Raw genomic sequence first — 72,089 nt, 5'->3', positions numbered from 1 at the left:
CTTTCAGGTTATGTCAATATAGGACAAATTTTACTGTGGATATAGATAATTTTGTACCTGTTTCCTCCAGCATCTTCACAAGGTGCTTTGCTGTTGTTCTGGGATTGATTTGCACTTTTCGGACCAAAGTACATTCATCTCTAGGAGACAGAATGCGTCTCCTTCCTCAGCGGTAAGACGACTGTGTGGTCCCATGGTGTTTATACTTGCGTACTATTGTTTGTACAGATGAACATGGTACCTTCAGGCATTTGGAAATTTCTCCCAAGGATGAACCAGACATGTTTTTTCTGAGGTCTTGGCTGATTTCTTTTGATTTTCCCATGATGTCAAGCAAAGAGGCACTGAGTTTTAAGGTAGGCCTTGAAATACATCCACAGGTACACCTCCAATTGACACAAATGATGGCAATTAGCTTATAAGAAGCTTCTAAAGCCATGACATCATCTTCTGGAATTTCCCAAGCTGGTCAAGGCACAGTCAACTTAGTGTATGTAAACTTCTGACCGACTGTAATTGTGATACAGTGAATTATAAGTGAAATAATCTGTCTGTAAACAATTGTTGGAAAAATTACTTGTGTCATGCACGAAGTAGGTGTCCTAACCGACTTGCCAAACTATAGTTCGTTGACAAGAAATTTGTGAAGTGGTTGAAAAACATTTTTTTTATGACTTTAACGTAAGTGTATGTAAACTTCTGACTTCAACTGTGTATATACACTGCTCAAAAAAATAAAGGGAACACTAAAATAACACATCCTAGATCTGAATGAATGAAATAATCTCATTAAATACTTTTTTTCTTTACATAGTTGAATGTGCTGACAACAAAATCACACAAAAATAATCAATGGAAATTCAATTTATCAACCCATGGAGGTCTGGATTTGGAGTCACACTCAAAATTAAAGTGGAAAACCACACTACAGGCTGATCCAACTTTGATGTAATGTCCTTAAAACAAGTCAAAATGAGGCTCAGTAGTGTGTGTGGCCTCCACGTGCCTGTATGACCTCCGTACAATGCCTGGGCATGCTCCTGATGAGGTGGTCTCCTGAGGGATCCCCTCCCAGACCTGGACTAAAGCATCCGCCAACTCCTGGACAGTCTGTGGTGCAACGTGGCGTTGGTGGATGGAGCGAGACATGATGTCCCAGATGTGCTCAATTGGATTCAGGTCTGGGGAACAGGCGGGCCAGTCCATAGCATCAATGCCTTCCTCTTGCAGGAACTGCTGACACACTCCAGCCACATGAGGTCTAGCATTGTCTGGAGGGCTGTGCGGCCCAACAAAGAAATGCCACCCCACACCATGACTGACCCACCGCCAAACCGGTCATGCTGGAGGATGTTGCAGGCAGCAGAACGTTCTCCACGGCGTCTCCAGACTCTGTCACGTCTGTCACATGTGCTCAGTGTGAACCTGCTTTCATCTGTGAAGAGCACAGGGCGCCAGTGGCGAATTTGTCAATCTTGGCGTTCTCTGGCAAATGCCAAATGTCCTGCACGGTGTTGGGCTGTAAGCACAACCCCCACCTGTGGACGTCGGGCCCTCATACCACCCTCATGGAGTCTGTTTCTGACCGTTTGAGCAGACACATGCACATTTGTGGCCTGCTGGAGGTCATTTTGCAGGGTTCTGGCAGTGCTCCTCCTGCTCCTCGCACAAAGGCGGAGGTAGCGGTCCTGCTGCTGGGTTGTTGCCCTCCTACGGCCTCCTCCACGTCTCCTGATGTACTGGCCTGTCTCCTGGTAGCGCCTCCATGCTCTGGACACTATGCTGACAGACAGCAAACCTTCTTGCCACAGCTCGCATTGATGTGCCATCCTGGATGAGCTGCAATACCTGAGCCACTTGTGTGGGTTGTAGACTCCGTCTCATGCTACCACTAGAGTGAAAGCACCACAAGCATTCAAAAGTGACCAAAACATCAACCAGGAAGCATAGGAACTGAGAAGTGGTCTGTGGTCACCACCTGCAGAACCACTCCTTTATTGGGGGTGTCTTGCCTATTGCCTATAATTTCCACCTGTTGTCTATTCCATTTGCACAACAGCATGTGAAATGTATTGTCAATCAGTGTTGCTTCCTAAGTATATATATATTGTGGCAAACCTCTTCAAAGTTAGGAGCGTTTGTCACAAATTAAGTGGGAAACTGTCACCAAAGTCAGCCCAGAATTAAAGTTATTTCGAACATGACAGTACCTGTGTGTTTGTTTCGCTGTCCTGGTCCACCCAGGCCGCAGGTAAGGTCAAGGATAGCAGGGTTCGGTACACAAATCTGGTTCTCGGTAAGTCCAGGTCTAAACGCCAACAGGTAAGTCCAAAACAGTCCAGCTCGTACACGGTAAATCCAGCCAATGTAGATTGTCTCTTTCTCTATGGTTCATAGATCCTTTCCGCCTTCTCTCTCTCTTCCTGGTTTTTCTTGACCCTTTATCTGTGGGTCGGCTCCACCTTCTGAGGGTTCCCCTTGCTTCTGGGAATTGTAGTTTGGGCCGTCGGCCATTTTGTGATCTGTAGTTCTGATCGGGGTGGCCATTTTAGTGATCGGGCAGAGCCCGTTTATTAGTTCTGCCCTCACATATCTGCCATTTATCACTCGACCCCCTTCTTTGCCACAATATATATAGATGCCTTTTTCCACATGTTGTAACATTACAGCCTAAAATGTTATAAATGTTTTTTCCCTCATCAATCTACACACAATACCCCCTAATGACAAAGCAAAAACTGTTTTTTCCCCACATTTTTGCAAATTTATTACAAATAAAAATACTGAATATCAGATTTACATAAATATTCAGACCATTTACACAGTACTTTGGTGAAGCACCTTTGGCAGTGGTTACAGCATCGACTCTTCTTGGCTATGACGCTACAAGCGTCATAGCTTGTACACCTGCATTTGGGGAGTTTCTCCCATTTTTCTTTCCAGATCCTCTCAAGTTCTGTCAGGTAGATGTTCGGTCAGGTTCAAGTCTGGGCTCTTGCTGGTCCACTCAAGGACATTCAGAGACTTGTCCCAAAGCCACTCTTGCGTTGTCTTGGCTGTGTGCTTAGGGTCGTTGGCCTGTTGGAAGGTGAACCTTCGCCCCAGTCTGAGGTCCTGAGCACTCTGGAGTAGGTTTTCATCAAGAATCTCTGTGTACTTTGATCTGTTCCTCTTTGCCTCGATCCTGACTAGTCTCCCAGTCCCTTCCACTGAAAAACATTCCCACAGCATGATGCTGCCACCACCATGCTTCACCGAAGGGATGGTGACAGGTTTCCTCCAGATGTGATGCTTGGCATACAGGGCAAAGATTTCCATCTTGGTTTCATCAGACCAGAGAATATTGTTTCTCATGGTCTGAGAGTCTTGAGGTGCCTTTTGGCAAACTGCAAGCGGGCTGTCATGTCCCTTTTACTGAAGAGTGGCTTCCGTCTAGCCAATCTACCATAAAGGCTTAAATTGGTGGAGTGCTGCAGAGATGGTTGTCCTTCTGGAAATGTCTCCCATCTCCACAGAGGAACTCTAGAGCTCTGTCAGAGTGACCTCCCTGAGTCACCTCCTTGACCAAGGCCCTCCTCCTCCGCTTTTTTGCTCAGTTTGGTAGGGCGGCCAGCTCTAGGAAAAATCTTGGTGGTTCCAAACTTCTTCCATGTAAGAATGATGGAGGCCACTGTGTTCTTGGGTACATTCAATGATGCAAACATTTTTTGGTACCCTTCCCCAGATCTGTGCCTCGACACAATCCTGTCTCTGAGCTCTACGGACAATTCCTTCAACCTCATGGCTTGGGTTTTGCTCTGACATGCATTGTCAGCTGTGGAACCTTATATAGACAGGTGTGTGCCTTTCCAAACAATGTCCAATCAACTGAATTTACCACAGGTGGACTCAAGTTGTAGAAACATCTCAAGGATGATCAATGGAAACAGTATGCACCTGAGCTCATTTTCGAGTCTCATACCAAAGGGTCTGAATACTTATGTAAATTAAGTTTTTATTTTTAATACGTTTGCCAACATTTCTAAAAAACTATTTTCACTTTCTCATTATGGGTTAGTGTGTGTAGATTGCTGTTTTTGTTATTTTTATTTAATCCATTTTAGAATAAGGCTGTATTGTAACAAAATGTGGAAAAAGTCAACGTGACTGAATACTTTCCGAGGGGCACTGTATATCTCTCTCTCACCCAGGCCTGTACAGTTCCTGAGTGATGACTCTAGGACAAACATAAGGATAATCAACTTTATTTTAGTGACTAAGGCCATATTCTATACAGATATCTTTCTCGCCCATGTTTGTAGAGTTCCTGAACCGAGCGCTGTATTGTGAAAGACTCTGCATGCCTGTCTTTGTGGCTGCCTCCTTCTCTTGCATAACAATGGTGTCTCAGATGGAATGGGTTGTAAACAAGTGAACTTAATGAAATCGGTTATCGCAAGAGCTGCACTCGCCGCTGGGGACGCGTAGTGCCTAATATTGCAATTCATTCTGCAAATGAGTTATGAGTGAGTTATGCAAGGCAATATTCCCCATTACAGCAGAGATGATTGCATTATGACTGGGGGATAATAGAAATATGGTGCTCCCGTAACAGACCCCCTGGTACAGGCCTCTGTGAGGCATTGCAGGCTCCACCAGAGCTTACACTATTATACAGGGAGTCATCAAAAAATAAATCTGGGAATCAACTCACAGATTCCCCATTTTACAGGGAATCATATGGAAAACAACTCATTGATTCCTCTTTAATACAGGGAAGCATCTGATAATCAAGTCATTGATTCCCCATTATACAGGGAGTTCTCTGGAAATCAACTCATACTCATGAACTGACTTACGATTTATGAGTCATGATCCTGGGCAAACTGAAATCCATCCGATTGATACTTGTCTTTTTATTTATTTTATTTTATTTAACTAGGAAAGTCAGTTAAGAACAAATTCTTATTTACAATGACGGCCTAAACCGGCCAAACCCAGACGATGCTGGGCCAATTGTGTGCCACCCTATGGGACTCCAAAACACAGCTGGTTGTGATACAGCCTTGATTCAAACCAAGGTGTCTGTAGTGATGCCTCTAGCACTGAGATGCAGTGCCTTAGACCACTGCGCCACTCAGGAGCCCGTTTGTCTGAGCAAACTTACTCACAATCTGTTTCCAGGAAAATAGCTTCAACTCAACTAAAGACCAAACGGGGCCATTATTAGTCATATCAGCTCAAAATGTTTGCTATAAGTCTGTCTGCTAAACAGATGCAACATATCGGTTTTCTTCAAATAAGTAGACAAACAGAGATGCAACATAAGGTCAGAATCAGAGAGGATCACTAACTTCATCAGTGTTGTTTATCATCAGAGAAAGTTAGAGTACTGTGAGTACTATTGGAGACAGTCCCAGATATACTGTAGGTTTAGGAATGTTGTAGCCTATGTTGTAGCCTAATAGTGTAGCCTATGTTTAGACCAGTTGATGTTTGTTGGTAAAATGTTTGTTAACAGCTGGTTTGTGTCTGTTGAGAGTTGAGTTTCTCAGTTGATGAGAGAGACAATGCTGGATGGGAGCCGAGTTGTTTTCGTCAGCTGAGAGTTGAGAAGACTGTGATGTATGTTAACCTGCGTTCATGTGAATTCTCCATTTTGTTCTTTCAGTCTTTGAATGAATACAACGTCGCCCGGTTGGAATATTATCGCTATTTTACGAGAAAAATCGCATAAAAATTGATTTTAAACAGCATTTGACATGCTTCGAAGTACAGTAAATGAATATTTTGATTTTTTTTGTCATGAAATGCGCCCTCGCGTCACCCTTCGGATTGTGACCTGAACGCACGAACAAAACGGAGCTATTTCAATATAAATATGGATTATTTCGAACCAAAACAACATTTGTTGTAGAAGTCCTGGGAGTGCATTCTGACGAAGAACAGCAAAGGTAATCCAATTTTTCTCATAGTAAATCTGAGTTTGGTGAGGGCCAAACTTGGTGGGTGTCAAATTAGCTAGCCGTGATGGCCGGGCTATCTACTCAGAATATTGCAAAATGTGCTTTCGCCGAAAAGCTATTTTAAAATCTGACACCGCTATTGCATAAAGGAGTTCTGTATCTATAATTCTTAAAATAATTGTTATGTATTTTGTGAACGTTTTATGCTGAGTAATTAAGTAAATTCACCGGAAGTTTGCGGTGTGTATGCTAGTTGCTAGTTCTGAACATCACATGCTAATGTAAAAAGCTGTTTTTTGATATAAATATGAACTTGATTGAACAAAACATGCATGTATTGTATAACATAATGTCATCTGTGTCATAGTGTCATCTGATGAAGATCATCAAAGGTTAGTGCTGCATTTAGCTGTGTTTTTGGTTTTTGTGACATATATGCTTGCTTGAAAAATGGCTGTGTGGTTATTTCTGGCTATGTACTCTCCTAACATAATCTAATGTTTTGCTTTCGCTGTAAAGCCTTTTTGAAATCGGACAATGTGGTTAGATTAACGAGAGTCTTGTCTTTCAAATGGTGTAAAATAGTCCTATGTTTGAGAACTTTGAATTATGACATTTTGTCGTTTTAAATTTGGTGCTCTGATGTGTCACTGGCTGTTGAATAGTGCGGGACGATTTCGTCCCACCTACCCTAGAGAGGTTAACGGGATTGGTGCACGAAGGGATCCATAAGAAGTTAAGGAGTTCAGCCTCAGAGCTCTGAGGGCATCAGTTCCACCCACACACCACCAGTGTTATAGAACACTCCACACCAGTTGATTTGCATGCCAGGTCACAGGGTCAAGCTGCCCACAGCTAAGTTATCACAGAGATCCAGGGCCCTGTCTTCTCCCAGGAAAAATACCTGTGGAAACCATGTTAACAATAGCCGAGGGGATGAGTCACTGCTTAGCGACAGAGGTGACAGGGATATGTGGTGCAAAAACCTATTTCTCCAATGGAAGAGAGAATAAACATTTGTAATATTACACAGAGAGAGAGAGAGAGAGAGAGAGAGAGAGAGAGAGAGAGAGAGAGAGAGAGAAAGAGAGAGAGAGAGAGAGAGAGAGAAAGTGAGCGAGCGAGGGAGGGAGGGAGGGAGGGAGAAAGTGAGCAATAACGTGAGCAAGAGAGAGAAGATGAACAAGAGAAAGAGAGAAAGTATGGAATAGAGAGAGACAGAGAGAGAGCGATGATAACACCTTGTCAGCATTAGAAAAATATTACAGATAAAGGAGTGAAATGGAAATTAAATTAAACTGTAGAAAGTACTGCACTGCGGAACTGAGAGTAGCCTACTGTAAGGTACTCAAAGCTCTAAGCCAAGAAGCCAAAGTACAAACCAACTATCTAGAGAGGGTGAGAGGAGGTCTGGATTGGTTCAGTCAGATTCTGCTTCAGGGGTTCAGACCTATAGGAGGAGAAGGTGGGAAGAGAAGAGCTCTGGATTGGTCCAATCATACTGCCGCCGCAGTTCTGACCTATAGGAGCAGAGGGAGAGAAGAGGTCTGGATTTGTCCAGTCAAACCTTGTTCTTCGGGGTTCTAACCCATCCGATCAGAGCTGAGAGCTGACAGAGAGAGGCTCTGTAGCGCTATGGTCTTTGGCCAGACCTCTGTCTGCATTAACAAACTGGCTCAGTCTGAGTGTCAGTCAACTGAATCAGCCATAGAGCCGGACTGTCCTGCTTTAGTTCAACATGTTTCATCTGTCAAACACATACAAACACAGAAAGAACGGATGGCTGGTCATAGTATTCTTTCTGTTCTGTTTCATCTGAGAATCAAACAGTGGGACACATTGTGGCACTGACAGACAGACTCATTTCTTTCTTTAGGGCTCAGTCTTTTGTTGTTCTTCTCCGCCCCTTTATTCTTTCATCACCCTCTCTTTCTATATTTTGGCACCCAAAGAAGGACTAGGATGTGAGCCTGAAGCACTGACCAGACACAAAGAAATAGAGTCTGAATGGACTGTGTGTGTGTGTGTGTATTTAGTATTTTATTAGGATCCCCATTAGCTAGTGCTAAAGCAGCAGCTACTCTTCCTGGGGTCCACACAAAACATGAAACATAACATTAATAGACAAGTACATCACGAGGACAGAACTACAAACATTTAAAATAAGAATACACACTTTCAAACATTTATGCTTTCATAATCATGTGATTCATATATGCTACTGAGTGCAACACACACAAACAAAAATGGAAATGCAATAACAAGGTGTTTTGCAAATAGGCTGACATTATTAGCTAAATTCCCCTGACGTGAACATGGCAACCTTGTTTCACTAAATTCCCCGCGGAGGTGAATAAAGCTACCTTGTTTCTATAGTTACCGCCTGTAATGGGTATCCTGGGGTAAAGTATAGACTTTACAAATGGGTTTCCTGCGGTAACCTGTGATTACGCTTTGTTACAGTTATGTACCAGTTTTATGTGTTTCCTTTGGTAAAATGCAACATGGACATACATAAGTAACCAGGACAGTGTTCAGTTCATATAACACGTGTATGTGTGAGCTTACTAGATATTTTCTTTTGCAATATTGGTCTGTCTCTCGCTGCGTAGCTGTGTGTCTGTCCCCTTTCTCTTCCCCCCACCTGTTTTTCTACTTTAGTCTTAACATTTTCTCTCTCTCTCTAGTCTGCCAACATCCTTTTCTTCTCAGTTCAGGAAACAGCAACACTTGATTCAAGTTTCTCTGTTTCCAAAGAGGAAGTTCAATGGCTCCAGTGTCCTTAAAACATTGTCTGACAAAACACATCAAACTGAAACGCAGTTCTGCATAAAGCCCTGTGTCTACAGAAAAGCACACACACATAGAAAACTTTAAATAAAAGCAATACTTTCAGTATAAACAAAAATTACAGCAAAGGAGGAACTAGTGTTATAGATCACAAAGAAGCTCTGGTGTCAACATCAGGATGAGGAACACACGATTCAAATCTCTTCCTCTGCATAACAGTAAAGACCCTGATGAGTTACCTTGGTAGTGTCCCAAATGGCACCCTATTACCCACATAGTGCACTACTTTTGACCAGAACCCTCTGGTCAAAAGTAATGCACTATGTAGGGAATATGGTGCCATTTGGGATGCAGGCACTTAGTTATCTGAGTTCCTACTGTCTCCCTGTCCCCCTGGTCCAACACCCCATAGGTATATGCTATGGGGCTATTGTCCCTGGTCAACAGTAGTGCAATATATAGGAAATTGGGTGCCATTTGGGGTGTAATCCATGGGTCTCTGTTCTTGGGACCCTAAACCTGATTACTTCAGTCAATATGCCAGCGTCCAACTCTGTAACCATAAACACAGCATTAGAATTAAAGTGAAATATTCTGTAACATAAGTCACCATGATGAAGGGCCCACCAAATACGTCATAAATAAATAATGCGGTTTAATATTCCGGTAAGCATTCCACAGGGGAAAAGCGACGCACATTAAGACAAATGTGACAGCCATCGATTGTTGCAGGATTTATGTGAATATGAGTCATGGCCCCGTTATGTAGAGAGCAGGCCATAGACGGTAGGGAAGCCTACACTACGGTACAGTATAACTCTATTGGACCTTGGAGGAACAGGTAGGTTTTTAATTAACCTCTTACAGCCCTTTAGGGATAGGGGGCAGTATTGTCAATTTCGAAAAAAATATGTGCCCATATTAAACTGCCTCCTACTCAAACTCAGAAGCTAGGATATGCATATCATTAGTAGATTTGGATAGAAAACACTCTGAAGTTTCTAAAACTGTTTGAATGATGTCTGTGAGTATAACATAACTCATATGGCATTCAAAAACCTGAGAGAAATCCTACCAGGAAGTGGAAATCTGGATGCGTGGGCTCTCTTCAAGTCATTGCCTATTGAACACACAGTGACGTGGTAATCATTGTGCACTTCCTAAGGCTTCCACTAGATGTCAACAGTCTTTAGAAAGTTGTTTGAGGCGTCTACGATGAACAGAGACCGAACAAGAAGGCTGGGAAGTTGGTAACCCAGGGAAGGACATCACTTCATTGGCGCGCTTTCAAGCGAGAGGTAGCTCTGTTCCAAAACGTTTTTTCAAGACACTGGAATGGTCCGGTTGGAATATTACTGAATCTTCACGTTCTAAAGGCCCTACAAATTTATGTTTTACAACGTTTGACATGTTTGAACGAACGTAAATAGATTTTTTAAACTTTTCGTCGTCACATTTTCCGCGCGCTTCCTACATTTGGAGTAACTGAACGCGCGAACAACAAGGAGTTATTTGGACATAAATTATGGAGTTTATCGATTAAAACAACATTTGTTGTGGACCTAGGATTCCTGGAAGTGCCTTCTGATGAAGATCATCAAAGGTAAGGGAATATTTCTAATGCAATTTCTGATTTTAGATGACCCCAAAATGGCGGCTATCTGTATTGCCTAGTGTATTTTTCTGAGCTCAGTACTCAGATTATTGCAAAGAGTGCTTTCCTCGTGAAGCTTTTTTGAAATCTTTCACAGCATTAGCATAAAGGAGATGTTCATCAATAATTCTTTGAATGACAGTTTAATATTTTATGACAAGTATTTTTGTAAATTGTGGTGTTGATTCACCGGCAGTATTTGAGGGAAAATCTTTTCTGAATGTCACGCGCCAATGTAAAATGCTGTTTTTATATATAAATATGAACTTTATCGAACAAAAAATGCATTTATTGTGTAACATGATGTCATAGGAGTGTCATCTGATGAAGATCATCAAAGGTTAGGGCTTCATTTAGCTGTGTTTTGGGTATTTGTGATGCATGTAGTTGCTTTGATAATGGCTGTGTGGTTATTTGTGTCTATGTAATCTCCTAACATAATCTAATGTTTTGCTTTCGCTGTAAAGCCTTTTTGAAATCGGACAACGTAATTTGATTCAGGAGAAGTGTATCTATAAAATGGTGTAAAATAATTTCTATTTCTCAAACATAGGACTATTAGATTTGTGGTTTTGAATATGGTGCTCTGATTTTTCACTGGCTATTGTCAAACACAATCCCGCTATAATAGGTTTTAATAATGGCAAGACAGTTGGATCAAATCCCCAATACCAAAATAGTCAAAGTTTACACAACAATACCAAAAGAGCTACACCAAGACATATATACACCAAAAATTTCTGTAAAGACATTCCTACCCATATTATACCATAAGGGCTTGTAAGTGAGCGTTTCACGGTCAAGTCTACACCTGTCGTATTCGCCACGTGACAAATAAAAATGTATTTGATACCTGTAACATACTTAACCTAGGCCTATATCAAGACCTTCCAGCTTACCAAACACCCCAACATGTTCTCAGGGCAATTCGTAGGATTTGATATGTACATTTGTTCCCTCCATTTAGTATGATATTGTCACGACAGTGACGGATGGTGGCGCCCCTCCTCGGCCGGGCGGAGCTCGGCGGTCGTCGTCGCCGGCCTACTAGCTGCCATCGATCCCATTTTGTTTCACTTTCGTTTGGTTAGGTCTAGGTAGGCACGCACCTGTTTTGGGTTAGTAATTAGTAAGGGGGGGTTATTTAGGTTAGCGTAGGATGTATGTGGTTGTACGTGATTGTGTTGCTTGTCCGGGTTTTGTGTGTTCGTCAGAACGTGTATTGAGTTTTCCCTTCTGCCAGTGGTTTCTTTATTTCGTGTACACCACCGCAGAATCTTTCAGGGCTGCGCCCCTATACCGTATCGACCGCGTACAGTACTTCAAATAAAGAAGTGTGGTCACGAACTCTCTCTGTCTCCTGCGCCTGACTCTACCTCTCCTGTTGTTCCTCGAGCCAGCCCGTGACAGATATATTATGTTAGGTTACATTATCAATGAAATAGGACTTGTACAATATCATACGAATCAGAGGAAATACAGTGCATTCGGAAAGTATTCAGACCTCTTCCCTTTTCCCACATTTTGTTACGTTACAGCCTTATTCTAAAATTGATTACATTTCCTCATTAATCTACACACAATACCCCATAATGACAAAGTGAAAACAGGTTGATAGAATGTTTTGTAAATGTATAAACTAATAAAACAGAAATACCTTATTTACATAAGTATTCAGACCCTTTGCTATAAGACTCGAAATTTAGCTCAGGTACATCCTGTTTCCATTGATCATCCATGAGATTTTTCTACAACTTGATTGGAGTCTATCTATGGTAAATTCAATTGATTGGACATGATTTGGAAAGGCACACACCTGTCTATATAAGGTCCTACAGTTGACAGTGCTTGTCAGAGCAAAAACCAAACCATGAGGTCGAAGGAATTGTCCGTAGAGCTCCAAGACAGGATTGTGCCGAGGTATAGATCTGGGGAAGGTTACCCAAAATATTCTGCAGCATTGAAGGTCCCCAAGGACACAGAACACATCATTCTTAAATGGAAGAAGTTTGGAACCACCAAAACTCTTCCTAGAGCTGGCCGCCCGGCCAAACTGAGCAATCGGGGGAGAAGGAGCTTGGTCAGGGAGGTGACCAAGAACCCGATGGTCACTCTGTCAGAGCTCCGGAGTTCCTCTGTGGAGATAGTTGAACCTTCCAGAAGGACAACAATCTCTGCAACACTCCACCAATCAGGCCTTTATGGTAGAGTGGCCAGACGGAAACCACTCCCCAGTAAAAGGCACATGACAGCCCACTTGGAGTTTGCCAAAAGACACCTAAAGGACAATATTCTCTGGTCTGATGAAACGAAGATTGAACTCTTTGGCCTGAATGTCAAGTGTCACGTCTGGAGGAAACCTGACAACATCCCTATGGAGAAGCATGGTGGTGGCGGCATCATGCTGTGGGGATGCTTTTCAGCAGCAGGGACTGGGAGACTAGTCAGGATCGAGGGAAAGATGAACGGAGAAAAGTACAGAGAGATCCTTGATGGAAACCTGCTCCAGAGCTCTCAGGACCTCATAATGGGGCGAAGGTTCACCTTCCAACAGGACAACGACCGTAAGCACACAGCCAAGACAACGCAGGAGTGGCTTTGGAACAAGTCTCCGAATGTCCTTGAATGGCCCAGCCAGAGCCCGGACTTGAAACCAATCAAACATCTCTGTAGAGACCTGAAAATAGCTGTGCAGCGAGTAAAGGGTATGAATACATATGTAAATGTGATATTTCAGTTTTTTATTTTTAGGAAATTTGCTAAAATGTCTGAAAACCACTTTTTGCTTTGTTATTATGGGGTATTGTGTGTAGATTGATGAGGAAAAAACCAATTTAATCCATTTTAGAATAAGGCTGTGAAGTAACAAAATTTTGAAAAAGTCAACAGGTCTAAATGCACTGAACATATGGATTTACAGTATTCATTTATATTTGGTTAATGTACAGGGTCCACTTTGACCTAAGAGAACAATCCAGACTTAGAATTTTCAAAAGGTAAGATCATCATGAATACTATTAAATGGACAGAGTGGACCTTGTCGTGTCTTTGGGTTACCATTAAACGGAAGATATGTTTATCAATTAGCTCCCTGTAATTATTATCACGCGATTAAACTGATTAATCGTTTAATTGTAATTAACTAGGAGATCGGGGCACCAAGGAGAATTTTCAGATTACAAAGCTATAATTTTCCTAATATAATTTTCCTGTACTATAATATTATATTCTATTATAGTATAGGCCGATTATCTTCTAGTTTCAATGGTGTATTTTAACCCCTTGTCCAGTCACATTCCAAACGTCGTAAATTGTTGTATCTGCACGAACCCAGTCTTTACTAAAATCATCCATACATCAATTGTCTTAAAATCATTTATTTACTACACTAAGTAATTAACAGAAAAACATACAAACAGCAACTATCGTGACAAAGGATTGGTAGAGGAATGTGCCCTTGTAGGTTAATTGGGGCTACAGGTTAGCAATGAACCCCGAGCCGGGATTGCTAACAAGGCTGGAAATTCAAAACATCAAAAATCTAATAATTTCAATTTCTCAAACAATCAACTATTTTACACAATTTAAATGATAAACATCTCCTTAATCTAACCACATTGTTCGATTTTCAAAGAGGCTTTACGGCAAAAGCATAAAGTTAGATTATGTTAGGACAGTACATAGCCACAAAAGTAAAAACATCCATTTTCAATTCAAGGTCAGGCGTCACCAAAAGCAGAAACCAGCTAGAATTATGCACTAACTTTTGTCAATCTCCATCAGATGACACTCCTAGGACATTATGTTATACAATACATGCATTTTTTGTTCCATCAAGTTCATATTTATATCCAAAAACAGCATTTTACAGTAGCGTGAAATTCAGATTTTTTTCTTCTCTGAAATGCTTCCGGTGAACATAACAAAATTACTATTCGAAAACATTGGTAAATTATAATATTGTCATTCAAAGAATAATATATTATCATCTCGTAATTGCTACCGAATGGCCAGATCTCAAAATAACTTTACTGGGAAATCACATTTTGCAATAAACGGGGTGCTATGCTAAGAACAACAGGCTATGCTATACAGTTAGCATCATCTAAAATCGATAATAACATTGTAAATATCCCCTTACCTTTGATTATCTCCATCAGAAGGCAGGCATCCCAGGTCCGGAAGGCATCCCAGGTCCGGAACAAATGTGGTTTCTTTTGACAAAGTTCATAATTTATGTCCAAATAACACCAAGTACTTAGCGTTCATTATGCTCCCACAAAACGTGGTGGGGGGAGTGTAAAATCACGCCGAAAAGCTAAAAAAACCTAGTAAATAATCTATTTATGTTCGTTCAAACATGTCAAATGTTGTTTAGCATTAATCTTTTGGTCCATTTTTAACGTTAAACATCAGTAATATTTTCACACAACCTATCCTATGTCTAGATAAAAAATGATGACAAACTCACGTTTCTCAGATTTATGCGCAGGCGCAAAAAAATGAAGTGATGACATGTCAACTTCCTTGGATTCTAATTTGCTCTCTGTTTATCATAGACGCTTCAAACAACTTTATAAAGATCGTTGACATCTAGTGGAAGCCGTAGGTGTTGCGAAATGAATCCTTTCTCACTATGGTATCTATAAAACAATGACACTAAATAGTACAGTCACAAAATTCAAAAATTTTTTGGATCTATTTTTCACAGGTTTTTGCCTGCAATATGAGTTTTGTTATACTTACAGACACCATTCAAACTGTTTTAGAAAATTCAGAGTGTTTTCTATCCGAATGTGTTAATAATATGCATATCCTAGCTTCTGAGTTGGTGTAGGAGGCAGTTAAAAATGGGCACATCTTTTTTTCAAAATGTCTCAATACTGCCCCCGAGCCCCAACAGGCTAAACAGGCAGGTCGGCCTGTTGAACAATGGATCATAAAAGGTCAGCTGTGGCACACAGAGTTCATTAATATTAACAATTGAAGGCTCACTCATTCGGGAACAATTGCAATCAATATATATTTACGCTCAGTGTGTCGTTCTGATTCTTGTTGGAGAGTTGTTCTGATGGAGAGTCTCTCTCTCGGTTAGAATGGATCTTTCAAAGCGACATTCATTAATGTCGTCATCGAATGGTTGTTTCGTTGGTCTTCGCGTTCGATGATATAATTTACTTAGCTGCAGACTAATAATTAATATCAAAGACTTGTTCTTATTCTGTCGGTATCAATAGTCTAAAAGTTAACCACGTGGTATGGTTCACTTTCAGTAGAGGAATTAGATGGTAGAACCTATGTGGCCACGGAGTGTAGGCCTGGTCTGTAGAAATGTAAATCAGGGGGTGTTTGCTATGCTATCAGGCATAGACTAGAAATCACTGGCTACTTTAAGGAGTGGAACACTAGTCACTTTAATAATGTTTACATATCTGGCATTACTCATCTAATATATATATACTGTATTATATACTATTCTACGGTATATTAGTCAATTAACAATGTTTACTTAAGCATTACTCATCTCATGTATATACTGTTTTCTATACTATTCCATGGTATCTTGGTCACTTAATAATGCTTACATGTCTTGCATTACTCATCTCATATGTATACAGTGAGGGAAAAAAGTATTTGATCCCCTGCTGATTTTGTACGTTTGCCCACTGACAAAGAAATGATCAGTCTATCATTTTAATGGTAGGTTTATTTGAACAGTGAGAGACAGAATAACAACAAAAAAATCCCAAAAAATGGATGTCAAAACTTTTATAAATTGATTTGCATTTTAATGAGGGAAATAAGTATTTGACCCCTCTGCAAAACATGACTTAGTACTTGGTGGCAAAACTTGTTGGCAATCACAGAGGTCAGACGTTTCTTGTAGTTGGCCACCAGGTTTGCACACATCTCAGGAGGGATTTTGTCCCACTCATTTTTTTACATTTTAGTCATTTAGCAGACGCTCTTATCCAGAGCGACTTACAGTAGTGAATGCATACATTTCATACAATTTCATAATTTTTTTTGCTGGCCCCCTGTGGGAATCGAACCCACAACCCTGCAGATCTTCTCCAAGTCATTAAGGTTTTGAGGCTGACGTTTGGCAACTCGAACCTTCAGCTCCCTCCACAGATTTTCAATGGGATTAACCTCTTGTCGTTCGCCTAGGATAGGGGGCGCTACAGCGATTTTTGAAAAAAATCCGTGCCCATTTTAACCTCTCTGGGGCAGGCGGGACGAATTCGTCCCACCTACATAACAGCCAGTTGAATCCTCTGGCGCGATTTTCAAAAACCTTTGAAATGCTATTACTTCAATTTCTCAAACATATGACTATTTTACAGCTATTTAAAGACAAGACTCTCGTTAATCTAACCACACTGTCCGATTTCAAAAAGGCTTTACAACGAAAGCAAAACATTAGATTATGTCAGCAGAGTACCAAGCCAGAAATAATCAGACACCCATTTTTCAAGCTAGCATATAATGTCACAAAAACCCAGAAGACAGCTAAATGCAGCACTAACCTTTGATGATCTTCATCAGATGACAACCCTAGGACATTATGTTATACAATACATGCATGTTTTGTTCAATCAAGTTCATATTTATATCAAAAACCAGCTTTTTACATTAGCATGTGACGTTCAGAACTAGCATACCCCCCGCAAACTTCCGGCGAATTCACTAACAATTTACTAAATTACTCACGATAAACGTTCACAAAAAGCATATAAATTATTTTAAGAATTATAGATACAGAACTCCTCTATGCACTCGATATGTCCGATTTTAAAATAGCTTTTTGGTGAAAGCACATTTTGCAATATTCTAAGTACATAGACCAGCCATCACGGGCTAGCTATTTAGACACCCGGCAAGTTTAGCACTCACCAATATCAGATTTACTATTATAAAAGTTTGATTACCTTTTGTTGTCTTCGTCAGAATGCACTCCCAGGACTGCTACTTCAATAACAAATGTTGGTTTGGTCCAAAATAATCCATCGTTATATCCGAGTAGCGGCGTTTTGTTCGTGCGTCCCAGACACTATCCTAAATGGTAAATAAGGGTCTCGCGCATGGCGCAATTCGTGACAAAAATAACCAGCCACTACCCAAACGCGCTACTTTTTTTCAGCCAGAGCCTGCAAAGCCACGATTCAGCATTTTACCGCCTTCTGAGACCTTATGGCAGCTGTAGGAAGTGTCACGGGACAGCTAAGATCCTCACTCTTCAATAAACAGAGACAAGAAGAACGACACCTTGTCAGACAGGCCACTTCCTGCATGAAATCTTCTCAGGTTTTTGCCTGCCATATGAGTTCTGTTATACTCACAGACACCATTCAAACAGTTTTAGAAACTTTAGGGTGTTTTCTATCCAAAGCCAATAATTATATGCATATTCTAGTTACTGGGCAGGAGTAGTAACCAGATTAAATCGGGTACGTTTTTTATCCAGCCGTGTCAATACTGCCCCCTAGCCCTAACAGGTTAAACGGCCTCCTACTCAAACTCAGAAGCTAGGATATGCATATAATTAATACTTGTGGATAGAAAACACCCTAAAGTTTCTAAAACTGTTTGAATGGTGTCTGTGAGTATAACAGAACTCATATGGCAGTCAAAACCCCGAGACCGATCGTAACAGGAAGTGGAATTCTGAATTGCGGACTCAACTTCATCAGTTTGCCTGTAAATCACACAGTGAGCAATGGTTCATTGAGCACTTCCTATTGATTCCACTAGATGTCCCCAGTCTTTACAAAGTGATTTGGGCCTTCTACTGTGAAAACTGAATGAATGAGACGCAGTGGAACGTGGTCACACGGAGAGGGCCATCACCATTATGACGCCGGCGCCCCTGGCTACCCTCCCCTTTGGAAACGTTTTGAAACACAATGCAATCGTCCCCCTTGAATCTTATTGGAGCTCTGGTTGAAAAAGCCCTAAAGATTTATGTTATACAACGTTTGACATGTTTGAACGAACCTAAATTTAAAAAAAATGCATTTTATTGAAAGAGTAGTCCCGCAGCCGACGGAAGTTTTGGAGCAGCCTTCAGAATGCGCTAACAAGAACAAGCTATTGGGACGTAAAGGATTAACTTTTCGAACGAAAATACATTTGTTGTGGACCTGGGATTCCTGGAAGTGCTTTCTGAGGAAGATAGTCAAAGGTAAGGGATTATTGACAATAGTATACAAGACTAGATTTGATATGCGATTGTTCCAAGATGGCGCTGACCTGTAACGGTAGCATATTTTTCTGAGTATCGCATCCCCTTTTATCGCAAAGTGTGATTACCCAGTAAAGTTATTTTTAAATCTGGCATTACAGGTGCTTTCAAGAGATATTCATCTATAAATCTTAGAATGACAATATTACATTTTAAAAATGTTTTTGAATAGTAATTTAGTACATTGTAGCGCTGTTTCACCGGATGCATTTGAGGGAAAATAGTTAGTCAACGTTACGCGCCGAGGTAAAATGCTGTTTTTATATATAAATATGAACTTTATCGAACAAAAGAATGCATGTATTGTGTAACATGATGTCCTAGGGGTGTCATCTGATGAAGATTGTCAAAGGTTAGTGCTGCATTTAGCTGTTTTTTGGTTATTTGTGATGCATGTGGTTGGTCGGAAAATGGCTATGTGGCTACTTTTACGATATACTCCTCTAACATAATCTAATGTTTTGCTTTTGCTGTAAAGCCTTTTTGAAATCGGACAACGTGGTTCGATTCAGGAGAGGTGTATCTATAAAACGATATAACATAGTCCTATATTTGAAAAAAATAAAATAAAAAAAATGTGTTATGCTAATGGCGATAGGATTTTTCGCTGGATGTCCGTCCGAGCCCGACCAGGGGTTAAAGGGTGCTACATCTTCATCAATGAGGATTTCTCTGATGCAGTCCATCATATACGAAAGGAACTAATACCACCTATGAAGCCCGACCAGGGGTTAAGGTCTGGAGACTGGCTAGGCCACTCCAGGACCTTAATCCTGTCTGGGCTAGGGGGCAGTATTTTCACGGCCGGATAAAAAACTTACCCGATTTAAACTGGTTACTACTCTTTCCCAGAAACGAGAATATGCATATTATTAGTAGATTTGGATAGAAAACACTCTGAAGTTTCCAAAACTGTTTGAATGGTGTCTGTGAGTATAACCGAACTCATACGGCAGGTAAAAACCAGAGAAAATTCCAAGCAGGAAGTCGCCTGTCTGAGAATTTGTAGTTCTTCTTTTGATTCTCTATCGACACTACAGTATCTCTGGGGTTACGTAGCACTTTCTAAGGCTTCCATTGGCTCTCTAAAGCCTTCAGAAAGCGGATTGAGGTGTCTCCTGTTTCTGGGCAGAGTATAGTAGCTCAGTTTCTCAGTGGTCTGCCTGGTGACAAAGATAATGGAAATGCGCATTCACGAGACCACGCTGTACTTTCTTTCCCTCTTTGAATGAATACACTATTGTCCGGTTGGAATTTTATCTCTATTTTATGAGAAAAATACCATAAAAAATTAATTTTAAACAGCGTTTGACATGCTTCTAAATACAGTAATGGAAAATTTAGAATTTTTTGTCTCGAAATGCGCTCGCGCGTTACCCATTGGATAGTGACCTGAATGCACTAACAAAACGGAGGTATTTGGACATAACTATGGATTATTTGGAACAAAAACAACATTTCTTGTGGAAGTAGCAGTCCTGGGAGTGCATTCTGACGAAGATCAGCAAAGGTAATACAATACTTCTAATACTAATTCTGAGTTTAGTGTGCCCCAAAGTTGGCGGGTGTCAAAATAGCTAGCCGTGATGGCTGAGCTATGTACTCAGAATATTGCAAAATGTGCTTTCGCCGAAAAGCTATTTTACAATCTGAAACAGCGATTCAATAAAGGAGTTCTGTATCTATAATTCTTAAAATAATTGTTATGTGTTTTGTCAACGTTTATGATGAGTAATTTAGTAAATTCACCGGAAATCTTCGGTGGGGATAAATTTTCTGAACATCACACACCAATGTAAAAAGCTGTTTTTTTATATAAATATGAACTTCATTGAACAAAACATGCATGTATTGTATAACATAATGTCCTAGGAGTGTCATCTGATGAAGATCATCAAAGGTCAGTGCTGCATTTAGTTGTGTTTTGGGTTTCTGTGACATATATGCTTGCTTGGAAAATGGCTGTGTGATTATTTTGGGCTATGTACTCTCCTAACATAATCTAATGTTTTGCTTTCGCTGTAAAGCCTTTTTGAAATCGGACAATGTGGTTAGATTCACGAGAGTCTTATCTTTAAAATGGTGTAAAATAGTCGTATGTTTGAAAAATTGAAATTATTGCATTTTTTTGGTATTTGTATTTCGCGCCATGCTGTTCCACTGGCTGTTGAATACAGTGGGACGGTCACGTCCCACTAGCCCAGAGAGGAACCTGTTGGGGATACCCCTTCCCGTTCGGATCCCGATTACGGGATTGCTAGACAAGATACAACGCACGAAATTCAAAACAGAATAAATCGAATAATTTCAATTTCTCAAACAATCAACTATCTTACACCCTTTGAAAGATAAACATCTCCTTAATCTAACCATGTTGTCCGATTTCAAAAAGGCCTTACGGCGAAAGCATAAAGTTAGATTATGTTAGGACAGTACATTGAAAATAGCTGTGTGTAATGTTTTGTCAATGCAAAGACGGGCGTCACCAAAAGCAGAAAACCAGCTAAAATGATGCACTAACCTTTGACAATCTTCATCAGATGACACTCCTAGGACATTATGTTAGACAATACATGCATTTTTTGTTCTATCAAGTTCATATTTATATCCAAAAACAGCGTTTTACAGTGGCAGTGAAATTCAGAAAATATTTTCCCTCAAATACTGCCGGTGAATCAGCGCTACAATTTACAAAATTACTATTCGAAAACATTGGTCAATTATAATATTGTCATTCAAAGAATTATAGATTAACATCTCGTGAATGCAACCGCATTGCCAGATTTCAAAAAGGCTTTACGGCGAAAGCATAAAGTTAGATTATGTTAGGACAGTACATTGAAAATAGCTGTGTGTAATGTTTTGTCATTGCAAAGACAGGCGTCACCAAAAGCAGAAAACCAGCTAAAATGATGCACTAACCTTTGACAATCTTCATCAGATGACACTCCTAGGACATTATGTTAGACAATACATGCATTTTTTGTTCTATCAAGTTCATATTTATATCCAAAAACAGCATTTTACAGTGGCGGTGAAATTCAGAAAATATTTTCCCTCAAATGCTGCCGGTGAACCAGCGCTACAATTTACAAAATTACTATTCGAAAACATTGGTCAATTATAATATTGTCATTCAAAGAATTATAGATTAACATCTCGTGAATGCAACCGCATTGCCAGATTTCAAAATAACTTTACTGGGAAATCACACTTTGCAATAAACGGGGTGCTATGCTAAGAAAAATAGGCTAGGCGATACATGTTAGCGCCATCTTGGAACCATCTAAAATCAAATATACTATTGTAAATATTCACTTACCTTTGATTATCTTCATCAGAAGGCACTTCCAAGAATCCCAGGTCCACAACAAATGTAGTTTTGTTCGAAAAAGTTAATAATTTATGTCCCAATAGCTCCTTCTTCTTAGCGCGTTCTGTAGGCTACTCAAAATGTACCGAAGCCCGCGGGATTTGTCGCTACGAAAGAGCAAAAAAAAATATTTACGTTCGTTCAAACATGTCAAACGTTGTATAGCATAAGTCTTTAGGGCCTTTTTCAATCAGAACTTCAATAATATTCAAGGCGGACGATTGCATTGTCTTATAAAACGTTTCGGAAAGAAAGGGTCCCCACACGCATGCGCGTCATAGTAGACATGGCCATCCGCCTATGACCAACTTTCCAGGCCTCTCGTTCGGTCAGTTTTTACAGGAGAACACTCAAACCACTTTGTAAAGACTGTTGACATCTAGTGGAAGCCTTAGGAAGTGCTAAATGAATCCTAACTCACGGTGTGTTACATAGGCAAAGTGTTGAAGGTGATTCCACAAATCAGATTTCCACTTCCTGCTTAGAATCTTCTCAGGTTTTGGCTTGCCATATGAGTTCTGTTATACTCACAGACACCGTTCAAACAGTTCTAGAAACTTTAGAGTGTTTTCTATCCATATCTACTAATTATATGCATATTCTAGTTACTGGGCAGGAGTAGTAACCAGATTAAATCGGGTACGTTTTTTTATCCGTCCGTGCAAATACTGCCCCCTATCCCCAACAGGTTTTTTAGAGTGTGCTCCTAATCTCAGCTCATTACCTGTATAAAAGACACCTGGGAGCCAGAAATCTTTCCGATTGAGAGGGGGTCAAATACTTATTTCCCTCATTAAAATTCAAATCAATTTATTACATTTTTGACATGCGTTTTCTGGATTTTTTGGTTGTTATTCTGTCTCTCACTGTTCAAATAAACCTACCATTAAAATTATAGACTGATCATTTCTTTGTCAGTGGGCAAACACACAAAATCAGCAGGGGAACAAATACTTTTTCCCTCACTGTATACTGTTGTTCTATACTTTTCTACTGTATGTTAGTCCGTTCCGCTCTGATATCACTTGTCCCATATGTATATAGTCTTAATTCATTCCTACTTAGATTTTTGTGTATTGGGTATATGTTGTGTAATTTGTTAGATATTACTTGTTAGCTATTACTGGACTGTCGGAGCTAGAAGCACAAGCATTTCGGTACTCCCGCAATAACATCTGCTTATCATGTGTATGTGACCAATACAATTTGATTTGATTTGAGACTGCCAAGATAGTGCAAAGCTGTCATCATGGCAAAGGGTGGCTACTTTAAAGAATCTGAAATATCAAATATTTTTTTATTTGTTTAAAACCTGTTGGGGCTAGGGGGCAGTATTTTCACGGCTGGATAAAAAAACGTACCCGATTTAATCTGGTTACTAATCCTACCCAGTAACTAGAATATGCATATACTTATTATATATGGATAGAAAACACCCTAAAGTTTCTAAAACTGTTTGAATGGTGTCTGTGAGTATAACAGAACTCATTTGGCAGGCAAAACCCTGAGACATTTTCTGACAGGAAGTGGATACCTGATGTGTTGAATTACATTTAAGCCTATGCCATTGAAACACACAGGGGTTGATTAATGTTTTGGCACTTCCTATTGCTTCCACTAGATGTCACCAGCCTTTACAAAGTGTTTTGAGTCTTTTACTGTGAGATCTGACCGAACAAGAGCCATGGAACGGTGATGGCCGATTAGACTCTGGCGCGCGAGTTCATGTTGGGTACCCTCGTTCCAATACGTTATAAAAGAGAATGCATTCGTCCACCTTGAATATTATTCATGTTCTGATTAAAAAAGGCACTAATGATTTATGCTATACAACTTTTGACATGTTTGAACGAACGTAAATATATTTTTTCCCCTCGTTCATGACGAGAAGTCCGGCTGGCTTAGATCATGTGCTAACAACACAGATCTTTTTGGATATAAATGATGAGCTTTTTTGAACAAAACTACATTCGTTATGGACCTGTGATACCGGGAAGTGACATCTGATGAAGAGAATCAAAGGTAATGGATTATTTACATAGTATTTTCGATTTTAGATCTCTCCAACATGGCCGTTTGTCTGTATAGCAAAGCATATTTTTCTGGGCGCAGTGCTCAGATTATTGCAAAGTGTGATTTCCCAGTAAGGTTATTTTGAAATCTGGCAAGTTGATTGCGTTCAAGAGATGTAAATCTATAATTCTTTAATTGACAATATAATATTTTACCAATGTTTTCTAATTTTAATTATTTAATTTGTGGTGCTGACTTGACTGCCGGTTATTGGAGGGAAACGATTTCCTCAACATCAATGCCATAGTAAAACGCTGTTTTTGGATATAAATATGAACTTGATAGAACTAAAAATGCATGCATTGTCTAACATAATGTCCTAGGAGTGTCATCTGATGGAGATTGTAAAAGGTTAGTGCATCATTTTAGCTGGTTTTATGGTTTTGGTGACCCTGTCTTTGAATTGACAAAACATTACACACAGCTATTGTCAATGTACTCTCCTAACATAATCTAACTTTTTGCTTTCGCCGTAAAACCTTTTTGAAATCGGACAACGTGGTTAGATTAAGGAGATGTTTATCTTTCAAAGGGTGTAAGATAGTTGTATGTTTGAAAAATTTGAATTTTGACATTTATTTGGTTTCAAATTTGCCGCTCTTGAAATGCACCTGCTGTTGATAGGGTGCACCACGGGTGGCACGCTAGCGTCCCACATAGCCCCATGAAGTTAAAGATGCTTTATTCTGCATTCAACAATTCTATTGCAGGAGAGGTGAGTACCTATCAGTTCCCCCTACTGTCCTTCACCCCTCAGTGCAGTCTGCTGACCATAGCTGAGGCCAGGAAAAGTCTGCCAGTCGAAGTAGGAGCCAAGTTCATTGCCATGCAACGCTCTACTGACCGAGGTAGACTATGCTTTGAGTAGCAACTGACTGACAGTCAGGCAGGCCGGCAGAGACACACACACACACACACACACACACACACACACACATTTGACTTGACCTTATATTGACTATACTCACATACACACCCCTCTCGTTTTCCCACCCCTCATTTCCACCCTATTTGCCAGGTAATCTTCCATCTCCTTCATAGTAGCCTCAACTGGACCCCATTGCATAACCTCTTGGTCAGCTGTACCCCACCACATAACTTCTAGCCAGGTGAATCAAGAGCTTCACCAGAGACGGCACAGGAAGTGAAACATTCCTCTCCATCATTTTTTTTCTTTCATTTAAGGTCAATGAACTAAGTAGACCAGACCCAGCTGCTATCACATTGGTGTCTATGGGAGAGCCACCCCCTTAAGTATACAATGGTAAACGTCGTGAATGAGCTATCTTCATTTATCCACCATCACCCTGGCCCAGCCGGGGACTCTGAAACTCCACCCTCAGTGCGTCTTTGGTTCCCAAGTGGCGCAGAGGTCTAAGACACTGCATCTCAGTGCTAGAGGTGTCACTACAGACCCTGGTTCGATTCCATGCTGTATCACAACCGGCCATGATTGGGAGTCCCATAGGGTGGTGCACAATTGGCCCAGTGTAATCCAGGTTAGTGTTTGACTGGGGTAGGCTGTCATTGTAAATAAGAATTTGTTCTTAACTGACTTGCCTAGTTAAATAAAGGTAAAATAAAAAAGATCCCCAAATATGGAGGAAGTCCACCTGCTTGCCCTGCCCCTCCAGTACTGGTTACATCATATTTACTTGAACAATAAAGTTGTTGCTTGAGTCAATACTTTTAAAGATACAGTTGAAGTCATACATTTACATACACCTTAGCCAAATACATTTAGACTCAGTTTTTCACAATTCCTGACATTTAATCCTAATAAAAATCCCCTGTCTTAGGTCAGTCAGGATCACCACTTTATTTTAAGAATGTGAAATGTCAGAATAGTGGAGAAAATGATTTATTTCAGCTTTTATTTCTTTCATCACATTCCCAGTGGGTCAGAAGTTTACATACACTCAATTAGTATTCGGGAGCATTGCCTTTAAATTGTTTAAGTTGGGTCAAACGTTTCGGGTAGCCTTCCACAAGAGACTTCTGCCCAAACGCGCTGTGCACAATATTCTGGGGATGAGGTTACTAGCTAGCTAACTTTTTGCAAGGGAACGCAAAACATTTTGCAAGAGAACGCTCAACATTTTGCGAGGGAACCCAACTTTGTTTTGCCAAGGATTGCAAAATAATGATCTTCTTTATTTTCACATGTCCCTTCAAGGATTCTGTATTAGAGTATAGGAGTAACTCTGGTAGGCCTAAAACATTCTTCCTCACCTCAAGTTCAACTGTCGGAGTCAGTTGGAGCGAAAACCAAACACTGCATTCCACATTAAGAACCTCATAACAACGGTCAATCATGTTGGTGTGATGGTTTGGGGATGCTTTCCTACCTCAGGACCTGGATAACTTGCCTTAATAGAAGGAAGCATGAATTCTGCTCTGAATCAGAGAATTCTACAGGAGAATGTCAGGGCATCCATCTGTGAGCTGAAGCGCAGCTGGGTCATGGAACAAAACAATGACCAAAAACACACAATCAAGTCTACATGAAAATGGCTAAAAAGCAAAACAATTGAAGTTTTGAAATGGCCTAGTCAAAGTCCAGACCTAATCACAATAGCCCTTAAGCACATTCCATGATCGAACATTCTAAACACACTCCCTCCCGGCGTGGCAATTTCCGGTGGCACCTACTATAGAACGGAAGTCAGTCTAGTTGTTATCGACGATATAACGTTACTACCACTATGTCGCAGTTTTTTACTAGGTATCTTCAGGACTTCCCTCAAATTAATATTAATGATGTACTTCGAATTGTTAAATCATCCTCTGAGACTCCAGCTAGCAAGAATGAAAAGGGGTTCAAGATGTATATAGGAAGCTACATAGACAACTATGAAGGTGAGTACCAAGTCAGTGACAGATATAACGTTAGCTAGCTACAATCATATTAGCTAGCTAATTTAACTATTAACTGTAGCTAGCTAGTTACTTCGTAAAATGATGTAACGTTGACAGAATCTACCGGAGAATGTGTGTATTTTCGTTAGCTTGGTTAAGTTATGCTTGCTAGCTATATTTGCTAGCTAAAAATAATTGTTATTCATGTCTTCTACACAGTATCTAACAAAGATACATTGACAGGGGAGATCACCCTGAGGGCTGCCTGTCACAGGTCCATGAGGAAGAGTGAAACGCCGCACAGCATGAGAGTAGGGAAAGGTTATAAATAGCTACTAGGGACCTTGTTAAACATCTCCTGTGGGACACTGTCATCATGGTCAAAATGTGTTGGAGACAGTGACTACGTTTAATCTTAACAATAGATAGATATTAATGATGGGTCCCAATCCCAATTTAGAATTGCCCACTTAACTGCTTATTTGGTAAAGATCTGTTGATGCAGTGTTTGGTAATTGTGTTACTGAGACACAATGTATTCCTGTATAGTTAAATGATCCCCTAGTTAAGAAGACTAGACACTACTATGTTTATTGTTATTTGTGGGCCGCATCATTCTTGTTTCTCATTTCAGTCTTTCATCACACGTATCTTCACAGATGGTGTTAAAGCACTCCGTACCAGTGATAGTGGTTCAAAGCCACTGCTCCTGTGTTGCAGGAAGTGCTATGTGCAATTATCTGGTGGCCCTTCTTTACCAGACAGCGCACTACTCTCAACTAAACATTCCTGCTGCACCACCAGTTCACAGCTGCACAGACACAGAACAGAATTGGCACAAGCCAAGAACACTTGTGAGTCCATCAATATCCATAAAAAAATGCACCTGAAAAGTATTCAGCCAATGTAACATTAAATCCTACTAACATTAGTTCCGTAAACCTACTAACTCGTGTGCTGATGGAATAAGGTAAGTTGGAGGTTCCTAGAATGGAAACATTTTAGAAAACATTTTCTAGTGATTTTTTTTTGTGTGTCCAAATGACAAGCCTAAACAGTGGCGTCTTTACGATGTAATGACAAATGTTTGGGACAAAGACTGGGGGGAAATATATAATCTGTATATTTTAATCCATTTTATTTGAACTTTCGGGCTTGTGCTGTTTCTGGAAAAGTTACATGAGTCTTTGTCATAGTAATCTCTCCAACCTGATGTTAAGGTTTTAAAATGTTTTGCAGAAGTTCTCTCTACAAAGCACTCAATGGATACATGCCTGACATGGACCTTCTCCGCGTCTCAGAAACATATGCCAACTCTTTTCCACTTACTGCCCCTCTTGTGACAACAATGGAAATGTCAGCTGACGTGCCCCTAGTTGAGTCCGCCTTTGGGCCAGTATGTGCGTCTGGGTCATTAGACACCATTAGACATGCACCTGTCTGGGGAGTGGACATGACTGTTTATTTCTGTAACAGTGGTATGGCCTAATATTTACTGTTGCTATGGTTATGTCTATGACCTATATCTATAACCCTGTCTTAGGAACTATTGCTGTGGCTCTAAAGTTTCTATGCCCGAATATGAAACCAAACAAAAATTAGTGCAAGGCAAAAAGATAACGGTGGCTAAATGCCAGAGGGGATGAATCATAAAGAGGAGTTACTATGTGTGTGACGTAAGGATGTAACCTGTATAAAGAGTGTGTGTGCCAAGACTGGAAAGGTAGTTGTTTTTATGAACCAGCTCGGATGTTATTATATTGTAATAAAAGTCTATTTCAACTCACAGGCTCCGGTATTTGAGAAATATTATTGACTGAATATTTCCACGACACACCCTCCCGAACTTGTCCCACAGGTGCTGCACCACCTGGGGATGTAGGCTCCAGTCCCAAGGTGGCGGGCCCTTCTTCGAGAGCATATCCGCTGCCACATTTAGGATGCCAGGTACAGGGGCAGAGCAGGCACTTTCATTACAGGAATCATGGTGCTAATGCACTGTACTGTTTGACCAAATCATGGTTTTAGCCGCCCCAAAAAATAGGATGTTTTGAGGGAGGTGACAATGTAGAATGTGCTTTTTTTAACGATCCATGATTTTGGATATCGAACTGATGACAGAGTCGAAGCAGGTCTCTTTGCTGATTCCGCAATTTGACTTTGAATGTGAGTTTGTGTGACCTCAGCTCAGCCAGGAAACCGGGCCGGCCCTTTTTGGTAGGGGGGGGGGACTGTTGCCCACTGATCAGTCAAAGGCTCATTATTGTAACGGCTGTCTGAAGAGAGAGTAGACCAAGGTGCAGCGGAGTTAGTGTTCATCATGAATATTTAACTTTACTGGGTAATCACACTTTGCGATACTCAGAAAAATAGGCTACCGTTACAGGTCAGCGCCATCTTGGAACAATCGCATATCAAATCTACTCTTGTATACTATTGTCAATAATCCCTTACCTTTGATTATCTTCATCAGAAAGCACTTCCAGGAATCCCAGGTCCACAACAAATGTATTTTCGTTCGAAAAAGTTAATCCTTTATGTCCCAATAGCTTGTTGTTGTTAGCGCGTTCTGAAGGCTGCACCAAAAGTACCGTTGTCCGCGGGACTCCTCTCTTACCAAAATGGAACAAAAAATATATTTAAGTTCGTTCAAACATGTCAAACGTTGTATAACATAAATCTTTAGGGCCTTTTTCAACCAGAGCTCCAATAATATTCAAGGGGGACGGTTGCATTGTCTTTCTAAACGTTTCGAAAGGGGAGGGTAGCCAGGGGCGCCGGCGTCATAATGGTGATGGCCCTCCCCATGTGACCACTTTCCACAGACTCTCATTCTGTCAGTTTTCACAGTAGAAGGCTCAAACCACTTTGTAAAGACTGGGGACATCTAGTGGAAGCAATAGGAAGTGGTCAATGAACCATAGCTCACGGTGTGATTAATAGGCAACGTGATGAAGTTGAGTCCGCAATTCAGAATTCCACATCCTGTTACGATCTGTCTCGGGGTTTTGACTGCCATATGAGTTCTGTTATACTCACAAACACCATTCAAACAGTTTTAGAAACTTTAGGGTGTTTTCTATCCACAAGTATTAATTATATGCATATCCTAGCTTCTGAGTTTGAGTAGTAGGCCGTTTAAAATGGGCACGAATTTCTTTCAAAATGCGCTGTGGCGCCCCCTATCCTAGGCGACCGTCAAGAGGTTAATTCGGGTACGTTTTTTATCCGGCCGTGAAAATACTGCCCCCTATCCATAACAGGTTAAAATGGGCACAATTTTTTTTCAAAAGTCGCTGTAGCGCCCCCTATCCTAGGCGACCGTCAAGAGGTTTTAAGAAAGAACACTATACAAACAAAACAAGAAAAACCGACAGCCAAACAGTACTGACAGCGAACACACTGAACAGAAACAATTACCCACAAAACCCAAAGGAGAAACATGCTCCTTATGTGTGACTCCCAATCAGCAACAACGAGCTTCAGCTGTGCCTGATTGGGAGCCACACACGGCCCAAAACAAAGAAATACAAAAACATAGAAAAAAATAACATAGAACGCCCACCCAATGTAACACCCTGGCCTAACCAAAATAAAGAACAAAAACCCCTCTCTATGGCCAGGGCGTTACAGTACCCCCCCCCCAAGGTGCGGACTCCGGCCGCAAAACCTGACACTGAAGGGGAGGGTCCGTGTGGGCCTTCTTACAGTGGTGGCTCAGGTGCGTGACGTGGCCTCTGTTCCACCCTTGGCGTCGCCCTCTTAGGTAGCGCACCTGGCTGCGCCGAAGGTCTGGTGGGCGACCCTGAGTGCGCCCAGCTCGCGGGCGGCCCTGGTTGCGCCCGGCTGGCGGGTGGCAATGGCTGCGCCCGGCTGGCAGGCGGCGATGGCTGCGCCCGGCTGGCGGGCGGCGATGGCTGGCGGGCGGCGATGACTGCGCCCGGCTGGCGGGTGGCGATGGCTGCGCCCGGCTGGCGGGCGACCCTGGTTGCACCCGGCTGGTGGGCGTCCCTGGCTGCGCCCGGCTGGCGGGCGGCCCTGGCGGCACTGACCCAGGATTCACCAGGCTGGGGAGATATGAAGGAGGTCTGGCCCTGGGCGCAGGCACAGGACTCACCAGTCTGGCGGGCGGCTCTGGCGGCTCCGGCGGCTCCGGGCTGGCGGGCGGCTCTGGCGGCTCTGGCCCAGGATTCACCAGGCTGGGGAGACATGAAGGAGGCCTGGCCCTGGGCACAGGCACAGGACTCACCAGGCTGGGGAGACATGAAAGAGGCCTGGCCCTAGGCGTAGGCACAGGACTCACTGGGCTGGCGGGCGGCTCTGACTGCTTTGGACAGGCAGGCGGCTCTGGCGGCTCTGGACAGGCGGGCGGCTCTGACTGCTATGGACAGGCGGGTGGCTCTGACTGCTCCGGACAGGCGGGCGGCTCTGGACAGGCGGGCGGCTCTGGCGGCTCCTGACTGGCGGGCGGCTCTGGCAGCTCCGGACTGGCGGGCGGCTCTGGCGGCTCCGGACTGGCGGGCGGCTCTGGCGGCTCCGGACTGGCGGGCGGCTCTGGCGGCTCCGGACTGGCGGGCGGCTCTGGCGGCTCCGGACTGGCGGGCAGCTCTGGCTGCTCCGGACTGGCGAGACCCACTGGAGGCCTGGTCCGAGGAGGTGGCACAGGAGAGACCAGGATGGGGAGACCCACTGGAGGCCTGGTCCGTGGAGGAGGCACAGGCTTAAGCAGGATTGGGAGACCAACTGGAGGCCTGGTCCGTGGAGGCGACACAGGAGAGACCAGGATGGGGAGACCCACTGGAGGCCTGGTCCGTGGAGCAGGCAGAGGACTGACCAGGATGGGGAGACCCACTGGAGGCCTGGTCCGAGGAGGAGGCACAGGACTGACCAGGATGGGGAGACCCACTGGAGGCCTGGTCCGTGGAAGCGGCACAGGAGAGACCAGGATGGGGAGACCCACTGGAGGCCTGGTCCGTGGAGCAGGCACAGGACCAACCAGGATGGGGAGACATACAGGAGGCCTGGTTCTGGGCGCAGGCACAGGATAGACCGGGTCCTGAAGACGCACTGGAGGTCTAGAGCGCACGGCCTGCACAACCCGTCCAGGCTCGATGCCCAATCTCCCCCGGCAGATGTTAGGAGCTGGGATGTAACGCACCGGGCTCTCCACGCATACTGGGGACACCGTGCGCTTTACTACATAACACGGTGCCTGACCAGTATTACGTTGCCTCCTGTAAGCACGGGGAGCTGGCTCAGGTCTCCAACCTGACTCTGCCACACTCCCCGTGTGCCCCCCCAACATTTTTTGGGGGGCTGCCTCTCGGGCTTCCTTCCCAGCTGTGTTCCCTCATACCGTTGCCGTTGGTCCTTCTTTCCTGCTGCCTCCACTCTTCTGAGTGCCTCTACCTGTTCCCATGGGAGGCAATCCCTTCCGACCAGGATCTCTTCCCAAGTGTAGGATCCCTTGCCGTCCAGGATGTCCAGTCCTTTCTCTCCCTGGTCCAGGATCCTTGCTCCTCCTGGCACTGCTCCTTCCTCCACTGCTTGGTCTGTTGTTGGTGGGTAATTCTGTAACGGCTGTCTGAAGAGAGAGTAGACCAAGGTGCAGCGGAGTTAGTGTTCATCATGAATATTTAATTAAGAAAGAACACTATACAAAAAAAAAAAAAAACGACAGCCAAACAGTACTGACAGCGAACACACTGAACAGAAACAATTACCCACAAAACCCAAAGGAAAAACATGCTCCTTATGTGTGACTCCCAATCAGCAACAACGAGCTTCAGCTGTGCCTGATTGGGAGCCACACACGGCCCAAAACAAAGAAATACAAAAACATAGAAAAAATAACATAGAACGCCCACCCAATGTAACACCCTGGTCTAACCAAAATAAAGAACAAAAACCCCTCTCTATGGCCAGGGCGTTACAATTATAAATTGTGAGAGAAATTGTGCAATTAAAACAAACAACAAATCCTGTGAGCCTTTGACTGAGCCGCCTGCAGCTCACCCAGCCCAAAATTGTCCAGCCCATCTAACATTTGCCAAAATTGCCAGATGGCCAATCCACCCCTGAGCTGATCTAAACAAAAAACAAACAATCCCCCCCACACACACACTAACACTGAGCTAGGTAGAGGAGATCTAACAGCAGCAACAGCAGTAGGAGCAGGGAACAACCACTCATCCCCCATTAATGGAGCCCCAGGAGAATACAGCAGAGATCAATAATGATACAGATAGAAAGAGGAAGAGAGACCCTTTGATCTCTGACTGAGATGAGTGTTTCCTACTTATTTACCTACCGTATAATGCACACCCGCACACATGCATGTGCGCACACACACACAGGTGCACACACACACACACTGAGTTTAGAGTCTCTGTTACTGTTTCATTTCGTCCCTCTCCTTTTTATTCCTGTCAGCATTTTTTTTCTTCAGACAGAGCTGAGCAAGAGACATTCAGCCCAGACTGGTACCAAGATAATGTACACCATCGATTTTTGCATCACCACATGCACTAGTGGTGCGCCGCTTAGATGTTTGTTCAACCGCACCCGCCCGCAATCGCTAATAACCCATCTGCAACCGCCCCCACTATATGTGATAAAGTGAAAATCTGAGGCCCTCATCCAACCCTAACCCGCAAGTATAGAAAATGTGCTGTAGGGTACAGTCAGAGAAGGCCGATTTTTTTTTTGTTGACAGGGGGTGCTGGATTTTTTGTTTCTGCTTATTATTTCTGACATTTTGTTAGTGAACTTATCTGTAATTAGAAACACGCAGCTTCTCTTTTGTCATTATACATTATGTTGCACTAGAATACAAAATAAAACCCTTATTCACCAGAATAATGTCATAAATGATAGAATGAATGCTTCAATCTCGTTCTCTGTCATCTATGCTTCTTTCGTAGAGCAAATACCTTTAGGGACTGGGAGAAAATGCAATAACAAAAACAAAAAAAGGGAAAGATATTATTTTGCAACATTTCCAAATGACTTCAGTTTGACCGGTTGTAAGGAAATAATAAAGTTGTGAAAACGACCCAATATGTTTGTGATAAGATTTCAGTTCAGCTTGGAAGCATACTTTATGTGATTGAAATACTATCAGATTTTCGGATGCTGATAAAGATAGCACCTACAGATGGCGCATTCACATTCTCTCAAGATGCCGAAATAAAGAAATCCTATTTCTCCACTCCTGTTCCTGAGTCAAAATGTAGCCTACATTTGGTGTAGCCTATCATTTTATTGGTGTAGCATAATATTAAGGCTATGTGAGAGGTTACAGACCTACAGTCAGTGTCCAGATTTCAGTTTCCAATGAACCCATCTGAACAGTAGGCTACAGTTCCCTTGAGTTGCCATAGGCCTATTTGAAGTCCCCATATTGTGACTGTCAAATTTATATAGCGCCTCCCCACTGAGCACAGACATCAATTCAACGCCTATTCCACATTGGTTCAATGCAACTTAATTGAAATTACGTGGAAACAACATTGATTTAACCAGTGTGTGCCCAGTGGGCCACAAGCATCGCACATTACATAGGCACTGCTGTCATCCTCTTTTATCACTTCACCAAATCTTTCTCAAACATTACCTTCTATTTATTTCCAACTCTCCATTTCGCAGCTTTTCTCTTAATGAATTAAACTCAGTGGATCGACATAAACTTTTTCAGACAGTTCACAAAAGCATTTGGCACTTGGGTGTAGGCTATTTTGCAGTGTAAAGTTAGGTCCTAAAGCTTAGGCTTATGCACTAATGCCAGATAGCCTAAAATAATGAAAGAAAAACCTTAATGTAGCCTATTGACATAAATTGCACAAAAATGATAGGTTTAGGGATTTATGTATTGTGCATTTTATGTATTGTTTTTCTCTTTATTCAACCTGCTTCATCCACACAATATTTAATGACCCTAAACCTGGCTGCCCTGCAGATATAACCACTTGGTCTCATAAACTGGATGTAACATAGTAAAGGTAAATCCCTGACACTTAAGACTCATCATGGACAACGTTAGCAATTTAGCTAAAGAGCAACCTTTCAACTACTTACAACTGTTTAGCTACTTTGCAACTATGTAGCATGTTAGCTAACCCTTCCCTTAACCCCAACCGTAACCCTTTTAGCTAACCCTAACCTTAACCCTTTTACCTAACTCCCGAACTTAACCCTAACCCTTAGCCTAGTTAACGTTAGCCAGCTAGCTAACATTAGCTACCTAGCTAGAATTCATAACATATCATACGTTTTCAAATTCGTAACGTATCGTGTGAAATGGGTGATGGAAATCCACAAATTAATACATCCATACTATCAGGTTTCAGGTATGACCCAGATGCAGACAGTGACAAAGAAAAAACTTGTATTTCTAGTACAGGGGCAGGCAAACGACAGGTCAAAGGCAGGCAGATGTCAGTAATCCAGAGAGGGTGCAAAAGGTCCAGAACGGTGGGCAGTCTCAGGGTCAGGGCAGGCAGGGGTCAATAACCCAGTGAGGTGGGGCAAGGTATAGAACGGCAGGCAGGGTCAGGGCAGGCAGAACGGACAAAACCGGGAAGGACTAGAAAACAGGAGCAAGAACAGACGCTGGTAGGTTTCACGAAACAAAACAAACTGGCAATAGACACACAGAGAACACAGGTATAAATACACAGGGGATAATGGGGAAGATGGGTGACAACTGGAGGGGGGTGGAGATAAGCACAAGGACAGGTGAAACAGATCAGGGTGTGACACACATACAAAATGTAACATATCACACCAAATGGAGTGTCTCGTATTTATATAGAGAATAATACGAAATGCTCTGAGGCCAGGTTGTGGGTCAACCCCTGCATCTCTAACACACACACACACACACACACACACACACACACACACACACACACACACACACACACACACACACACACACACACACACACACACACACACACACACACACACACACACACACACACACACACACACACACACACACACACACACACACAATTAATAAAGTTCGACACCATTTATTTACTTTATATTTTATTAGTTTCTGTGGAGATAAGTACTTTTTATTTTTTACATTTTATTTAACCTTTATTTAATTAGGGAAGTCCGTTAAAAACAAATTCTTATTTACAATGACGGCCTACCCAGGGCAAACCCGGACAAAACTGTCCCAATTGTGCACCGCCCTATGGGACTCCCAATCGCGGCCGGAAGTGATGCAGCCTGGATCCAAACCAGGGACTGCAGGGATGCCTCTTGCACTGAGATGCAGTGCCTTAGACCGCTGCGCCACTCGGGAGAATACCTCCCCAATATCAGTCTAACATGACTTACTCAAAGTCCCCATCGACACCTAATTTTGACGTCGCCAAAAACGACTTCAACAAAGGGAGCGAAAAAAGCATTGTCAGCATTCAAATGTGTTCCAAATGGCACCCTATTTCCATGGTAGTGCACTGCTTTTGACCACAACACTTAAGAGGTTGTGGTCAAAAGTAGTGCACGATACTAGTGCACGATAAGGGGATTCTGTTTTCCCAAACCTTTACAGAGGCAAGGAGTCTGAAATCAGCCTCTGTTCTGGGGAGAATAACAGCCCATGTGTGTTCCAAATGGCACCCTATTCCCTATGGGCCCTGGTCAAAAGTAGTGCACAACATAGGGAAAAGGGTGCCATTTGGGATGCAAATTATCTTTGGAACAATTCAGCTAGCTAACGAGCTAATGATTTATTCTCATTCTCTCTTGTCCCATTGGCATTGAATGAGAGAGAGGTGCGTATGTATGTGGCATCTCCAACATCACCAGCTAATTTCTTTCACTCTCTCTCACTCCTTCTCACTCTCTCTTTCTCTCTCTCAGTTCAAAGGGCTTTATTGGCATGGGAAACAAACAATTGAATTCGGAAGTTTACATACACCTTAGCAAAATACATTAAAACTCAGTTTTTCAAAATTCCTGACATTTAATATAGTAAAAGTATAGCAATAGCTCCCTGTCTTAGGTCAGTTAGGATCACCACTTTATTTTAAGAATGTGAAATGTCAGAATAATAGTAGAGAGAATGATTTATTTCCGCTTTTATTTATTTCATCACATTCCCAGTGGGTCAGATTTTTACATACACTCAATTAGTATTTGGTAGCATTGCCTTTAAATTGTTTAACTTGGGTCAAACGTTTCAGGTAGCCTTCCACAAGCTTCCCACAATAAATTGGGTGAATTTTGGCCCGTTCCTCCTGACAGAGCTGGTGTAACTGAGTCAGATTTGTAATCCTTGCTTGACACACGCTTTTTCAGTTCTGCCCACACATTTTCTATAGGATTGAGGTCAGGGCTTTGTGATGGCCACTCCAATACCTTGACTTCGTTGTCCTTAAGACTTTTTGCCACAACTTTGGAAGTATGCTTGGGGTCATTGTCCATTTGGAAGACCCATTTGCGACCAAGCTTTAACTTCCTGACTGATGTCTTGTGATGTTGCTTAAATATATCCACATAATTTTCCTCCCTCGTGATGCCATCTATTATGTGAAGGGCACCAGTCACTCCTGCAGCAAAGCACCCCCACAACATGATGCTGCCACCTGCCACAGGGATTCAGAGACATATGTTTCCATAGCCTCCGTCTTCGCCTGTGACAGGGGATACACGTGACTCCTGGGAAGTGTGGCGTCTACAAGGAGATTTATCGCACAATCCCCCGTCGATGGGATGGTAATTGAGTCGCCTTCTTTTTGGAGAAGGCGAGAGCCAAATCGGCATATTCGGGGGGAATGCGCACGGTGGAGACTTGGTCTGGACTTTCCACCGTAGTAGCGCCACGTAGTAGCAACGGAAACCCCTAAACACCTCCCCGAGCACTCTCGCGACCACCCCATGAGAGCCCTCCATTGCCATGAAACAGTGGGGTCATGACAAGCTAACCAGGGTAGTCCTAGCACCACGGGAAACGCAGGAGAGTCAATGAGGAAGAGACTGATTCTCTCCTTATGACCCCCCTGTGTCACCATGCCCAGAGGAGCGGTGGCCTCCCTAATCAACCCTGACCCTAATGGTCGACTGTCTAAGGCGTGAACTGGGAACGATGGGGATCCCTAAACTATGGGCGAATGATCTGTCTATAAAATTCCCAGCCGCGCCTGAATCGACGGGCGCCTTATGCTGGGAATGCGGGGAAAACTCAGGAAAAGTAAAAAACAAAAACATGTGTGCAACAGAGGGCTCTGGGTGAGAATGGTGCCTTCTCACCTGGGGTGACGCCAGAGTGCCCTGCCTGCTGCCTCAACCCACAGAGGGACCAACCCGGCACCGACCGGCAGTGTGACCTCTGCGGCCACAGATGGTGCACGAGATGGAACCTCCTCCGGTCTCCCTGAGCGCAGCACCTCCCAGCTCCATGGGAATCGGAGCGGTGGTGCTGGGGGATGGAACCAACAGACCCCGCTCTGGACGTCCGCGGGTAGCCAGCAGGTTATCCAGCTGAATGGACAGGTCCACCGGCTGGTTGAAGGTGAGGGTGGTGTCCCTGCAGGTCAACTCTTGACGGACGTCCTCGCGCAAACTGCAGCGATAGTGGTCGATCAGGGCCCTGTCGTTCCATCCCGCGCCGGCGGCCAGGGTCCGAAAGTTCATTGCAAACTCCTGGGTGCTCCTCGTCCCCTGCCTCAGATGGAGAAGGCGTTCACCCACCGCTCTACCCTCGGGCGGGTGGTCGAAGACTCGAAATGGTCCAGCGCCGCATCTCCTTCTCCCCACACGGCGTTGGTCCACTCCATGGCTTTCCCCGAGAGGCACTAGACAAGGGCGAACACCTTCTCACGGCCCGAAGGAGCCGGGTGGACGGTTGCCAGGTAGAGATCCAGCTGCAACAGGAAACCCTGGCAGCGTGCAGCCGTCCCGTCGTACTCCCGGGGAAGGGCGAGACAAATCCCACTGGGACCGGGTGAAGGGGGGGCGAGTAGTGGAGACCCTGGTTGTGCTAGTGGAGGCGCTGGAGGAACTCCCTGTCTCTCCCAGCGGTCCATGGTTTGGACAACACGGTCTATGGCGACGCCGAGATGGTGGAGCATTGCCGCGTGCTCCTGGACGCGCTCCTCGACCCCTATACCAGGGGCACCTGCTGACTCCATATTGTGGGTGTGAAATTCTGTCAAAGGATGAGTGTAGCTGGTGCATGGAAGTCAAGCGCAGGAGAGCAGAGATAAGTGGACAAAGCACTTTACTTAGGCAATCATTGCCACAGAACGCAACCGCGTCACAAAACAAATGCCCAACGAACAAGTAAGGCAGCACAAAGTACAAAAACCCACGTACAAAGTACCGGCTGCCACAAAGCATAGGTATAAAACAAAACCTGGCGCAAACCAGCCGGAAGTGTGTCATCCTCAACAATAAACAATTTCACACACAGACATGGGGGGAACAGAGGGTTAAATACACAACAAGTAATGAGGGAAATGTAAACCAGGTGTGTGGGAAAACAAGACAAAACAAATGGAAAATGATAGGTGGATTGGCGAAGACTAGAAGACCGGTGACGTCGACCGCCGAACGCCGCCCGAACAAGGAGAGGAACCGACTTCGGCGGAAGTCGTGACACAAATGTCATATTATGGTAGCAGTGTTGTAACGATGTGCAAATAGTTTAAGTACAAAAGGGAAAATGTTCTCTGTCTCTCGGCTTTAACGCTCTTTATCTTAATCTCTTTGTCTCTTGGATTGTATCTAATTCACACTCTTTCTCTCTCTCTCTGCCTTTATTTAACTCTTTGGCTCTCTGCCTGTCTATCTAACTAAGGAATAACTCACCATAATACTGTATAACCATTAGAAATCGCCCTCAGAACTGTTGCGGTTATCAAAACAACCTCTGTTTCATCTTGGCTCTACCTCTGAAACACCAATCGTCCTTCTGAGCTCAGGAGGCTGAATATGACTGAGACACTTCAACATCCGTCCATGTCTGAGGATGTTGGGAGAGGACGTGGAAACCGGCCACTTGGGGTTTGGTTTTTCTATGGCATTGTGGACGGGGATGACGGATGGGCGTAAGCACCTGCCTCCATGTTTGAATCAAATGATAGAAAGTTGTTTTTTTAAATTTTTGTTTTTAGCTTATCCCAGATCTTAACACTTTCCTTATCCATTCGGAGTTAATGCCTAACCATAATAATTCGGAGTGAATGCCTAAACTTAAGCTTGGAATGAAACAGAGAAGTAACCAAACACTTCGACATTTGTCACTTTGAACAACTTCGAATGTTGCACACACACACACACACACACACACACACACACACACACACACACACACACACACACACACACACACACACACACACACCCCCGTTGAGACTTCTAGCTCACTCAGGAAAAGAAAAAAAAATAGATAAATAGATAAAAGATGAGCAAATGGGTCTGATGTGTTCAATTAAATGGGGAACGAGTGATTTCTTTAAGTTTCTTAGATGCTCAGATATGTTACGTTATGTGCGCATGCGCAGCTTCACTAGAGACTTAAATTACAGCACCTGGTAATCACTTCACCGCAGACAATCATCAGGAGCACACAGCCCGTTGGTATGTAACTGCGAACTACTCAGTCTAGCATTGATGTTTAAGTCACTTATATGTTTGTGCACTGAACGTTTACCTCACTGTGTCGGTGTTAGTTGGCCGGGAGTAACTTGTAGCTCGCCGGGTGCGGTAGTTCAGCGACCCAGATGCTATATAGCATTAGGCTATTATTATCAGCCATTTGCATTGTGCTGATTGTTCAGAGCACTCTGCTGGTTTCTGGTGGCGGTGGTGATAGCGGTGGTTTGGTTCGGTGATCCATGGTGGAGTGCCGCATTATGTTGCGTTTGTGCGTGTGTAAATCCTTTGGACGAGGCATGTGGTGGCATGGGTTCTGTGTTCTGTGACAGCGTCCATAACAACCTGTGACGGCAGAGTCACTGTACGCATGCTCCTCTGGCGCTGGGCATTCTGGGTGATGTAGTCGGTGCTGTTTTAAGCCAGATTTGCCACATATTTGATGGTGTTGCAGGCTGTTTGATTTTCATTATTTACATTATTATTATTATTACTTGAATAATATATTATATAATATATTGTAATTATTTGTTTGTTGTATTTCAGGTTTATGACCTGTGGTCATTTGATTTAAAATAAAATTTACTTGAATAATATATTATATAATATATTGTAATTATTTGTTTGTTGTATTTCAGGTTTATGACCTGTGGTCATTTTGATTTAAAATAAAATTAAGGACAAAACGAGTCATGACATTGTGTGCTTCCTGGTGAGCCTTTTCGGAGGGCTAAATAACGAAAAATCCGAACGAACACACACACACACACACAGGCAAGTTTATTAGTTTATGACATGATGGTGGGTTATTATGCGTGTTTATTCTCCTCAGGCCCCTCGGTAAGCATCCCAATGGCTTATTATATCAACTGTGGAGAACACAGTACCACACACACACATCATTCTCAAACACACTTCTCCCTGACAGGGGATGTATTTTTCTATTTATTTTGTCTTGCTCAATTTTGATCAGGTGCTGAGAGGGACCTCCCCTCCACAGAGAGAGGACCCAGCGGGGGGTTGCCATGAGAACTGGAGTAGCGAGGACAGGGGAAACATTTTAATCAATCACACAACATTTAACCAAGATACAATTACCCTTCAGAGCAATTGATACAGAATACAGAATATATTGTATATCACATATAATGAGAGTATTTTACTCCCCTTAGTAGACAGTCAACCTATTGTACATGTTTATTTGTGCGTGTGTATGCACACCAACTTTGTGTGTGAATGCATCCGTGTTAAATCTGTTGTCAGAATGACGCAGACTGAGTACAATGACAGTTGATGTCACAAATGCAGCCCCGCTGCATGATCCGTGGGTTTCCCTGTCGCTTCTACAGCGGAAATAATCACAGTCCGTTCATGTCCAATTCTCAGCTGATGGAGAATAGGAACAATCTTTCCCTTATAATGGGAAGCAATCCTTAATCTAAAGGAGAATGGGACACAAATGTATGTTTTGTATGAATGGGATATGATTAGACCGAGGTCACATGGTGTGTGAGAGAGAGGGAGAGAGAGAAAAAGGGAGAAGGAGTATGTGTGTTTTAGAAAGAGAGACAGAGCTCGAGAGAGTGGAAGACGGAGAGAGAGTGGAAGACGGAGAGACAGAGAGTCTCCGTCTCCTCCGTGGGAGGCTTGCATGGCTCAGTAAGAGAGGGAGAAACAGAGAGAGACACACATACACACAGCTATATGTGTGTGTGTGCGTGTGTGTCTGTGTGTGTGTGTAGTCTTTGGGGTGGAGCCTGATTATGTCTGGTTTAAGTGTGCTGCTGCTAATTAAATAACTATATATAGACTTGGTTGATGAATGGGGTGTCAGAACACCAACTCTAGTTTGGCGGAGAGGTGTGTGTGTGTGTGTGTGTGGGGGGGGGGGGGGGGTCACTTTAAAGGTGACATGCTGCGTACAATTCTCTCATTCTATGTGAGTCCCAAATGGCACCCTATTCCTTAGATAGTGCACTACTTTTGACCAGGATCCATAAAGCTCTGGTAAAAAGTAGTGCACTATATACAGAGTACGGTGCTATTTCTACCAGCTCTCACAGTCTCACTTCAGAATTCGATTTTCATCCATGTTTTTTCACACGTCAAATTTCAAAGTGTTTAAGGTTAAGTTTAGGCATTAACTCCGAATTTTTATGGTTAGGTTTTAAAGGGGAATTTCACCCTGGCTCTTCCACGCCATATGGTCATTACTACAGTATTAACAATATTGTGTTTTTATCATAAAAATCACAACTATCCAAACCACAAGCTAGAACTATTCCATTTTCATTTCACTAGTAGAATCAGGAAGTTTGGACTCTGTGTATTGGTCTGCTCATAGTCGACCACAAAGTCTGGCATTCATAGCGAATACTGATACTGCCCACTAGAAAGAGGGGGTGTGCCCACAAACTTGAATAGTTGCAGAGGGGGTGTGCCCACAAACTTGAATAGTAGCATTTTTTTACTTTCAATTACCAACACACAGTAATCTCAGAACTTCTCTAGGCAAGATTTTTTTCACTAAGTTTTTCACTTCATCATGCCCACGTGGTGTTCTGTGCCTGGCTGTGCTAATTACAAACAAGCGTAAAAAATTATTATATTTCACATTCTACCTACCAGAGATTCATCCCGATTCTGCCAGTGGCTTGCGGCTATCAAGAATAATGCAGTGACCAAAGATTATCAGAGGGATTTTTAGGCTGATTTGATGGGGGATCCATTTCAATGATAGCTAAGAAGTGATGCGATAGCAGCAATCAATTTTTTTTCCTTCACAACAAAATGGAAGATTATCAGCAGCAGCAAAATTGCTAGCCAGTTGAGACTGGCTGAGAACCAAATAACCAGCCATAAACGATTTATACACATTCATTATTGCTGCCAACACACAGTGTGAGTTAGCTATAATTCTTTTTTTAATAACAGTGTTTCCCAGACAAGGTTGGAATACATGGCTACCAAATTGAGATACTCTTTATTTGATAACATTAGCTAGCTTACGTTAGCTAACGTCAGTCATAGATAGAACAAACAAACTTGTTTACTCTGCTGAAGGTCTAGCAGTGACTACCAGGAAATTGGCGAAATTGATTGACAATGTGTATACCAAAAGATAGCTATTTGATTTAGCTGATGACTTTCAGAGTTCAATACAGGACTGTAACGTTAGCTAGCTAGTTAACTTACCCAGCTAGGCTAGCAAGCTAGCTAACGTTAGGTTACCTGTGGCAATTTAGTGACGCTAGTCAGCTAACAGCAAGTTGACAGTATTGAAATGTCAATGTTAGGTATGCTTAGCTAGACAGTCTAATATAGTTCAATACAATTAGCTGGGTGGTTAAATCGTGTATTTTGTTGTAGGTGGTACAGAATCTGAATCCACCAACTGTTACACCAGCCTTCGCTTTGTCTCCCCCTCCTGTCCAGCTCAGGCGTTTGCCGTCGCCGGCCTTCTAGCTGCTGCTGAACCAACTGCTGGCAAACGCCCTTCACTCATCAACCCTGGACTTGTCTCGTCATCATTACACACACCTGGTTCCAATCCCCACTATACCACTGTATATATGCTCCCTCTGCCATTTATCTTTGTCGGTCATTGCAAATGTTACTTGTTTTCCTGAGAGGAATCTCGCCTACTATTTCCTGAATACTTTACATTTTGCACTTTGAGTTCACCCTGTGCCTTTTTGTGTATGAAGATATATTTTTAGCACAAAGGCGTTTGGGTTTCGTTGCGCTTTGATGGTGCTTAAATAAACTCAGTAGTTCTAAACCTGCGAATGCCTCCTGCCTACTCCTCTCTACACCAGTGACACCAACATGCACTTCCAACCCTTGGTTCTGAACAAGGTGAAGGTAAGTTGGCCAAAATATTTACAAACTGATAGCTAAGATTGCTCAATTTACAGTAAGCATTGTATAAACATTAATTGGTTTGTGTTTGTAGACTAGTTGAACATGCATACAGTATCAGTCAAAGTTTGGACACGCTTACTCATTCAAGGATTTTTCTTGATTTTTACTATTTTCTACATTGTAGAATAATTGACGACATCAAAACTATGAAATAACACATATGGAATCATGTAGTAACCAAAGAATTGTGAAACAAATCAAAATATATTTTATATTTGAGATTCTTCAAAGTAGCCACCCTTTGCCTTAATGCCTGTTTTGCACACTCTTGGCATCTCTCAACCAGCTTCATGAGGTTGTCACCTGGAATGCATTTCAATTAACAGGTGTGCCTTGTTAAAAGTTAATTTGTGGAATTTGCTTCCTTAATGCGTTTGAGCAAATCAGTTGTGTTGAGACAAGGTAGGAGTGGTATAGAGAAGATATGTCACGACTTCCGCCGAAGTCGGCTCCTCTCCTTGTTCGAGTGGCTTTCGGTAGTCAACGTCACTGGCTTTCTAGCCATCGCCACTCCATTTTTCATATTTCCATTTGTTTTGTCTTGTTCCCTGCACACCTGGTTTTCATTCCCCAATCACACATGTATTTATTCCTCTGATCCCCCTCATGTCTTTGTGTAAGATTGTTTGTGTGTTACATGTTTTTGTACGCAACAGGCTTGCATGCTTTTTTTTCCCCGTGTTATTTCACGAAGCCTGTTTGTAAACATTTTGATGTGTTGTGACTGTTTTGCGCGTTTTACACTTGTTGGCTGGAGGTTTTTGGACACAGCTGCGTCCGTCTGTATATCTCTCCTGCCGAAATAAAGTGTGCGCCTGTTCACAATTCTCTGCTCTCCTGCACCTGACTTCAGCACAAGTACGCACACGCCTGACAAGATAGCCCTACTTGGTAAAAGACTAAGTCCATACTATTGCAAGAAAACACAAATAAGCAAAGATAAACGACATCCGATCATTACTTTAAGACATGAAGGTCAGTCAATCTGGAAAATTTCAAGAACTTTGAAAGTGCAGTCGCAAAAACCATCAAGAGCTTTGATGAAACTGGCTCTCATGAGGACCGCCACAGCAAAGGAAGATCCAGAGTTACCCCTGCTGTAGATGATAAGTTCCTTAGAATTACCAACCTCAGAAATTGCAGCCCAAGCAAGTGCTTCACAGAGTTCAAGTAAGAGACACATCTCAACATCAACTGTTCAGAGGAGACTGTGTGAATCAGGCCTCCATGGTCCAATTGCTGCAAAGAAACCACTACTTAAGGACACCAATAAGAAGGGACTTGCTTGTGCCAACAAACAATAGCAATTGGCATTAGACAGGTGGAAAACTATCCTTTGGTCCAAATTTGAGATTTTTAGTGAGGCGCAGAGTAGGTGAATGGATGATCTCCGCATGTGTGGTTCCCACTGTGAAGCATGGAGGAGGTGGTGTGGTGTTGTGGGGGTGCTTTGCTGGTGACACTGTCAGTGAGTTATTTAGAATTCAAGGCACACTTAACCAGCATGGCTACCACAGCATTCTGCAGCGATACGCCATCCCATGTCATTTGCGCTTAGTGGGACACATGTTTTTCAACAGGACAATGACCCAACACACCTCCAGGCTGTGTAAGGGCTATTTGACCAAGAAGGAGAGTGATGGAGCGCTGCATCAGATGACTTGGCCTCCACAATCACCCAACCCCAACCCATCTGAGATGGTTTGGGATGAATTGGACCGCAAAGAGAAGGACTGTTATTTTATCAAATCAATTCTCTGTAATTATTATTATGTCATTAAACTAATCATGTAAATGTAATTAACTAGGGAGTCGGGGCACCACGTAAAATCTTCAGATTACAAAGTTATAATTTTCCAAATATAACTTCAGATATTTTAATATCTGATCAATTCGTCTTCTATTAGTGAAATATTCTTTACCTCACATCAGCCTCATTCCAAACATTGTAAATTGTTGGTTATCTGCACAAACCCAGCCTTTCCTATAAATCATCCATACACCAATTGGCTTAGTCATTTATTTACTAACTAACTAAATAATCACAGAAATGCATAAACAAACAGTAGATATTGGTTACTAACAATTATAGGGAAGATCCCCTAGTGGGCTAAGCCGATATGACGGCTTGGTGGACAAAGGAAAGTGGGTGTGGGCTGAGAAAGAAGGGGCTGAGAAAGACAAAAGGGATCACTACACACAGTTGATAATTATATTAATTGAAATGCTAAGCCTTTGCACATGAACGCTCGCTCATTCGGAAATAATTGCAAGTACATATTTACGGTGTATGTCACTGTTGTCTTCTCTGTTGGAATGCGGTCCGTCTGCTGGAGAGTTCATCCGAGTCTCTTTCTCTCTAAGTCTTTCTTGGTTAGAATGGATACTTCAGAGTACCGTTCAGAAATGTTCTCAATGATAGGTGTTTCGGCGGTTGTCGGTATTCGCATCCCAGGTTTACATAATTTCTAGCTGCAGATGTCACGTCCTGAACAGTATAAGGGTGATTTGTTATTGTAGTTTGGTCAGGACGTGGCAGAGGGTATTTGTTTTATGTGGTTCGGGGTGGTGTTTTATGTAGTAGGGTGTTTGATCTATTATTTCCGGGTTTTTGGGGTTATGTTCTAGGTTTGTATTCTATGTTCTTTCTGGTTTGTTGTATGTCTATGTTTAGGTTGATGGGGGGTTGGACTCTCAATTGGAGGCAGGTGCTTTCTCGTTGCCTCTGATTGAGAGTCCTATATATGGGTAATTGTTTGGTGTTGTGGGAGATTGTTTCTTGTTTTGCGTGTGTGAGCATGACAAGACTGTTTTGTTGTTTGTGCATTCTTCGTTTTGGTTGTTTTGGTGTTCTCTTTATTTTAAAATAAATATCAAGATGAGCATCCACATTCCTGCTGTGTTTTGGTCCTCCATTCCAGACGACAACCGTGACAGCAGACTAGTAATTAGTATCTAAGATTTGCTCTTATTCTATAGGGATCGATAGTCTCAGAGTTTAACCATTTCCAGCTGTGTAGCCAATGCTCCACGTGATGTGGTTTCCTAGTCTTGGTACTCAAACCTGTGCCATCCCAGCTTACACCGAGTTAGGCGTGGTCTGAAGAGGATTTCCTCAGGAGGGGGGTTTATTTGTAACAACAGGAAAGGCGGTTCCATGACGCCAGATCATGTCTGTGCTCACGCGGGCGGGCCAATAACTTAGTTTAACTTTAAAGGGAATACAATACTCTCACATTAAATGTTTAACATCACATTACATCATTTCACAAATAGTTTCATCTTTACTCATTCATTTTATACAAGAATTAGATGCAAACACATAATTGAGAAATGTACACATTCAGAGATATAGTTGTGTGTTTCCAGTCCTTCGTGAGGTCACCAAATGAAACGCACTCAACATAACTGTCCCTTTCTAAGTATCCACAGACAATTCCCACACTCTCAAAGGTGGACATATAGTTTCATTTTCCCATTTTGGGGATTTAGGAGTTTGGCCACGTGAAATTCTTTGTTCACTCTGTCTCTCTCTGCATGAAAAGGGGGAGAGAGTCTCCGCCAGGAATTTATGACCTGAGATAACAGAACCTGGGTGTGTGAGAGAGGGGGAAGCCACGATCTATACCCAGAAAGGGCCACGTCATGACTACTTCAAGATTGTTGAAAATAAGAATTACAGGTGAAGCTAGTTGAGCGAATGCCAAGCGTGTGCAAAGCTATCAAGGCAAAGGGTGGCTACTTTGAAGAATCTAAACTATATTTTCATTTGTTTAACACTGTTTTGGTTTCTGCATGATTCCATACAGTATGTGTTATTTCATAGTTTTGATGTCTTCACTACAATGTAGAAAATAGTAAAAATAAAGAAAAACCCTAGGTGTCCAAACTTTTGACTGGTAGTGTACATGTGCACAGGCACAGCGATTACATTTACAACAGTAAATGTAGCCTAATAGAGATAAATATGGCATAACCCTCAACATTTGCACGGTGACCAGACCGTACAAATTAGCCTAGGTAGGCAGACAGTATCTACCTACAGCCATGTCTATCAGGCATGCTTAGGCAAAACATGTTATAGTTAAACCAGCTTCAGTTTTGGAGATTTTTACAACAGTAAATTGTTGTATTATTGTTTCTTCTCACTGTTTAATAATAAACATAGCTAGCTAGCTTGCTGGATATGCAATACTTGTTATTTACATATGTTTGGAATCTTATATTGTGTCATGCCTATAATTTTGTGAGATTGATATGCTTCCAAGATCATAATCATAACCAATGTCAACCCTTGTCAATTGTGTTACATAGCTAGCTAGTACAATTATTTACAGTTGCTGATGTTACACGATTGCTTACAAATTCGAGGCGTGGCACAAGTTAGCAGGCGCAAGGCTAACTAGCTAGCCAACTCCAGTCATGTGCTAACATTTACTTGAAAACGTAGTTTTACTTGGCTAGTTGTAACGTTGTAGCTTGCTATTAAGTAGCTAGCCATATCTACGACAAAAAAAAGTAGAGATTTTACAATCGAGATACAGAAGAGCTCCGATTTGTAAACCCTCTTCTATTTTTAGTCATAGATATGGCTACCGGTAGTTGTTTAGCTTGCTAACTTAGTTAGCTAGCTATCTACATAACTAGGTAAGTTAACAAACAGAAAAATAATTTGATTCCTCCACATGTATCACAGTAGTATGTTAGCCAGCAATACACAATATGGGTTTCAGTAGATATACTCAAGTTAGCTAGGCACCATATTTGGCATCTGCCCTCTTGGTGCTGCCATTGGCTGTAGCTGAGCTTCTACTGTTAGCTAACTACAACTCTTTGTTTCCAATCCTCTTCGCTATACTCCGGTTGAAACCTTTATGATTGAATGTCACCATGTAGCTAATAGATGCCCCATCATTGAATTCGTGTTGATGAGAGAAATCACTTGAAGCCATTGTGTCTGGTCAGTTCTTTCAGTTTTGCCCAAAGGATTATTGTTAGTGTCCGCCTCCTTTAAAAAAAAACACGCCATAGGTGAGGGATGGGGGCCAGAGCACAAAACACCACCCAACACAAGCTGTAGTCTTTCAGGTATTGGAAAAAATGTGTCTGCTTGTACACTTACTAATGAATTCGCTGATAGGAACATAGCTGAAAGACGTCCAATGGCTTGAACAAGGACAACCATATCTACAGTTGTGGCCAAAAGTTTTGGGAATGACACAAACATACATTTTCACAAAGTTTGCTGCTTCTGTGTCTTTAGATATTTTTGTCAGATGTTACTATGGAATACTGAAGTATAATTACAAGCATTTCATAAGTGTCAAAGGCTTTTATTGACAATCACATGAAGTTGATGCAAAGAGTCAATATTTGCAGTGTTGACCGTTCTTTTTCAAGACCTCTGCAATCTGCTCTGGCATGCTGTCAATTAACTTCTGGGCCACATCCTGACTGATGGCAGCCCATTCTTGCATAATCAATGCTTGGAGTTTGCCAGAATTTGTGAGTTTTTGTTTGTCCACCCGCCACTTGAGGATTGACCACAAGTTCTCAATGGGATTAAGGTCTGGGGAGTTTCCTGGTCATGGACCCAAAATATTGATGTTTTGTTCCCCAAGCCACTTAGTTATCACTTTTGCCTTATGGCAAGGTGCTCCATCATGCTGGAAAAGGCATTGTTTGTCACCAAACTGTTCCTGGATGGTTGGGAGAAGTTGCTCTCGGAGGATGTGTTGGTACCATTCTTTATTCATGGCTGTGTTCTTAGGCAAAATTGTGAGTGAGCCCACACCCTTGGCTGAGAAGCAACCCCACACATGAATGGTCTCAGGATGCTTTATTGTTGGCATGACACAGGACTGATGGTAGCGCTCACCTTTTCTTCTCCGGACAAGCTTTTTCCCGGATGCCCCAAACAATCGAAAAGGGGGTTCATCAGAGAAAATGACTTTACCCCAGTTCTCAGCAGTCCAATCCCTTTACCTTTTGCAGAATATCAGTCTGTCCCTGATGTTTTTCCTGGAGAGAAGTGGCTTCTTTGCTGCCCTTCTTGACACCAGGTCATCCTCCAAAAGTCTTCGCCTCACTCTGCATGCAGATGCACTCACACCTGCCTGCTGCCATGCCTGAGCAAGCTCTGTACTGGTGGTGCCCCAATCCCGCAGCTGAATCAACTTTAGGAGACGGTCCTGGCGCTTTCTTGGGCGCCCTGAAGCCTTCTTCACAACAATTGAACCGCTCTCCTTGAAGTTCTTGATGATCCGATTAAATGGTTGATTTAGGTGCAATCTTACTGGCAGCAATATCCTTCCCTGTGAAGCCCTTTTTGTGCAAAGCAATGATGACGGCACGTGTTTCCTTGCAGGTAACCATGGATGACAGAGGAAGAACAATGATTCCAAGCACCACCCTCCTTTTGAAGCTTTCAGTCTGTTATTCGAACTCAATCAGCATGACAGAGTGATCTCCAGCTTTCCTCGTCAACACTCACACCTGTGTTAACGAGAGAATCACTGACATGATGTCAGCCGGTCCTTTTGTGGCAGGGCTGAAATACAGTGGAAATGTTTTTTGGGGATTCAGTTCATTTGCATGGCAAAGTGGGACTTTGCAATTCATCTGATCACTCTTCATAACATTCTGGAGTATATGCAAATTGCCATCATACAAACTGAGGCAGCAGACTTTGTGAAAATTAATATTTGTGTAATTCTCCACTTTTGGCTACGACTGTACACCCACAAAAACATAGAGCCTTCACGAAATGCCACAAAGAAGGACTACATGTATTTTTAGACCCCACCCCTCATCAATACACCGGAAAGCATCATGGGCTGTATAATCCAACACACGAGGCCCTGACCTGCCTTTCTACTGGGCAATTATGTGTGAAATACATTTCACTGTCCTATAAATGCCTCAGACAATATGAAACAAGCCCAGATTCCCCCAGGGTGAATTTTTCCTTTATGTTTAGGCATTAACTCCATATTCTTAAGGTTAAGCATTAACTCTGAACGGTTAAGGTAAGGGTTAAGGTTTGGGATAGGTTTAAAACAAAACATATAAATAACAACGTTCTATTGCTTGATTTGAACTTGCAACATTTGGAATCAGAGGCCATCTCCATCCTCAATGCCCTAGAAAAACCGAAACCTACTTGAAGGTAACAGTGCTCACTCTTGCCTCTAGTGGCCGGTTTCCACGGCATCTCCCAACGTCCTAAGACATAGATGGACGTTGAATACTGATTTGACAGGTGACCTGGCTGGACATTTGGGACAGCAGCTGTATCTTCTCCAACCCCTGAGAACCTGCACAGTGTCTCTGTACTGTAATAGAATAATGCTGTGCTTTAGAACAAGACAATGTGTCCTAGAAGTTTAAACAGTATCTTTAGAAGATTGGAATGTGCTGTAATGTAAACACAGAGCTTAATTCAGCAGGATTATATCAAAATGGCACCCTATTCCCTTTATAGTGCACTACTTTGGACAGCACTAGGGAAGGGTGCCATTTGGGACACAGCCTACATATTCCTTCAAGCTGTTTTATAATGTCACTTATCATGCGGTGAGAGAATGTTTCTTCTTTATAACCCACATGGTGCTGAGGGAGTATTTTGTGTGTGTGTGTGTGTGTGTGTGTGTACGTGTATTAACAGCTCACATATTTATGGTGAAAACTGTTTCAGTTCCATGGTGCCTGCAGTGGTAGTGTTCCTTCCTTTGACAATTTGTCCAACCCCTCTGTCCCTCCCTCCCTCCCTGCTTCCCTCCCTCCCTCCCAGCCAGCCACCATCCTGCTCTTTGCAGTACAACGCCTATCTTCTGCTCTTGTTCGTTCAACCAGAAGTGATCAAATTGGATTTGTGTTTCTTATATATTACAGTATTTGTTTGTTTGTGTGTGTTTATGAGATTTACAGCCAGCAGTACTTTTGGCTGGATTTCTCGTCAACCAATTAATCTGCACAATAATTGAGCGTTCTTGTTTGAATTCAAATGTAAGTGATATTGATGTGTTTTTCCGCATTTAATCAAACACATGCATGGGTGCACGCATGGTGTAATGAAATACCTTTTGAGAGTTGCAGGTTTTGATAGTTGACATGACTCTTGACATCTTCATCAGACTCACCATCATCCTCAGGACATCCATTTGTCTGAACACTAGAAGAAAAATGACTAGTCTAACCCCTGACCCCTTACTCCTGACCCCTCAAACCCCTGCCTTGGGCAGTATCCTCAGACATCATACAATTAGAGTTTTCAGGTGACATTCTGAAATAGGGCCAGTTTCCCGAACACAGTTTAGGCCCTAAACCCGATCCTAAAAAGCGCTAAGAACAGAGATTCTCCATTAAACTTAGTTTTTAGTACAGGACTAGTCTCAATATCAAATCAATACATTTCCAACAATGCAGAGTTAAAGATGAAATTAAAAATAAAACGGGGTTAGGTTTAGAAATAGCGACAACAAGGAATAACAGTAGCACTCATAATAGGGGAGATATGTAAGTAGTCTTGTCCGAGCCAGAATAGGGCAGGAGCCAATCTCCTGTTTTTGTAGTGTGTGGCAGCTTGATGTACAAGTACACCCCCTGGACAGGACGCTAGTCTATTGCAGGGCCTAAAAACGAGGGAGGGAAATTAAGAAAATTCCCCTATGATCAGAGAGCAGACATACTGTTGAGACTAATACCTCAATCCTGGATTAATCAAAATTAAAATGTAATTTTAGGTTGGTGTCATTTATTTTAGGGTTATTCCCAGCCAGGTCACCGATGATACAAGTCAGTATTCAACGTCTGAGGATGTCGGGAGAGGACGTGAAAACCGGCCACTATGGGCATCTGTGAGAGCTGTAACCTTCAAGTAGGTTTCGGTTTAGAAAGGGCGTTTTGATATATTTGTTTTACACCTATCCCAAACCTTAACTCCTGCCTTAACCATTTGGAGTAAATGCCTAAACTTCAGAATTTGGAGTTAATGCCTCAACTTTAACCCTTATCTTAAATATTTGGAGTTAATGCCTAAACTGAGACTTGTGTGTTTTGAAATTTGACGTTTCAGAAACATGGATGAACATGTAATTTTGAGACTGTGAGAGTGAGTAGTTATTCCTTCAGACTGGGTGATGCTGTTCCATTCGATGCCACAGTCTCATCATTTCTCTCTCACACACACAAAGTACACATGCACAGAGATTAACACATCACAATATGTTTGAAATTATCCAGGGTATTGTGTCCTTTTCAGTGTAGTACAATAACCATGTGTATCTCTCTGTATTTTCTAAGATAATTGACCTCGCTTTAACTTCACTTTTTTATATAGAGGATATCATCCCATTGTAGTCAGTCTGTTGTATATGTGATCGGATGATTAGGTAAACTGAAGGAATTCTCAGCGGGAGCTGGCCATCTGAGACAGGCCAAAACCTTTCACTGTAAGACAATCTCCTCTATTTCATACTCCATGACCGGCTTATTACTTCACAACTGTCAAAGAAAAAGGTTGTTGATCAGATAACCAGTGGCTATATATCCGTGTGTGTGTGCCAATATTTCTATGGTGTAATATGACTGTCATAACCTCAGGGTACAGTGCCCAGGGTATACTGTGACTGGTTGTAACCAGTCCAACCAGAGTTATGGGGAGTAATCAGAGGTACCATCAGATTAAACAACAATATCCCCCATAGTCCCTCATATCTCCTGTGTAAATCTACAGGATTAAAATCAAATCAGCTCACACAGTCCCTCGTGTGTCCTTTGTACAGGGGACGGACTTATCACATTGGCTTTGAATGCTTTTTTTCTCTTTCATCTCTCTTTTACTCTCATACTGCTCATTCTCTCTCACCCATTCTCACAGTCTCCCTTCTCCCACTACTCTCTCTCCATCTCTGAATGTTCACAAAACCCTAAAGGAAAAAAACAAGTTGATTGTCAACCCAGAGAGGTGGGTAGATGGTATGGATCAAGAGGAGAATGCTCACTTATATCTGAGCCCCTGACATCCATCATGCTATTGTTGTTTACCTTGGACTGAAATGTATTCAGAAAGCCCAAAAGTAAACAAACAACCAAAACCATACAGACAGATAAGAGGATGAATACCTGCATGAATGATCAAAACACAAAATACCCCCACATCTAAACAACCTTGGCATAACCTTTCTCTCTACCCATAAAATAAATAAATTACAACAAATAAATTTGTGTTTGGCCATGTGGCTGACCTCCCTTTGCTGTTAAATTGAACATCTATTATCAATCACTAAGGAAGCATATCACACCCTGGCAAATCAAATCAAACTTTATTTGTCACATGCGCCGAATACAACAGGTGTTGTATTCGAGGTAATTTATACATGTAGGTAGGGGTGAAGTAACTATGTATAGATAATAAACAGCGAGTAGCAGCAGTGTAAAAAACTAATGGGGGGGTGTCAATGTAAATAGTCCGGTGGCCTTTTGATTAATTGTTCAGCAGGCTTATGGCTTGGGGGAAAAAGCTGTTAAGGAGCCTTTTGGTCCTGGACTTAGTGCTCCAGTACCTCTTGCTGTGTGGCAGCAGAGAGAACAGTCTATGACTTGGGTGACTAGAGTCTCTGACAATTTTTTGGGATTTTCTCTGACACGCCTAGTATATAGGTCCTAGATGGCAGGAAGCTTGGCCCCAGTGATGTACTGGGCCATACGCACTACCCTCTGTAGCGCCTTACGGTCAGATGCCGAGCAGTTGCCATACCAGGTTGTGACGCAACTGGTCAGGACACTCTCGATGGTGCAGCTGGATCTGGGGACCCATGCCAAATCTTTTTAGTCTCCTGTGAAAAGATGTTGTCGTGCCCTCTTCACGACTGTCAAGGTGTGTTTGGACCATGATAGTGCGTTGGTGATGTGGACACCAAGGAACTTGAAACTCTCGACCTGCTCCACTACAGCCCTGTTGATGTTAACGGGGGCCTGTTTGGCCCGCCTTTTCCTGTAGTCGAAGATCAGCTCCTTTGTCTTGCTCACATTGAGGGAGAGGTTGTTGTCCTGGCACCACACTGCCAGGTCTCTGACCTCCTGCTTATAGGCTGTCTCATCGTTGTCGTTGATCAGGCCTACCAATGTTGTGTCATCAGCAAATTTAATGATGGTGTTGGAGTTGTGTTTGGCCACGCAGTCGTGGCAAAACAGAGAGTACAAGAGGGGACTAAGCACACACCCCTGAGGGGCCCCAGTGTTGAGGATCAGCGTGGCAGACGTGTTGTTGCCTACCCTTACCACCTGGGGGCGGCCCATCAGGAAGTCCAGGATCCAGTTTCAGAGGGGAGTGTTTAGTCCCAGAGTCCTTAGGTTAGTGAAGAGCTTTGTGAGCACTATGAATGCTGAGCTGTACTCAATGAACAGCATTCTCACATAGGTGTTCCTTTTGTCCAGGTGGGAAAGGGCAGTGTGGAGTGCGATTGCATGGATCTGTGGGGCGGTATGTGAATTGGAGTGGGTCTAGGGTATCTAGGATGATGGTGTTGATGTTAGCCATGATTAGCCTTTCAAAGCACTTCATGGCTATTGATGTGAGTGCTATGGGGTGGTAATCATTTAAGCAGGTTACCTTCGCTTCCTTGGGCACAGGCACTATGGTGGTCTGCTTGAAACATGTAGGTATTAAAGACTCAGTCAGGGAGAGGTTGAAAATGTCCGTGAAGACACTTGACAATTGGTCCGCACATGCTTTGAGTACAAGTCCTGGTAATCCATCTGTCCCTGCAGCTTTGTGAATGTTGACCTGTTTAAAGGTCTTGCTCACATTGGCTACCGAGAGTGTTATCACACAGTCGTCCAGAACAGCTGGTGCTCTCATGAATGCTTCGGTGTTGCTTGCCTCGAAGCGAGCAAAAAAGGCATTTAGCTCGTCTGGTAGGCTCGCGTCACTGGGCAGCTCGAGGCTGGGTTTCCCTTTGTAGTCCGTAATAGTTTTCAAGCCCTGCCAAATCCGATGAGGGTCAAAGCCGGTGTAATAGGATTCAATCTTATTCCTGTATTGATGCTTTGCCTGTTTGATGGTGAATCTGAGGGCATAGTGGGATTTCTTTCAGGCATCCGGATTAGTGTCCTGCTCCTTGAAAGTGGCAGCTATAGCCTTTAGCTCAATGCAGATGTTGCCTGTAATCCATGGCTTCTGGTTGGGATATGTACGTCACTGTGGGGACGACGTCGTCGATGCACTTATTGATGAAGCCGATGACTGAGGTGGTATACTCCTGAATGCCATTGGATGAATCCCGGAACATATTTCAGTCTGCTAGCAAAACAGTCCTGTAGAGTAGCATCCATGTCATCTGACCAGTTCCGTATTGAGCGAGTCACTGGTACTTCCTGCTTTAGTTTTTGTTTGTAAGCAGGAATCAGGATGATAGAATTATGGTCGGATTTGACAAATGGAGGGCGGGGGAGAGCTTTGTATGCATCTCTGTGTGTGGAGTAAAGGTGGTCTACAGTTTTTCCCCCGTTTAGTTGCACATGTGACATGCGGTTATTGTTTCATCTTTGTTTTGTCTCTGTGAGAGTGGTTTGAGAGGGAGGTAGAGTGGATGGTCTATTTGAACCAAGGTTGATTTGAACAGTACTGTACAGAAGAGGAACATACAATGTCAGAAAGAAAGACAGGGAGAAAGAGGCAGAGAGAAAGAAAGACAGAGGGAGGCAGCGAGAGAGAGAGGGAGAGATAAAGAGGGAAGCTTGTGACTGGAGGACACAGGAGCAGTTTGGACACAGTGCCAAAGTGATTTCAGACATCTTCTAAGGCCAGCACAGGCCGTTGTTTGCCATGGCGTGTCAGTGACGACACCACAGCCCAAACGGAACAGCAATAATTGAAGCTGTATTACTACGCCTCAGAGTGGCAGGGACTCAGAGCAACAACAACAACAAGATACAGCATCCTGAGACAAACACAACGAGTGAGATATTTTGTCAGTGGGATCGTCAGTGAGATCTGTGAGTGTGTTAGTGTGTGTGTCAGTGCGTCATTAATGCAATAAAGGTCTGATGTTTTGGACACTTTTGGTACTAATGTGCCTTGTCGCAACACAGTGGCCGAGTCTACCGTACCATGGAGTATTCACCACCCAGCCGCAGTTCACCTGGTGTGCAGGGATACTACAGTAACTGAACAGATTTCTCTGAGTATGAACGTCAGCTGTCGCAACATGAATGGAAACAATTCCAGACTCACGAGATACACTAAACTGCTTCAGGAGAAAACAAACTTCATCTCATCTGGAGAAATGGAATAGAGTAGTGGTTATTCTGAAAGGGGCTTGCTACTGTACAAAAACATTGTCTTTTCTGCAAAACATCAGGACAGGAGACCATTCAGAGCTCCACTCCTGAAATATGTTGCACCTGGGATAGTTCCCTACACGCAAGGTTTACCCAGCGGAGGTGACAGTGACCTCCCTCACCAGCGGGATTGACCATCACTCAGTGGCTGTGGGGCTCATTGCAAAAGAGGACAGAGGTATGCAGGGAGAAAATGGTATACCTATGGCAACATCTCAAACCTAAAGCAATTGACATTATTGTGAACAGCCCCCCCGCCCAGTACTAGTAATGTTACTAATGCACAGAACTACTATATTGACAAATGCCAAGACCCGTCTGATAGTGTACCGCTGACCACGGCATTTCCGTTGTGTGAAACCAATGGTACAAGCATAATATTTCCCAGATATATGCAATTTCCCCCTTGAGGAGGTAGATAATGTTTTGACTTCACTACCAAACAACAAGGTAAGTGGATCAGATGGTGTCACTTATGAGACTTTAAAGGGACATACTTGGTGATTTTGGCAATGAGGCCCTTTATCTACTTCCCCAGAGTCAGATGAACTTGTGGATATAATTTTTATGTTTCTGTATCCAGTATGAAGGAAGTTAGAGGTAGTTTTGTGAGCCAATGCTAACTAGCGTTAGAAGATACCCATAGACTTCCAGTCATTACACTAATGCTAGTTAGCAATAGCTCGCAAAACTACTTCTACTTGATAAATGGCCTCCTTGCCAAAATCTCAAATTATGGTATCTCTTTAAGTGACACCATCTGAAATGCCCCAGTCCTCCCATGCCCTCATGCATATCTTCAATGCCTGTCTGATTAATGGAAAGGTACAGTGCCTGACTCATACATTTACGTCATTTAGCAGACGCTCTTATCCAGAGTGACTTACAAATTGGTGCATTCACCTTATGATATCCAGTGGAACAACCACTTTACAATAATACATCTATATATATTTTTTTTTTTGGGGGGGGGGGGGGGTTAGAAGGATTACTTTATCCTATCCCAGGTATTCCTTAAAGAGGTGGGGTTTCAGGTGTCTCCGGAAGGTGGTGATTGACTCCGCTGTCCTGGCGTCGTGAGGGAGCTTGTTCCACCATTGGGGTGCCAGAGCAGCGAACAGTTTTGACTGGGCTGAGCGGGAACTGTTCTTCTGCAGAGGTAGGGAGGCGAGCAGGCCAGAGGTGGATGAACGCAGTACCCTTCTTTGGGTGTAGGGACTGATCAGAGCCTGAAGGTACGGAGGTGCCGTTCCCCTCACAGCTCCGTAGGCAAGCACCATGGTCTTGTAGCAGAACAAATCATATCAAATGTATTTATATAGCCCTTCTTACATCAGCTGATATCACAAAGTGCTGTACAGAAACCCAGCCTAAAACCCCAAACAGCAAGCAATGCAGGTGTAGAAGCACGGTGGCTAGGAAAAACTCCCTAGAAAGGCCAAAACCTAGGAAGAAACCTAGAGAGGAACCAGGCTATGAGGGGTGGCCAGTCCTCTTCTGGCTGTGCCGGGTGGAGATTATAACAGCACATGGCCAAGATGTTCAAATGTTCATAAATGACCAGCATGGTCAAATAATAATAATAATCATAGTAGTTGTCGAGGGTGCAACAAGTCAGCAACTCAAGAGTAAGTGTCAATTGGCTTTTTCATAGCCGATCTTTGAGAGTATCTCTACCGCTCCTGCTGTCTCTAGAGAGTTGAAAACAGCAGGTCTGGGACAGGTAGCACGTCCGGTGAACAGGTCAGGGTTCCAGCAGGTCTGGGACAGGTAGCACGTCCGGTGAACAGGTCAGGGTTCCATAGCCGCAGGCAGAACAGTTGAAACTGGAGCAGCAGCACGGCCAGGTGAACTGGGGACAGCAAGGAGTCATCATGCCAGGTAGTCCTGAGGCATGGTCCTAGGGCTCAGGTCCGCCGAGAGAGAGAAAGAAAGAGAGAATTAGAGAGAGCATATTTAAATTCACACAGGACACCGGATAAGACAAGAGAAATACTCCAGATGTAACAGACTGACCCTAGCCCCCGACACATAAACTACTGCAGCATAAATACTGAAGGCAGAGAGAGACCGGAGGGGTCAGGAGACACTGTGGCCCCATCCGAAGAAACCCCCGGACAGGGCCAAACAGGCAGGATATAACCCCACCCACTTTGCCAAAGCACAGCCCCCACACCACTGGAGGGATATCTCCAACCACCAACCTACCATCCAGATGCGAGCTTCAACTGGAAGCCAGTGGAGTGTGTGGAGGAGCGGGGTGACGTGAGAGAACTTGGGAAGGTTGAACACCAGATGGGCTGCGGCATTCTGGATGAGTTGTAGGGGTTTAATGGCACAGGCAGGGAGCCCCGCCAGCAGCGAGTTGCAGTAATCCAGACGGGAGATGACAAGTGCCTGGATTAGGACCTGCGCCGCTTCCTGTGTAAGGCAGGGTCGTACTCTGCGAATGTTGTAGAGCATGAACCTACAGGATCGGGTCACCGCCTTGATGTTAGTGGAGAACAACAGGGTGTTGTCCAGGGTCACGCCAAGGCTCTTAGCACTCTGGGAGGACACAATGGAGTTGTCAACCGTGATGGCGAGATCATGGAATGGGCAGTCCTTCCTCGGGAGGAAGAGCAGCTCCGTCTTGCCGAGGTTCAGCTTGAGGTGGTGATCTTCCATCCACACTGATATGTCTGCCAGACATACAGAGATGCGATTCGCCACCTGGTTATCAGAAGGGGGAAAGGAGCAGATTAATTGTGTGTCGTCTGGGTAGCAATGATAGGAGAGATCATGTGAGGATATGACAGAGCCAAGTGACTTGGTGTATAGCGAGAATAGGAGAGGGCCTAGAACTGAGCCCTGGGGGACACCAGTGGTGAGAGCACGTGGTGCGGAGACAGATTCTCGCCACGCCACCTGGTAGGAGCGACCTGTCAGGTAGGATGCAATCCAAGAGTGAGCCGCGCCGGAGATGCCCAACTCGGAGAGGGTGGAGAGGAGGATCTGATGGTTCACAGTATCAAAGGCAGCAGATAGGTCTAGAAGGATGAGAGCAGAGGAGAGAGAGTTAGCAGTGCGGAGAGCCTCCGTGACACAGAGAAGAGCAGTCTCAGTTGAATGACCAGTCTTGAAACCTGACTGGTTTGGATCAAGAAGGTCATTCTGAGAGAGATGGCAAGAGAGCTGACCAAGGACGGCACGCTCAAGAGTTTTGGAGAGAAAAGAAAGAAGGGATACTGGTCTGTAGTTGTTGACATCGGAGGGATCGAGTGTAGGTTTTTTGAGAAGGGGTGCAACTCTCGTTCTCTTGAAGACTGAAGGGACGTAGCCAGCAGTCAAGGATGAGTTGATGAGCGAGGTGAGGTAGGGGAGAAGGTCTCCGGAAATGGTCTGGAGAAGAGAGGAGGGGATAGGGTCAAGCGGGCAGGTTGTTGGGCGGCCGGCCGTCACAAGTCGCAAGATTTCATCTGGAGAGGGAGGGGAGAAAGAGGTCAAAGCATAGGGTAGGGCAATGTGAGCAGGACCAGTGGTGTCATTTGACTTAACAAACGAGGATCGGATGTCATCAACCTTCTTTTCAAAATGGTTGACGAAGTCATCCACAGAGAGGGAGGGGGAGGAGGATTCAGGAGGAAGGAGAAAGTGGCAAAGAGCTTCCTAGGGTTAGATGCAGATGCTTGGAATTTAGAGTGGTAGAAAGTGGCTTTAGCAGCAGAAACAGAGGAAGAAAATGTAGAGAGGAGGGAGTGAAAAGATGCCAGGTCCGCAGGGAGGCTAGTTTTTCTCCATTTCCGCTCGGCTGCCCGGACCCCTGTTCTGTGAGCTCGCAATGAGTCGCCAAGCCACGGAGCAGGAGGGGAGGACCGAGCAGGCCGGGAGGATAGGGGACATAGAGAGTCAAAGCATGCAGAAAGGGAGGAGAGGAGGGTTGAGGAAGCAGAATCAGGAGATTAGTTGAAGAAGGATTGAGCAGAGGGAAGAGATGATAGGATGAAAGAGGAGAGAGTAGCAGGAAAGAGAGAGCGAAGGTTGCGACGGCGCAAAACCATCTGAGTAGGGGCAGAGTGAGTAGTGTTGGAGGAGAGCGAGAGGGAAAAGGATACAAGGTAGTGGTCGGAGACTTGGAGGGGAGTTGCAGTGAGATTAGTAGAAGAATAGCATCTAGTAAAGATGAGGTCAAGCGTATTGCCTGCCTTGTGAGTAGGGGGGGACGGTGAGAGGGTGAGGTCAAAAGAGGAGAGGAGTGGGAAGAAGGAGGCAGAGAGAAATGAGTCAAAGGTAGACGTAGGGAGGTTAAAGTCACCCAGAACTGTGAGGGGTGAGCCATCCTCAGAAAGGAACTTATTAAGGCGTCAAGCTCATTGATGAACTCTCCAAGGGAACCTGGAGGGCGATAAATGATAAGGATGTTAAGCTTGAATGGGCTAGTGACTGTGTCAGCATGGAATTCAAAGGAGGAGATAGACAGAGGGGAGAAAGAGAGAATGTCCACTTGGGAGAACATGTGGTCAGACGAGGAGAGAGCAGTAGGAGTAGCAGTGTTTTCTGTGGTAATCCATGTTTCCGTCAGCGCCAAGAAGTCGAGGGACTGGAGGGTAGCATAGGCTGAGATGAACTCTGCCTTGTTGGCTGCAGACCGGCAGTTCCAGAGGCTGCCGGAGACCTGGAACTCCACGTAGGTCGTGCGCGCTGGGACCACCATGTTAAAGTGGCAGCGGCCACGCGGTGTGAAGCGTTTGTGTGGCCTGTGCAGAGAGGAGAGAACAGGGATAGACAGACACATAGTTGACAGGCTACAGGAGAGGCTACGCTAATGCAAAGGAGATTGGAATGAAAATTAGCTAAACAACTGGGTAAGTGAGAGAGCAGTACCTCCCTCACTAACCATTCACTGAAACGCTCAAATATAACTTTTCCAACTTCCACTTTAGAAATTATAATTGATGTAAACTACAGTGGTTCAATGTTTCCAGGAATAGGCTCAAACTTAGTTTATTCAGCTAGATAACTTGGTACAGTATTCTTCCTGAAACCCACCCAGTGCACCGTATCCTATGACGCTGTAGCTAACTAGCATGCTAGCATCCAATAACACACGGTTAGCACCAATACTTGGTACAACAAACTACCAATGGATCATTTGTGTCTGTGTCTAGTTCCTTTCATAACGCAGAAGTAATTAAACGTTGGCTAGCTAACACAAAGTCAGTCCTGCTAGCTACACAAGTGGACAACACATCTCGAAAGTTCAGAAAGTTAAGCTTACGTTGCAAAAATCTTATTGACTAAAAATGATACGGTACTGCTGGCTGGTAGAGTTGGCTAGCTAGCAATGGCTGCGTTTACCTTTATCTTTGATACAAAGACAACTATGTAGCTAGCTAACATTATACTAATCAAAACGTTCCATTGTAATGTATTTAGTTTCTACAGTACTGCTAGTTGGTAAAAGTTGGCTAGCTAGCAGTGGCTGTGGTGTTGTGGTGTTGACGCCATTTGGAAAACGCTGCGTCGCTGCGAACGAATATAGCTGGCTAGCTAACCTTGTTAGTTTCTCAAAGCTACACCTTTATCCTTGATACAAAGACAGCAAAGACAACTATGTAGCTAGCTAGCTAGCTAATCAAATCGTTCCGTTGTAATGTAATGAAATGTAATATTACACGCGGAGCGAAGTACAGCACGACTACTCACTCCAGCATCCGGTCCATCCGGTACTACCAGTACTACCATGACTTGTACCATGGCTTGTAGATACCCATTGGGCACAGACGTCAATTCAACGTCTCTTCTATATTGGTTCAACATAATTTAATTGAAATGACGTGGAAACAATGTTGATTCAATCAGTGTGTGCACAGTGGGTATAGGCATTCTCTCTCCCAAACAAACGGCACATATAGATGGACAGGGCATGTATTCTGCCTATAAACTGGAATTGATGAGTTCAAGCATGAATCCAAAAAGTTTCCCACTGTGTTTCTGGACTTTAGTGATGCCTTTGGTACTTTATCACATAGTGTTATGATCAACTTGAGGAAATACAACTGCCTCAACCTTATATGGACATTATATCCGATGTGTACAAAGGCTCTTTTCTCTAAGTTGCCTGTGAGGAGCACCTGACTGAACCAATCCCATTTAGGGTTGGCATAAAAACAGGCTGCCCATGGAGTGCCGTTAACTTCCTCCTAGTCATCAACCAGTGGCTGAAATGGTTATGCCAGTGTGCCCCAGCCCATGTGCTGTCACCGAACCTAGTACAGGGGTATGCTGATGATGTTCAGATCTCCTCCAGAGAGGAGCATGTTATCAAAGACATGCTCTCTCGCACAGATGACATTTCCAAATGGTCTAGGCTGGAAGTGAAACACTCAAAATGTGCAGTGTTCTATGAAAGACGCAGCGGAGGAAAACGCCTAAAACGGATAAGCCCCCAACATTTACACTAATGAATAAACCAATCGTATTGTCATCACGAAACATACAGCTATCTTGGACATAAGTTTAATTTAGCTGGCGAGTGGGGGGAACAAGATGAGGAGCTTTTCCATGTGTATTCAACCAGGCTTAATATGATTGACATTTCCCCTCTGCCTGTGGTCATGAAGCTAGAGGCTGTGAGAGAGGTGGCCCTAGTAAAGGTTCAACATCTGTTACCAATGTGCATATCCCACAGAAGGTTCTGAGGGAATTAATAACAAAACTGTTCAAGTGGTGACTAAGTCCTATGCTTAAACACACACCACACGTGACGTTGTCTTGCTGAGCCAAAGGGAGGGTGGTTTGGGTGTCCCGAATGTCGAGTGGATTTACATTGCTACCATACTGACTCACCTGTTAAACATGCTCAACAGTGACAACGTGACAGTTAGGGAGTTAGCCAGAGCCTCCCTCCTTCTGGACCTACGGAGGACGACGGTCCCACTGACCACGGACACTGAGGACAATTTCCCGGGCTTCAGGAGGAAGGCCAATGGAAAACTGGGCACTCGTGCTGCAGGCTTTGGAATCTGGTCTGACAGGCCAGACCTCAATGATCTGTTCAACCGCACTGGCGTGGAGCTCTGATGGACATGGACTCACATGCAAACTGAGACAGTGACTGTCTCTGATACAGTTGTGGCAGACCTCTGTGTTGTCATGGTGGCTTCTGTCAACCATGATGGCACATCTCAACCTGCAGCTACTGCAGCACTTGACTGGGCTGAAGCTGCAGAGAACTTGCTACTATGGACTGTGCTGACCACGCTGTCTCCAATTCCATGTACCAAAATGCTGCCATTGGCGAGGACATTCTCACCTTTACCGTTAAGGCGAGGCTACAAGTTCTACTCTGGTACCCTGCAAATCATGATCCCCTGAATTAAATGTAAAGGTGTCTGTTGCACATGTTTTTAATGGTTGTATATTGTTAGACATGAGTGCCTTGTTGACCTAGTCACTACTGAGGTGAGGTGGGGATGGCTGAGCTATGTACTCAGAATATTGAAAAATGTGCTTTCGCCGAAAAGCGATTTTAAAATCTGACACAGCGATTGCATAAAGGAGTTCTGTATCGATAATTCTTAAAATAATTGTTATGTATTTTGTCAACGTTTATGATGAGTATTTTTGTAAATTCACCGGAAGTTTTTGGTGGGAATACATGTTCTGAACATCACACGCCAATGTAAAAAGCTGTTTTTGGATATAAATATGAACTTGATTGAACAAAATATACATGTATTGTATAACATAATGTCCTAGGAGTGTCATCTGATGAAGATCATCAAAGGTTAGTGCTTCATTTAGGTGTGCTATGGGTTTTATTGACATATATGCTTGCTTGGAAAATGGCTGTGTGATTATTTTGGTCTATGTACTCTCCAAACATAATCTAATGTTTTGCTTTCGCTGTAAAGCCTTTTTGAAATCGGACAATGTGGTTAGATTAACGAGAGTCTTATATTTAAAATGGTGTAAAATAGTTGATTGTTTGAGAAAATTGAATTGTGGTATTTTAGTAGTTTTTGTATTTCGCGCCATGCGATTCCATTGGCTGTTGGCTAGGGGTCCCGCTGGCGGAACGCCTGTCCACAACAGGCTAGGCAATGCTCCAGCAATTAACGGCAACCTAGCGGTGTGGAGAAAGTACTGCTCTGTTTCATCCGTTAACTTCAATGGGCAAGGTGGGACGTTAGCGTCCCACTCTATTCAACAGCCAGTGGAATCGCGTGGCGCGAAATACAAATACCTCAAATGCAATAATTTCAATATTTCAAACATACGACTATTTTACACCATTTGAAAGATAAGACTCTCGTTAATCTAACCACATTGTCCGATTTCAAAAAGGCTTTACAGCGAAAGCAAAACATTAGATTATGTTAGGAGAGTACATAGACACAAATAACCACACAGACATTTTTCAAGCAAGCATATATGTCACAAAAACCAAAAACACAGCTAAATGCAGCACTAACCTTTGATCTTCATCAGATGACACTCCTAGGACATTATGTTATACAATACATGCATGTTTTGTTCAATCAAGTTCATATTTATATCAAAAAACTGCTTTTTACATTAGCATGTGATGTTCAGAAGTAGCATTCCCACCCAAAACTTCCGGTGAATTTAATAAATTACTCATGATAAACGTTGACAAAATACATAACAATTATTTTAAGAATTATAGATACAGAACTACTTTATGCAATCGCTATGTCAGATTTTAAAATAGCTTTTTGGCGAAAGCACATTTTGCAATATTCTGAGTACATGGCTCAGCCATCACCGCTAGCTAATTTGACACCCGCCAACGTCGGGGCAACCTAAACTCAGAATTACTATTAGAAAAATTGGATTACCTTTGCTGTTCTTCGTCAGAATACACTCCCAGGACTGCTACTTCCACAACAGTTGTTTTTTTTCTCCAAATAATCCATAGTTATGTGCAAATATCCCTGTTTTGTTCATGCGTTCAGGTCACTATCCAAAGGGTAACGCGCGAGCGCATTTCGAGACAACATTTTTTCACAATGTTCCATTACCGTACTTAGAAGCATGTCAAACGCTGTTTAAAATCAATTGTTATGGTATTTTTCTCGTAAAATGGCGATAATATTCCAACCGGACAATGCTGTATTCATTCAAAAAGGAAGAGAAAAAATGGCGAGGTCTCGTGAACGCGCATTTCCATTCCCTTTGTCCTCAGGCAGACCACTGAAAAACTGAGTTACTATACTTTGCCCAGAGACAGGAGACGCCCCAATCCGCTTTCTGGCGGCTTTAGAGAGCCAATGGAAGCCTTAGAAAGTGCAACATAACCCCACGGATACTGTAGTTTCGATAGACAGGCAAAAGGATAACTACAAAATCGCAGACAGGCCACTTCCTACTTGGAATCTTCTCAGGTTTTTGCCTGCCATATGAGTTTTGTTATACTCAGACACCATTCAAACAGTTTTAGAAACTTTAGAGTGTTTTCTATCCAAATCTACTAATAATATGCATATTCTCGTTTCTTGGCAAGAGTAGTAACCAGTTTAAATCGGGTACGTTTTTTTTATCCGGCCGTGAAAATACCTGCCCCCTAGCCCAGACAGGTTAAGGGTAACCTAGCTGTGTGGGGGAGAAGGTACTGCTCCGTTTCAGCCGTTATGGGCAGCCTAGCTGTGTGGGGGAGAAGGTATTGCTTTTTTCAGCTGATATGGGCAGCCTAGCTGTTTGGAGGAAAAGGTGCTTTTGTTAAGTGAAATGTTTGAATCATTTATGATGTAATGTGATTTGTGAATTCAAATAAAGTATTTAAAGTGTGTGTGTGTGTTCCAGTTGGTCTTGCAGACTGTCTGTGTGTTCTAGTCAGGAGGCCTGACCCAGTTCTATCTCTGTCACTTTGCTCAAACTTCTGTCTGATCCCCCAATACAGCTGCTGCCTACACACACACGTTCCTTATGAAACTTTATTTTAAAGTTGAGGAGTAGAAAACAGACAACAAACAGCCTTCAGTCACACACACAGAGAGGGGCTACAGGACAATATGGTCTGAGACCATAGAATTACAATGTATTTCTGTGTCTGAGACAGACAGAGATAGATGGGCTGTCAGTCATTCTGTCTGTCATTCCATGGATGGGTTTGTTCCAGAGATCTACATTTAATTTAATTTTACCTTTATTTAACTAGGCAAGTTAGTTAAGAAAACATTCTTATTTTCAATGACGGCCTAGGAACAGTGGGTTAACTGCCTGTTCAGGAGCAGAACAACAGATTTGTACCTTGTCAGCTCAGGGATTTGAACTTGCAACGGCTACTAGTCCATCACTCTAACCACTAGGCTACCCTGCCACCCTAAATGTGTTCAGGGTAAGTTATATGGGCTTGAGGTAAGCCATACGGTAATTCTGAACCCTGCATATCCAATGAGCACATCACCAGTCCCCTCTCTGTTACCTCTGAATCACAGTAGTATAAAGCTTTAATAATGCTTAACCACTTATCCAGTGTTCTTATCCTCTTCCCAGGAAACCAGGAACATTCCCAGAACATTAGCTAAGATTCCTATTAAGTTCTAGTTTTATCTAACGTTGGGGACGATAACACCCTAAAAACATTCAAAGAATGTTATTAACAACAAAATATTTTTTCTTCAAAAATGTTGTTCATGAAATATCCTAGGAATGTTCTCCTAACATTCACTGACATGTTGTGCACAACATCAGTAACAACCGCCACAGAACGTTCCCCAGAAAGTTTTCATTAAATTTCCAGGTAATGTAATAACACAATGTACCAACCATGCTCAGTTGTGATGGCATTCAAATCAAATCACATTTTATTAGTAACATGCATCGAATACAACAGCTGTAGACCTTACAGTGAAATGCTTACTTATGAGCCCCTAACCAACAATGCAGTTTCAAAAAATACAGATAAGATAAAAGTAACAAGTAATTAAAGAGCAGCAGTGAAATAACAATAGCGAGACTATATACAGGGGGGTACCGATACGTAGTCAATGTGTGGGGGCACCAGTTATTTGAGGTAGTACAGTATGTACATGTAGGTAGAGTTATTAAAGTGACTATGCATAGATGACAACAGAGAGTAGCAGTGGTGTAAAGAGGGGGTGGGGGCACTGCAAATAGTCTGGGTAGCCATTTGACTAGATGTTCAGGAGTTTTATGGCTTGGGGGTAGAAGCTGTTTAGAAGACTCTTGGACCTAGACTTGGTGCTCCGGTACCGCTTGCCGTGCGGTAGCATAGAGAACAATCTATGACTAGGGTGGCTGGAGTCTTTGACAATTTTTAGGGCCTTCCTCTGTCACCACCTGGTATAGAGGTCCTGGATGGCAGGAAGCTTGGCCCCAGTGATGTGCTGGGCCGTTCGCACTACCCTCTGTAGTGCCTTGCGGTCGGAGGCCGAGCAGTTGCCATACCAGGCAGTGTTGCAACCTCATTCATACAATGTTCAAGTTCGCTAGACCGGTTCATTAGACTGCAGATTCCTCACTCCCTAGATGCGCATTAAAGGGCCAGATATGCAATTAAAGGGGAATTACACAAAAAAATCTTACAGGCCCCCCCCCCCCCCCAAAAATGGCCTTTTTCCAATTTCATTGTTTCTCTATGAACAATTGTACTTTTGAGAGTGAAAACCAAAAACAATCTAAAATCAGGAAAAAGAAAATGGAGAAAACATAATTTGGGAAAATATCAAACAGATTGCAGAATTTATAGCGGCCACTTAGAGTTGTTTATTAACCATTATTTTACCATATATAATGACAAAACATGCAGTACTTTATCTTGTACATAAAGGACCCAGGGAAGAGTTGCAGGGGAGAGGAGAAGAGAAGAATTTGCTTATTTGATAGCTAGCAAAAAATGTATTTGGCTGTGTTTCATTTTTTAAAAGTAGCTCTCATGCTAGGAAAGGTTGGAGACCCCTGATTTAGATGCAGTATAACTTTAGCCAGCTAACTAAGATTGAGTGGTCCACCATATTTTAGCTCGCTAACATTAGCATTGATAGTTATTTTTGACCTACTTTGCTAGTAACAGTAATGGCAATATTGCCATCTAGTTTTATTGATAAAATAGTAGGCTAATTCCCCAGCCAAGCATATACAACTAGTAGAGTAATTTTGGTTGTGAAGTGCATTAGCATAAAGCTTTGTCCTTTCTTTAGAACAAAAGGCAATTTACCACTTGGCTGTCTATTGTATCTCCCTTTCACAGGCCTTCCCAGTGAACACCACCGCATAAGATTGCCTGCTGTAGTTCTTCGAGAGATGTCCAGTTTGCAGCCGAACATGCAGCAAAGAGAAGACCAGCAAGGGGGCCCTCATCTGTGACTGTGAGAATTCCTATCAATGGAACAGTCAGCCACATGTTGGCAAGTATCTGGCCAGCAACCTTCACCTGTCAGCAGCAAACATTTTCACAGGCTCATCATTTGTAAATACAGAAGGTAACCCACTTCATTACTTTGATACATTTGTGAAACATAATTTATGTAAACTGACAACCTCACCTCCAGCCTACTCACCAATGGTTGTCGATTGGGAGAACAGAATTAGTTAGGTTTAGTCTGACTTGTTCAAACTTCAACATAGTATAGATTTGTGTGTCAGATATGACCTATCCTAACTGCCATTGGTACTAGAACAGTGACTATGTTTGTATGTGTTCACAGAAAAATGGATGGAGCCAACACATGGAGACTTGCAAGATGATGTGATAAAGTCAAGACGGACAGACGGGCATGATACTGATGTCACTGAATGGAGAGAGGGACTGGCACTCGGCATGAACATATTACCAGACAACTTTTACTTGTATTGTTTTTTTATTTATTATTGAATTGAATGGTATCAGACAATATTGGAAAGAAGTAATCCTGTGTATTCTGCACAAGGACCAGGGAAATCCTGTTGTATACGGGACACCACACAGGAAGGTATGACCATCTGGCATGTTTTCCAAGGTAGCCCCATTACCACGAGACAAAATGCAGATAGGCACAGTATCTGTACCGGCTGGGAATTACATTTAGAATATCTACAGTGCATTCGGAAAGTACTCAGACCCCTTGACTTTTTCCACATTTTGTTACGTTACAGCCTTATTCTAAACATGGATTACATTTTTTTTCTTCATCAATCTGCACACAATAACCCATAGTGACAAAAGCAAAAACAATTATTTGTATTTTTTTTGGGGACATTCAGAGACTTGTCCCCAAGCCACTCCTGTGTTGTCTTGGCTGTGTGCTTAGGGTCGTTTTCTTCGCCCCAGTCTGAGGTCCTCTGGAGCAGGTTTTCATCAAGGATCTCTCTGTACTTTGCTCTGTTCATCTTTCCCTCGATCCTGACGAGTCTCCCAGTCCCTGCGGCTGAAAAACATCAAATCAAAGTTTATTTGTCACGTACGCTGAATACAACAGGTATTACAGTGAGATGCTTACTTACAGGCTCTAACCAATAGTGCAAAAAAGGTATTAGGTGAACAATAGGTAGGAAAAGAAATAAAACAACAGTAAAAAGACAGGCTATATACAGTAGAGAGGCTGTAAAAGTAGCGAGGCTACATACAGACACCGGTTAGTCAGGCTGATTGAGGTAGTATGTAGATATGGTTAAAGTGACTATGCATATATGATGAATAGAGAGAAGCAGTAGCATAAAAGAGGGGTTGGGAGGGGGGCACACAATGGAAATAGCCCGGTTAGCCAATGTGCGGGAGCACTGGTTGGTCGGCCCAATTGAGCTAGTATGTACATGAATGTATAGTTGAAGTGACTATGCATATATGATAAACAGAGTAGCAGCAGTGTAAAAAGATGGGTTGAAGGGGGCACACAATGCAAATAGTCCAGGTAGCCATTTGATTACCTGTTCAGGAGCCTTATGACTTGGGGGTAAAAACTGTTGAGAAGCCTTTTTGTCCTAGACTTGGCACTCCGGTACCGCTTGCCATGCGGTAGTAGAGAGAACACTCTATGACTGGGGTGGCTTAGGTCTTTGACAATTGTTAGGGCTTTCCTCTGGCACCGCCTGGTGTAGAGGTCCTGGATGGCACGAAGCTTGGCCCCAGTGATGTACTGGGCCGTACGCACTACCCTCTAGTGCCTTGCGGTCAGAGGCCGAGCAGTTGCCGTACCAGGCAGTGATGCAACCAGTCAGGATGCTCTCGATGTTGCAGCTGTAGAACCTTTTGAGGATCTCAGGACCCATGCCAAATCTTTTTAGTTTTCTGAGGGGGAATAGGCTTTGTCGTGCCCTCTT

General features: G+C 43.1%; 1 long non-coding RNA gene across 1 annotated transcript; it reads left to right on the top strand.

The window, feature by feature from the left end:
- The first annotated feature begins 40,352 nt into the window (after nt 1-40,352).
- On the top strand, nt 40,353-70,273 carry LOC106560390 (uncharacterized). Its single transcript, XR_001318591.3, has 2 exons — nt 40,353-40,541; nt 70,042-70,273. It is a non-coding gene; the product is annotated as an uncharacterized LOC106560390 (long non-coding RNA).
- Nucleotides 70,274-72,089: the final 1,816 nt, after the last annotated feature.

The sequence above is a fragment of the Salmo salar genome, chromosome 10 (assembly GCF_965601325.2).
Source record: "Salmo salar chromosome 10, fSalSal1, whole genome shotgun sequence".
NCBI lineage: Eukaryota > Metazoa > Chordata > Actinopteri > Salmoniformes > Salmonidae > Salmo > Salmo salar.
Note: the sequence above shows the minus strand (reverse complement) of the source record. Positions and strands in the feature narration are given on the sequence as shown.